The sequence below is a fragment of the Marmota monax genome, unplaced genomic scaffold, assembly GCF_021218885.2.
Source record: "Marmota monax isolate L192 unplaced genomic scaffold, Marmota_monax_Labrador192_F-V1.1 WCK01_AAM20220418_F8-fsc00014, whole genome shotgun sequence".
Taxonomy (NCBI): Eukaryota; Metazoa; Chordata; class Mammalia; order Rodentia; family Sciuridae; genus Marmota; species Marmota monax.
Genome location: NW_026695222.1, coordinates 37829920 through 37890867, shown reverse-complemented (window position 1 = coordinate 37890867; position 60948 = coordinate 37829920). Strand labels below are relative to the sequence as shown.

The 60948-nt window shown below is 56.5% G+C and overlaps 4 protein-coding genes and 1 long non-coding RNA gene across 13 annotated transcripts; 2 read left to right on the top strand and 3 right to left on the bottom strand.

Annotated features, from left to right (window-relative positions):
* The first annotated feature begins 368 nt into the window (after positions 1 to 368).
* Tcfl5 (transcription factor like 5) lies at positions 369 to 18453 on the top strand. 4 transcript variants are annotated; one of them, XM_046433432.1, is made up of 6 exons: positions 369 to 979; positions 1854 to 2037; positions 2295 to 2457; positions 3992 to 4235; positions 6369 to 6510; positions 17690 to 18453. In XM_046433432.1, the coding sequence occupies exons 1-6, from the start codon at positions 369 to 371 to the stop codon at positions 17810 to 17812; spliced, it is 1467 nt and encodes a 488-aa protein (XP_046289388.1). In that variant the 3' UTR covers positions 17813 to 18453. The 4 variants fall into 4 exon arrangements, with proteins under 4 accessions (XP_046289388.1, XP_046289387.1, XP_058431440.1 ...); XM_046433431.1 differs by having other exon boundaries at positions 3989 to 4235; XM_058575457.1 differs by lacking the exon at positions 17690 to 18453 and adding an exon at positions 11437 to 11640 and having other exon boundaries at positions 3989 to 4235.
* On the bottom strand, positions 18204 to 39523 carry Col9a3 (collagen type IX alpha 3 chain). The gene is made up of 32 exons (XM_046433429.1): positions 39415 to 39523; positions 38879 to 38947; positions 38006 to 38041; positions 37386 to 37457; positions 36757 to 36810; positions 35625 to 35660; positions 35367 to 35390; positions 35067 to 35120; positions 34764 to 34817; positions 34393 to 34434; positions 33225 to 33281; positions 32743 to 32796; positions 32020 to 32073; positions 31802 to 31855; positions 31529 to 31582; positions 31037 to 31090; positions 30322 to 30375; positions 29674 to 29727; positions 29522 to 29575; positions 29127 to 29171; positions 28990 to 29043; positions 28839 to 28892; positions 28260 to 28313; positions 28046 to 28117; positions 26839 to 26874; positions 26136 to 26180; positions 24187 to 24219; positions 23849 to 23995; positions 23656 to 23710; positions 23036 to 23218; positions 20553 to 20630; positions 18204 to 19198 (listed from the first exon to the last, which is right to left on the bottom strand). The coding sequence occupies exons 1-32, from the start codon at positions 39478 to 39480 to the stop codon at positions 19008 to 19010; spliced, it is 2043 nt and encodes a 680-aa protein (XP_046289385.1). The 5' UTR covers positions 39481 to 39523; the 3' UTR covers positions 18204 to 19007.
* Positions 39524 to 42158: 2635 nt separating this feature from the next.
* On the bottom strand, positions 42159 to 49070 carry Ogfr (opioid growth factor receptor). Of its 2 annotated transcripts, none has more exons than XM_046433224.2 (7): positions 48902 to 49070; positions 46796 to 46864; positions 46179 to 46257; positions 45354 to 45432; positions 44394 to 44460; positions 43796 to 43944; positions 42159 to 43458 (listed from the first exon to the last, which is right to left on the bottom strand). In XM_046433224.2, exons 1-7 carry the CDS (start codon positions 49043 to 49045, stop codon positions 42483 to 42485), a joined length of 1563 nt encoding a protein of 520 aa, XP_046289180.1. In that variant the 5' UTR covers positions 49046 to 49070; the 3' UTR covers positions 42159 to 42482. The 2 variants fall into 2 exon arrangements, with proteins under 2 accessions (XP_046289180.1, XP_058431412.1); XM_058575429.1 differs by lacking the exon at positions 48902 to 49070 and adding an exon at positions 48336 to 48674.
* An 8-nt stretch (positions 49071 to 49078) lies between these two features.
* LOC124085517 (uncharacterized) lies at positions 49079 to 52231 on the top strand. The gene is made up of 2 exons (XR_006849450.2): positions 49079 to 51452; positions 51826 to 52231. It is a non-coding gene; the product is annotated as an uncharacterized LOC124085517 (long non-coding RNA).
* A 39-nt stretch (positions 52232 to 52270) lies between these two features.
* Mrgbp (MRG domain binding protein) lies at positions 52271 to 57327 on the bottom strand. 5 transcript variants are annotated; one of them, XR_006849449.2, is made up of 7 exons: positions 57121 to 57327; positions 56041 to 56162; positions 55704 to 55844; positions 54078 to 54159; positions 53699 to 53773; positions 53416 to 53603; positions 53140 to 53279 (listed from the first exon to the last, which is right to left on the bottom strand). XR_006849449.2 is itself a non-coding variant. In XM_046433225.2 (6 exons), exons 1-6 carry the CDS (start codon positions 57266 to 57268, stop codon positions 53092 to 53094), a joined length of 756 nt encoding a protein of 251 aa, XP_046289181.1. In that variant the 5' UTR covers positions 57269 to 57323; the 3' UTR covers positions 52271 to 53091. The 5 variants fall into 5 exon arrangements, 4 of the variants coding, with proteins under 4 accessions (XP_046289181.1, XP_046289183.1, XP_046289182.1 ...); XM_046433225.2 differs by lacking the exon at positions 53416 to 53603 and having other exon boundaries at positions 52271 to 53279; positions 57121 to 57323; XM_046433226.2 differs by lacking the exon at positions 53140 to 53279 and having other exon boundaries at positions 53422 to 53614.
* Positions 57328 to 60948: the final 3621 nt, after the last annotated feature.

Here is a 60948-nt window from a genome sequence, read left to right as displayed (position 1 = left end):
CAGCCGGGACTTCGCATGGCTGGGAGTGAGGCTTCGCGGCATCCTTCCGGCGCGGCGGGAGCGGGGGCGTGGCCGAGCGGGGGCGTGGCCGCGTCCCGCGCGCACGCGGCGGCCGTCCCGTCGCGGGGGGCGGTTGGGCCGGGGCGCGGCGGGCGGCGGGTAACGGAGGGGCGTGGCCCTGAGGGGGTGGGGTTACCGTTGCGGGGCGGGGCGGCGCAGGCGCGCTGCGCGGTGCTCAGCGGTTTCCCTCCCCCAACGGCGCGCCCGCGGTGGCCGGCGCGGCGTCCTGCTCGGGCCGCGTCCCCGCCTCGCCGCCCGCGTCGCCGCCCCCGCGCCCGCGCTCCGCCGTTGGGCCGCGCCGCGCCGGCATGTCGGGCCCCGGGCCGCGGGAGCCGCCGCCTGAGGCGGGCGCGGCGGGCGGCGAGGCGGGCCCCGAGGGCGCGGGCGGCGGGGACGCGGCGCTGGGCGAGTCGGGGCTGAGCTTCACGACCACGGACCTGAGCCTGGTGGAGATGACGGAGGTGGAGTACACGCAGCTGCAGCACATCCTCTACTCGCACATGGAGGCGGCCGACGGCGAGCTCGAGGCGCGCCTCGGCTCGGCGCTGCTGGCCGGCCCGGGCGCGGGCGCGGCGGGCGCGCTGGCCCCGGCGCCGCCCTTGTACCCGGTGCTCTGCCCGCCGCTGGCGGCCGACGCGCCCTGCCTGGGCCACGTCGACTTCCAGGAGCTGCGCATGATGCTGCTGGGCGAGGCGGGCGCGGCCGAGAAGACGCCGGGCGGCGCGGACGGGGCGCGGGCGCGGGCCGACGGCGCGGCCAAGGAGGGCGCGGGCGCCGCGGGGCCCGAGGGCGCGCCCGAGGCCCGGGCCAAGCCTGCCGTGCGCGTCCGCCTGGAGGACCGCTTCAACAGCATCCCGGCTGAGCCACCGCCAGCGCCGCGCGGCCCCGAGCCCCCCGAGCCCGGCGTGGCGCTCAACAAGTGCGTGCAGGGCGTCGGGCCGCCTGCGGGGACTGGGTGGAGACGGGGTGGGGGTCCGCCGCTCCGCCTGTGGGGCTGGGTGGAGAGGCGCGGGCGCAGTCCCGCCACCTGCGGGGTGCCGGAAGGGACCCCCAGCTCACCTTCTGTCTGGGTGAAGGAGAGGGCTCAGCCCCCACCACACACGCACCAGGGGTCAGCCTGGCCACACGCAGGGTTTGGGTAGAGGGGAGTGTGTGTCAGCGGGACTACAGTTGGCCCTGGGTGGAGGGGAGAGGGGACCTGGCCCACCACCAAGTCTTGGTGTCCTCGTATAAAAGCCACCATCCTGCTCTGACACTGTCTCGAGCAGGCAGATCCATGTGTGGGGTGACCTGAAAGGCCCTCTCTGTGCAGGCGCTGAAGTCACAGTTCCAGGTGGCACCTGGAAGAGTTGGGACTATGACACAGGTGGCCTTGGGCTTTCTTCCTAGAGAAGCCTTTCTGCCTTCCAGAGAGCTGATCCTGATAGGGCATGTGCAGAGCCATTCAGAGCTTGCAGCTGCAAGACAGAGCCACAGCAGCGTGCCGCCCACTTGGTGACCCACCTTCAGGGGTGGCTGTGGAAAAGAGTGACAGTTCTGTTTTCCTTTGTTCCAAGGCTGTGGTTGGGCCCCTCTAGCCCATCTTTGGCTGACAGATTGATGTGACGGCACAGTCACTCCTTCCAGGAGGAGCTAGCACTGGTTGGTGGTTGTGTGAGGGTGCTGCAGAGCAGGGATCCCGCTCCCAACCAGAGTAAACGTGACTCATTAGTGGGCGAATGGGTGACCTTCATATTTCTGGAGTCTTTCTGCCATTTATTCTCAGGTTTCTGGGCTTTCTTTTGTCTTGGCAGTTTGGTAACTCTTATTCGACATCCATCTGAATTAATGAATGTTCCTCTTCATCAGCAACAAAACAAATGTACAACGTTAGTGAAAAATAAAACCGCTGCAGCAAGTAGTGCTTTGCAGTTCACCTATCCACTGTTCACAAGTGCCTGCTCCACTGGTGGAAATCCCAGCCTTTCACAGACGCAGGTGGGAAGATGACCAGCCCTCTTGTAATAAACAGGCAGATTTAGGTTTCAAGAACTGTTTTGCCTTTCATAGAACTTAATAACTTTTTAAAATGGAGAACGTTTATGTGGTTTGGGGCTGTGTGAAAATCCTCAGTGAAACAGATTCAAGTGGCATGCCCGTGACTTGAGGGTGCTCTGCTGTGTGCGCTTTGCTTGTGCAGTGAAGGGCAGGTTAAGTCCCATGTTCCTAAGACTCCTGTTGTTTCATTTTTTCAGAGTTCTAGCAACTCATGTTCTATATTGGAAGCTGCCAAGCACCAGGACATTGGACTACCCCGAGCATTTTCCTTCTGTTACCAACAGGAGATTGAGTCCACAAAACAGACTTTAGGTAGCAGAAATAAAGCTTTGCCTGAGCAGGTTTGGATTAAAGTGGGAGGTAAGTGATAAAGCAGTAAGCTCTTCCAGCTGTGGGAGGGAGGGAGCTGATTGCATACCCTGGGGACAACCTGTGGGCCCCCCTATCTTCTCACTTTGAATGTTGTTCTGAGTGTCGAACGTTGTGATTGACCTTAGTGTGGAGAACTCTGTTGAGGACTTTAACAGTAAAATGACAGACTTATTCATTATCTTCATTACTGAAAGCATTTTACAGATTATTTTTGTTTCATACACTGTGAGCAGGAGTCTGAAATCTTCTGAAACCTTTGAGGTGTGTAATAGGAGGACACTATAGGTGGGCAGGGACTGGCTAGGAGCCAGAGGCCATAAGGGTCAGAAAGACTCGGAAAGGAGTACATTGCAGAAGGCATAGTTGGTATCCTTAAATGCTCTCAGCTCCTTCCTCTTCGAAGAGAATTATTTCTCATGTGACTCAGGAGGCTAGTACTGCTCTGCTATGTTTTCATGACTAAGCAGGCAGGATGGGGAAGAGTGCTGCTGCTTTCTCCCTGTCCTTTTCCGTGTTAGGACATTGTATGCAACAGCGCATACTGACATTTGTAAGGAGTAAAGATGAACATTGGAATGGTCCTGTGCTGATGGCTAGGTTAAGGAAGGAGTTACCACCAAAGCTTTGGAATATCCCCCTTAAAATGTTCCACCATCAGGAAATTTGTGTGACAGATCCTTCACTTGGCTTTGTGTAGTGTATGGGACTATAGGTCACCACCCCTGCTAAGTGGATTCCTGCTCCTGGTTTGATGGGACCCCGACATCTTTGTGCAGCACATGCCGAAGCATGTAACATGAAGGCTGTGATGCCATTTACTGTGCCTTTTGTGTGAAGAGTCACTGCAGGGTGACGACGTGTTTAATCTTAACCCACCTAACCCACCTTTCTTCTCCTCTGAGTACTGCAGTTAAAATACCAGTTGTCAGAATAATTATATGTAAAGAAAACCTTTTTTGTAGAAAATATTTCTAGCTTTCTTTTCTATTCTGATTTCAGAAAAAGGGAACAGTGTCTTGATTTTGCTATTCATAGATAGCAACACTTGATTAGGGGAATTTTTGCTGGGCTTGGTGGCACATGCATGTCATCCTGTGATTCACGTGATTGATGCAGGAGGATTACAAGTTTGAGGCCAGCCTCAACAACTTAGTGAGACTGTGCCTCAAAATAAAAAGGGCTGGGGATGTGGCTCAGGAATAGTGTGTCCCTGGGTTCAGTGTCCAGTACTGCAAAAAAAGAAAAGGTTTGACAAGGCTGCTTTGGTCATGTTAACACTTGGAGCAGTATTGTATTCCATGGTAGACTCATGCTTCAGTTTTGCATGCAGTGTAGGCTTGGAGCTCAGTGCCAGTGTATGTGGACTCTCTGCTGCCTCAGCTTCTTATGGCTCAGATTGCTGCATATGCAATAGTGTTTATATCTTGGTTTGAAAATGCCAAAAAATATATTCAGCTTAACAGGTACAAGTTAAAAAGAATAAAAAATTAAAATACCACTTTTTCCTTCTTTTGCAAAGAAGAAGCGCTATGTAAACAAGCAATAAATAAGAGGAATCGGAGTAGAATTCGTCAGTTGGACACAAGTGTAGAACGGCGGGCCCTTGGAGAGATTCAGAATGTGGGTGAAGGCTCCACTGCTGCACAGGGTGCCTGGCAGTCCTCGGAGTCCTCGCAGTCTAACGTGGGGGAGCAGGCCCAGAGCGGGCCCCAGGGAGGAAGGTCTCAGCGTCGCGAGAGGCACAACCGGATGGAGCGAGACAGGAGGTATGTGTGCGGTTGGCGGTCAGGTCGACATACACAGTTCTCTAGGACTATCCTGAGGGAGGGCAGGAGCAGGGGTCACATTGATTTTGTTTTGCTCTGATCAGGGTCCCCAGGATCAGCCCAGGTTCAGTGATTCACTGGCATACTCAGGGCTGCGACTCACTCTAAGGAAGGGATTCAGGTACCTGGGAGAAGACTGGGGAGACCAGGTGTGAGCTTCCCAGGTCCCTCCCAGTGCACACTGGGTGCCCGCACTTCCCCAGCGGGTGTGGGCCACACAGTGAGGTTGCCTAGCAGGAGAGGTCATCAGACACAGTGGTTTTGTTGGGGATCCCGCATGCCCTGCCCAGCACATGGAGTCCTCCCAGGGACGCAGGTGCTCAGGGTAAACCATCTCATGAGTAGAGGGTAGGTGCTTCAGGCCACATCTTGTCTGTCCATTAGATCCTGGACACCAGCTGAGGGCCAGCCTCGTCAGCAGGCCCTTCTGAGCAGAGCAGCCAGGCAGGCCCACTCTTGGCACAGTAGGCGGCTTAGTTTTGCATTTTGTTTGGTTCTTTTAAGAATGTTGGGGAAGGAGGAGGTTTAAACTGCTATTTAAATGATCCTACTGAGGGTTTTGTTTGTGTTCTACATAGAATCAAGGTGGTTAATTTTTCTCTGTTATAGGGGGTTTCTTCAGTGTTTCCCTAATCATAATTAATTACTGTGTACCAGTTTTGTTTTAGGATTAGGAAATAAATAACATTGAATGAGACCGATATCAGCCTTAAAGCTGAGGTCCTGAATGTCAGTCTAGGGCAGTTGGTTGTTGCTTTTTTTTTGCAGGAGGCGGGGTGGGGCAGGTGCCAGGGATTGAACTCAGGGGCACTTGATCACTGAGCCACATCCCCAACTCTGTTTTGTATTTTGTAGAGACAGGTTGTCACTGAATTGCTTAGTACCTTGCTTTTGCTGAGGCTGTCTTTGAACTTGCGATCCTCCCCAGCCTCAGCTTCCCAAGCTGCTGGGATTACAGATGTGCACCACGGTGCTGGCTCAATCCATTGCTTCTTGAAGGGATGTGTTGAAGCTGACTTGATCCCTCCCTTGCACATGTGTGCACACACTGAGGGACCTCCCTGAACTTGCTGTGGGTTGTGAAGGGCCTCTGCACTCTGCCTGCCTGGACATTTGTTTAAGAACATTTTTCTAATGCCTGTGACAGTTTGAAAGTGTGAATTTTCACTGCAGCACTTGGAAGTTTACCGACCTGCTACAAGTTCTTTATCTCTTCTCTGGAGTTTCTCACCTATAAAAGGAATGTTATCTACTGCATAGACTTGATTAGAATTAAATGAGCAGATGGCTGAAGAGTTCTTGGCCCTGTGCCTGGAAGACAGGGAGCGGCTGGTGCATGCCTGCTCTTTCCTCTGGTGCAGTTATTAGTACAATTCTAGTGCACAGGTGTTCCAGTGCCTGGTGATTGCCACATTGCTGAGTGCCCAGTGTCACCTCATTTAGGACTTTGCTAGATGTAAGAAATAAAGGTTTAAAACTATATAATAGTAAGACTCAAGCTATGATTTAAATTCTCTCTAAAAAGGGTGAGGTTTCAGGAGACTGACAGCGCAGTCTGATTCATTTGTCAGGGCCCCTCAAGGTGTCTGGCACTCCACGTTCCCATCGTGTCTCTTGGCTCATGGACAGCAGGGTGTAATAGTCCTGACCAGAGGAGTGATCTGCCTGGAGAAAGCACACACAGTTTTGCTTCCAGGGTTAGGAAATTTGATGCCATCCCTGGTCTAGAGACTTGGACCTTAGGAGTTTATCAAACTGCTGCAAGTTCTTTATCTTTTCTCTGGAGTTTCTCGCCTACAAAAGGGATGTTATCTCCTCCAAAGACTTGATCATAATTAAGTGAGCAGAAAACTGTGCCGGGACTGGACTCCGCTAGGGTGTCATGGGTGCAGCAGCCTCTATTCGGGAGTGTGGCGGCACAGTAGTGCAGGCTTCCCAGGGGCTTCCTGGGGCGCAGGGTGCCTCTGCAGCACTCGGAGGCCAGCTCCGGGAGCTCTGGCTCCTTTTAGCAAGATGACGAACTTCCCGTTGCTTGCTGCTTTGCCAGCTGACTCCTCTGGGTTTTGACTGCAGGCGCAGAATCCGCATTTGCTGTGATGAGCTGAATCTTTTAGTTCCGTTCTGCAACGCGGAGACGGATAAGGCAACGACTCTCCAGTGGACCACAGCATTCCTGAAGTACATTCAGGAAAGACATGGGGACTCTCTTAAAAAGGTCAGTGTTTAAGTAGGCCAGGTAGATTTTTAGGATTTTGTAAGTTTACTTATCAGTGTTCCAATTTGTCCTCTTTTTCCAAGGAAAACTCAAACTGCCCTTTGTTTCCTGGAATCTATTGTCACATACCAAGTCCGATATGAACGAAGCTCTGCTCATTAATGATGTAACTTTTCATTTACTAAAGTAATGATCCAGCCTAGATTCATCTGTGGGATGCCGTGCCCGTTGTCCGATAGCAGGGTGAGCACTGCTGCGCACCGTGCATTGCACAGTGGTCTGAGGGGCTCATGGGGCGTGATTTCTGCCCTCAGAAAGCCTGGTGAAGGGGATGGAAGCAGAGTAGCACAGGAGCAGAGCAGAAAGGCAGAAATGGGTGTCCCATAAGTGGCTTGGGCCTCAGTTACTTCCATAGGGCAGAGGGTGACCAGGGGAACCAGGGTTTGCCCTACACTCCTGGCTTCCTGGGGGGCTGCTGGCTGCCTGGGCCCCATCTGTGCAGCTGTAGGCTGTGATGGCTGGTGAGCCTGCTCGGTTCTGCTGGAACTGAATGCCTGGTTGGAGTGAGTTCAGTCAGCCCCTGGGGCTGCAGAGGGAGAAGGGGCACTCAGTAGTTGGTTTGAGCTGTGGGGTGCTAGCCTCGGAATTTTGTTGGTCAGCACCTGGCTCTGTCCTCCCAGGAGTGACCAGGCAGTGCAGTACATAAACCCTCAGCATCCTGATTTTATCTCTCCCAAGCTGTTGGGCAGTTGCTGCTGTTGACCCAGCAGGAGTCTGCTTGGAGGCGGGGCTAAGATGGGTGCGGCAAACCTGGAACCTTCTCAGAAAGGGCTCCCGCCCATGGCCAAGCTGCACTGAGCTGGGCTACCTCTCTGGGCCTCGCAGCAGGGCCTGTTATTTTCCTTTTCCTGGTCTGTGACCACGTGACATTTACACCATGCAAATTAGCTAATTTTGTGAGTCCCTTCCTTTGACAATACATTTAATTGCATTTTAAAGCAATATTATGTCAAATTTATTCTAATTGGATCATTTATGGTAATTGATAATGTAGCTTTTTAACATTATTTGTTAGTGGTAGACTGTGGTTTGTTTCAATAAAATAAAGCTTTAATATTTTTTAAAATGACTTAGTGTTTGCCTCTGTGTACCTATTTGTAGTCACTTATTGATATAATTCAAATACAATGAATATGTTTATAATTTGGGGAATAAAACATTTTTTAACTGTATAATCAAAGACTAGATTGCGAACTTATGGATATTATATTTTGTATAATATGTTTTCTGGATACTTCTGTAGTGGAGTCCTATTGAATGTGTGGGTTGCTTCTGGGTCACATAGAACAGGTGGGAGGCGGTCAGTCTGGGTTGCTGGCCAGCCTAGCTCAGGCACTGGCTCACTTCCACGGTAGCTGCTCCTCTTACCTGCATGCATACTTTTGTTCTTACAGTTGCAGTAACGAGAGTTCTAAGTGGGTTTTCTAAGTTATCTTAGTACACACTTCACTCAACGAGTCTTTCCCACTATAACCAGGTACCTGCTCCAGATTCTGGGGTGCCTTGCATAAAACAGCACCCACCTACTGGCAAGGAGGGGGACTTCAACACCTGCACCTGTGGACAGTGTTGGGTCCTGCCATGGGTGGGAGCCCTGCTGTGGCCCACCCCTACTGTGGGCCAGTGTAATAGCAGAGGGCTTCTTTAGATTGGGTGGTCACCGACGGCATCTGTATGCATGCAGATGCCAAGGAGGAGCGGGAAGCCCTGAGCCAGGGAGCTGTGGATCTCTGGGTCTTTGGGCAGGGTCACACACTGTGGTTAAGAGTGTTGCCTGCAGCCACATTGGGGTCCTGAGCATGTGGCAGGCAGGCCAGGGCCTGGTGGGCCTGGGTATTCTGAGGTCTCAGGAGCCCCTGGAAGGCTTTAGGTCTGGGAGGGACATGACATTTTACAATCATCACTTGGTGCTCCAGAAGGGGTGGGGTGGGGTGGGTGGGAAGGAGCACAGACTGCTAGGAGGCCACCGAGGTGCTCTGGGGAGAGGTGGGCTCAGCCTGGGCTCGTGCTGCCCTGGGAAGCCTGTCAGGAATGCCTGGCCTGGCTTCATCCAGTGGTGGGGGGAGATGGTGTGGGTGGGCTCAGCGTCTGGCCTGGACCTGCTGAGTGTTCAGTGCCTGGAAGGCCCCAGGTAGAGTGTCCAGGAGATGTTGCTAAGTGAGTCTGGGGCACAGATGGGGATTCCCTTTGTGTTAGCTCGATGAGCTCATGTAGCATGACGAATGCCTGTGCGCCCACCTCCTCATCGCAGCCGTTAACACAAACGTATTTACTCCACACACACCATTCAGAGATAATTACAAACATGAACCTTCATCTTGAAATATTTCTACACACAACTCAAAGGTAGCCACCCCCACCCCCATCACCCCCACCACCCCCATCACCCCCATCACCCCCATGACCTGAGCCGTTATTGGCCCACAGAGCTGATGGCAACGCTCATTTGCTTGGATATGCAGTCCCTATTCACATTTTCCCAAAATAGTTTTGTTTTTTGGTACCCGGGATTGAACCCAGTGGTGCTCTGCCACTGAGCAACATCCCCAGCCCTTTTTATTTTGAGACAGGGTCTCACTAAGTTACTGAGGCTGGTGATGAAGTTGTGATCCTCCTTCCTCAGCCTCCCACTGCAGGCTTTGTGCCATTACACCCAGCTCCAAACTATTCTCTTTTTTTGTTGTTCAAAATATTTACTTTTTAGTTTTTAGGTGGACATAATATCTTTATTTTTATGTGGTACTGAGGATTGAACCCAGGTCCTCAGGCATGCTAGGCAAGCACTCTACCACCGAACCACAACCATAGCCCTCCAAACTATTCTTTTTTTTTTTTTTTAATATTTTATTTATTTTTTTATTTCTCGGCGGACACAACATCTTTGTTTGTATGTGGTGCTGAGGATCGAACCCGGGCCGCACGCATGCCAGGCGAGCGCGCGACCGCTTGAGCCACATCCCCAGCCCTCCAAACTATTCTTAAAACCGCCTTTGTAGCTGTGTTTTTCCCCCCCAGTCCAGCATCCAGCCATGGATTATATGTTGCATTTGATTGTGTTTTTCAGTCTGTAAGCTACAGCAGTTCCACTGCACCCACGGTTGTCTATCACGGCATTGAGGTTTTGAAGACATCAGGCCAGTTATCTGTAGTGCCCCACCTTCTGGATTTGTACCACTTATGGTAATCTTTAGTTATGGTGTAATTTCAAATGTACAGGAAAATCCCAAGAACAGTACAAAGAGCCCCACATGTACCTGCCCAGGTCTCCCTGAGCCCCCACTCGCCCTGCGCCCCATGTTCTCTCTCCAGTCTCTGTGGCTTTCTGAATGGTTGGATGGTGAGTCAAGACACCACGCCTCCCACACCCCACACTTCACTGTGTGCCTTTCCAGAAGAGGGGTGTCACCTTATGTAGCCAGAACACTGTGGTCGCAGTCGGAAGGTTTAACACCAGCGAGCATTGGAGCCCTGTTCCACCAGAGTCCTCATGGCTTTTCCCCAGTCAGAGTCCTCGGCTGGTGACAGTGGTGGTGAAAGGCGGTTCTAGATTCCTGGCAGAGGCCATCGCCCCCTCTCCCCTCAGCCCTCTTTCTTCCTGTTTCCACGGCAGCTCTGCTTCCTCTCCACCTCCCTTTGTCACCGAGGCTGCACCTTACCTGCTTTCTCCCTCTGGCCACCTGGGGCTGCCACTTCCCTTCCTCCCACTTCCCCTGTGGATGGCTTCTGCTTCTCCCATTGTCCCCTGTCAGCACTTGCCTGTTTCTTTGCCTTCCTTTGTTGCCACCTCAAAGGTACAGTCTGTACCCTCTTCCTGTCCCCAGACCTACTCCCAGCAGCCTGACGGCTGTTCCCTATGCTGTTCAGCCAGAGATGGGCCCATGGCTGGCCTTACAGACACCCCTTTGCTTTCAGCACCCACTTCTAAGACATTGGTTTAGAAGTAGGTGTTGGCTTCCTCTCTGGGCCTGCCTTCTCTTCTCCCTGACTTCTCATTGATGGGGTGTCCTTGGCTTGCCTGGGGCCCAGGACTAGAGCAGCCAAGGGAGCAGAGAGTCTCCCTTTCAGTGTGCAGCACCCATTGGTCTCTGTGGTCAGTGGGCTGCCTCCCCTACTACATGGCCCATGTCTCCGCAAGCCCAGAGCCCCTGCTGCAGATTCTCCAGTCAGGACCCTGGCCTTCCACTCCCAGGCCACGGGATGAGTTGCTGTCTTGGTGGGCACAGAACAAGGAGACCCTCCTTGCAGAGACCTGTGCCTGGTCCTGCTGAACACCATCTCACCTTGCAGAGCCTCCTGAGGTCTGTGTGCTGCTAACAGTGTCCACCTGACAGCACTGCTTGTCGAGCCCCTGGTCAGCTGAAACTCCTCTCACTTTGCACCCTCCTAGGTGCCATCCTCGTGGACAGACCTTTAATTATGTGAACGATGGAGTATGTGTATCATTTAAGTACATCCTTTATGATCTTGCCCACATAAAGTCCCTTCTGCAAGAGACCCAAACCAGATAAGTAATAGTCAACCAGCGTGTGCCACCCCCAGGTCATGGGGTTGCTGTGAACTACCCCTGTGCTGGATGCCAGGGGAAGGCGGCACCCACACAGCTGCTGCTGCTTTCAAGGAAGTCCAGGGGCCCATCTGGAGCCCATGGAGCAAATCCAGAGCCACAACTCCCCCAAGTGGAGGAGCAGGCCAGCAGCACACATCTGTGCTCAGGAAGGCAGATAGATGAAGTGGCCGACAGCTCTTGCCTCAGCTGATGCTGCTGTCAGGGCCATTCCTGCGGCTGTTGGCTGTGGGCCACACTCAAGTTTAATGATTTGGATACTGCGTGACTTAACTACTGCAAGTTTTGAAATGTCTTTGTAGGAGCAGGGTTGGCACATGCAGCCACATGGAAGCCAGAAGATGGGGTCACACTTGCCTGGCTCTTCTGGGAGCTATCTACTTGAATGCCTATATCATGCGGATTTGAATATGCTCTTTGAACATGCTACAAGGAGAGTCCTCAGCTGCCACACACACACCCCCAGCTTCTGCATGGCAGAATGAATCAAAGCTGTGTTGTGACCCGTTGTAAAAATAAAGCATCTTGGGAAAAGTGCCACTGTGCTCTGCGTCCTCCTGAGTGAGCCTGCTGTGCCTTTGCCTTCCGAGCCCCTCCGTCTGCGCCTGTTCTGCATGCTTGCTGTGGCTAGGCTCTGGGCCTTCCTACATGCAGAGCCAGTTCTGGTCTTGTTCCTTCACTCTATTGACCTTTTGTGTGGCATTAGGAGTGATGTTTTTTCCTGTGATAATTTGCTTTTTATTATTTAAAAGCCTTATGTCTGATTTTCCTTTTTTTTTTTTTTTTTTTTGGTGTCTCAAGTTGAAAGTTTGCTTCATTTGTTTTCAATCTTGCTTTCTAATTAATGCATTTAAAGCAAATTTCTGTTTCAGTGCTCTTTCAAAAATATCCTATAGGTTGGAGTAATTTGTATATAATTATAGATATATAAAATTACTTGAGACTCTACACATACAGTCTCTTGAGTAATTTTTGTTTACCTCTTCAGTGTATGAATTCTCTGGAAGTAGATTTCTAATTTTCCACATATGTGGGATCTTTTTTTTCCTCCCAGGTACCAGGGATTGATCCCAGGGCCTCCTACATGGTAGGGAGACGCTCTCCCACTGAGCTACGTCCCAAGCCTTTTCATTTGAGACAGGGTCTCCCTATGTCACCTGGGCTGGCCTGCAGCTTGGGATTCTCCTGCCTGCTCTTCGTGAGTCGCTGGGAGTGCAGACGTGCCACTGTGCCCAGCTGTTTCTGTCTTACTTGTTTCTCACGTTTATTTCTCATGTTGTGCTCAGTAAAGTGGCTCTGTATAAAAGAGTGATTTTAAAAGTCTGTTGAGACTTCCAGTGCGCCCTCTTAATGTAATCGATTTAAGACAGTCGCATTGATGATTAGACAGTGTGCCTTCTCTCTGTGGAGTTCTACATGTTTATCAGACTGCCCTTCGCATGTTGCCCAGGCTGACCTTGAACTCCTGAGCTCAACCAGTCTTCCTGCCTCAGCCTCCTGAGTAGCTGAGAGTGCAGGGCTGCCACTGTGCCAGCTCAGGCTGACATGAGCGAGAGTCACACCTCTTCTGCCATTCTCTTCTGTCAGACCTGTTTCCAGACCAGTGTGGACATTTCCCCTGATTGGATGTGTCAAAGCCCCTGAGTCCTGGGCATTTGCTGAATGTTTACTCAATGTTATCAGGTACATGCAAGGGCCTGCTGTCCTGCTTCCTCTGAGTGGGTTCTTTGTTCACTTTGAGGTATCCTTCTTTGTTTCTTTTAACCCTTCACCTTTAACTCTGGACACAGATTTCACACTTTTCTTTCTCTTAGTAACTTCCTGGTATATTTTCCAAGATATACTTAGAACTATCTTTTTTTTTTCCCCTCTAAGGAATAGTTTTTATCATCAGAATTATAGTTGCAAATCTAATATGAATGTTTACTTTGGTCAGACATCATCTCAAAATATTTTGATAAATTATATAAATCCTTTAAAACTCAGCTGAATAGATGCTGATTGTGCCAGTAATCCACAGCTTTACAAACTGGAGCATGCTGCTCGTTTTACTCCTTCACACTTGGCTCCGGGCCTGCTGGTCCAGGGGCCTTCCAGAGCCCAGCTGAAGTACAGCATAACCACCCTGCCCACTCCAGGATGCAGGCCTCATCACTGGGAGAAAATGGCTAAGAAAATCTCTCAAAGTGCTTTCTTATGTGAGAAATCAGTATTTCCTTCTTTTTGACTCTCATGTAATTATTTTAAAAGATAAATTCTACCTGGCCAAATATAGACAAACAGTTTATATTTCGCTTTAGATGCAGGCTTACAGAAAATGTGGTTCATTGGAGGCATCCCAATGCCTGGTTTCAAGACACGCTGCAGAGCCACAGTAAGCAAAGCCACATAGTACTGGCATAAAAACAAACTCATGGACCAGTGGAGCATAACAGAACCCAGAAGAGAACCCACCCATGTGCAGCCAGCTGAATCTTAACAGCGCCAAAGTTATGCATTGGAGCAAGGACATCTTCCTCAACAAACAGTGCTGGGGACACTGGCCACCACATGGAGGAGATCAGACTTGGCCCCCATCTCTCATCCTGTACAAAAAGCCACTCAAAATGGATCAAAGACGAAGATTCAAAACTCTGCAATTATTAGAAAACAGGAAATACTTTAAGTCAGCTGCATAGGCAGTGACATTCTGAATAGGACCCCAAAAGTACAGGAAACAAAGCAAAAATTGACACAGATGGGATGACAGCAAACTAAAAAGCTTCTGACAGCCAAGGAAACAGTCAACAGGTAAAGAGGCAGCCTACAGGATGGAATATGTCCAGCTCTTCATCCGACAGGGTTAATAGCAGAATATGCAAGGAACTCAAGAAACTTAACAGAAAGTGATTCAACTGAAAAATGGGCAAATTTCTTCTTTTCAAAAGAAGAAATACAAATGGCCAAGAAATATATGAAAAAATGCTCCATGTCACGAGCTATCAGGGAAATGCAAATCAAAACTGTAATAAGATACTATCCCACCTTAGTTAGAATGGCTATTATTAAAAAATAACAAATACTGTCAAGATGTGCAGAAAAAAGAACTTTTATATGCTGTTGGTGGAAATGTGAATTAGTTACAACCACTATGGATAATAGCATGGAGGTTCCTAAAAAATCTAATAAGCTGGGCATGGTGGCACATGCATGTGATCAGTGAGTTGAGAAGGCTGAGGCAGGGGGGTCCTAAGTTCAAGACCAGCTTCAGCAACTTAATGAGACCACCTCAAAAAAAAAAAAAAAAAAAAAAAGGCTGGGTATGCAATTCAGTGGTAGAATGTCCCTGGATTTAATCCGAAGTCTACAACCCCTCAGAAAACAACTTGAAAATAGATCTACCATGTGATCCCGCTGTCCGACTTCTGGGTATATAGTCAAAAGAAATGAAATTAGCATATCGAGGAGATACCTTCACACCCATGTGTATTGTGGCACTGTTCACCATAGCTGAGTTGGAATCAGCCTGGGTGCCCATCAACATGCATGGATAAAGAGAATGTGGTCTATATACACTGTGAAGTATTATTTAGTCATAAAAAAGAATGAACACCTGTCATTTATAGCAAAATGGATGGAAGTGGAGGTTGTTAAGTAAATACCCAGATTCCGAAAGGCAAGTACTGCGGGTTCTCTATATAGAAACTAAACAATTTTGACCTGAAAGTGGAATTACCAGAGATTGGGAAGTGGGTGGGGGGCAGAGGGAGGCTGGACTTGATCAGTGCACACTGAATGCATGTCCTCAAATATCACACTGAACCCCATTAATATGTACAACTAGTACATGTTCATAAAAATAAACTTTTAGGGCTGGGGATATAGCTCAGTTGGTAGAGTGCTTGCCTCACATGCACAAGCCCTGGTTTCAATCCCCAGCACCACAAAAATTAAAAATAAACTTGTGGTTCATCTTAAATTGCATTGTAAAGCCTCTTGAAGTTTTGGGAGAAAATTAGAGTATTTATATGCAAATATGGCTTCTGAGTGTAGGTGATAGTTGCAAATGACAGATTGCTTTGGTCAAATTCACTTGGAGTATGATTAGGTGGAGTGTTAGAACTACTGCAGATGATCCTGAAGCTAAACTGGTGGCAGTGGGGCACCTATGCTGCTTCTCCTCCTGGCCTTGAGTTAAATATAAACTACTATAATTAAGCAAAAAGAGACACAATTTTAAAAAGGCTTGAGTACACGTTTCTCCATAGATGCTCATGTGGATGCCAGTAATTCTGCTCCATCATTAGACAACTGCACATCAGAATCAAAGAGGAGCTTCATCTGGTTGGCTATTATCAATAAGCAGAAAGTAACAAGTGGCGGCAAAAACATGGAAAAATTGGAACCCTGTGCCTTGTTGGGGGCAATGCAAAACAGTGCAGCCACTGTGGAAAAAGAGTATGGTGGCCTCTCAAAAAGTTGAACAGAATACCATATGCTCCCCAAATTGCCAAGTAGAAACTGGAAAGAATTGGAAATGGAACCCAAACTGACAGCTGTCTGTGAACTTCCACAGTGGACTTCTCCCAGAGGCCTCAAGTGGAGCAGTCTGAGTGCCATCAGCAGGTGATGGTGAATGAAGTGTTCTGTGTACACCCAAGCTTGGCCAGCCATTAGGAGTGAAGTCTGACACCTGCTACAACACAGTGCCCTCTTACCAAAGAGTGCAGCTCTCTGGGGACAGGAGCCATGAAGAGGTGGGAAGTAGACTGTGGGTGCCAGGGGGTGGAGGTTAGTGTTTAATTAGGACAGATTCTGTCTGGAATGATGGAAAAAGCCAGTGGTGATCCCTGCAAAATGAGGTGAATGTTCTTGACGCCACAGAACACTTCACATAGTCACAATGGAAACTCTGTATATTTTACCACAATAAAAAACATGACCATCTTGGGGCTGGGTTGTGGCTCAATGACAGAGCACTTGCCTAGCACGTGCGAGGCCCTGGGTTCGATCCTCAGCACCACATAAAATAAATAAAATAAAGGGATTGTGTCCAACTACAATTAAAAAAAAAAAAAGTCCATTCTAATTGAAGCCAAGTTATACTCTATGTATGTATGATATTTCAAAATACACTCTACTGTCATGTAGATCTAAAAAGAACAAATAAAATCAACCTATACTTGAACAGAGTGCTATGCTTTAAAAAAATAAAATGCAAGTTTCCAAGTATGGGGTTGCAGACATAGCTCAGTTGGTAGAGTGCCTGCCTAGCATTTGCAAGGCCCTGAGTTCAATCCCCAGCACCACCAAAAAAAAAAAAAAAATCCAAATATGGGGGCTGGAATGGTGGCTCAGTGGTGGAGCACTCGCCTAGCAGGCACAAGGCACTGGGTTCGATCCTCAGCACCACATAAATGTAAAGTAAAGATATTGTGTCCACCTAAAAAATAAATAGTAAAAAAAATCCAAATATGCACAAAAATGGAGAGAATAGAATTATAAACTCCCAGTCCCTGGAACTCTGTTCCCAGCATGACTTTGCTCACCCATTCTCCCGTCCTCTCGGTCATTTTAAAGCAGTTCCCAACATTGTCTCACAGACTCTCCAAGAAGCAAAGGGCTGTTTAAAATGTAACCCCCCGTCACAGTCACTGTGGAATACTGCCATTCCTTGACACTGTTTCTGCGCAGGTCCTCCTGTCAGCTCACAGATGTCTTTTCAGCTGGTTTATTTGAATTGGGATCCAAATATTCATTTGCTTGACAGCACTTAAATATATTTTAATCTAAAATAGTTTCCAAGCCCTTTCTCTTTGTCTTGCCATTTACTTATTGAAGAGGTGATAATTTGTCCTGTTCTCTGTAAACTTCTGCACATTCTGTATTTTGCGTGTTCATGGTGGTGACTAACATGCTTTGCTGCCTGTGTTTCTTGTAAACTGTGGCAAGGATGGGCTCGGTGGAGTCCAGGCGGAGGCCTGTGGCACTGTCCCGGGGCTCTGTTTTGTGAGGCTGAGAGTGCCCTTGTGCCCAGGTGGGCCATTAGAATTGGGGCCTTTTGAAGAGTGGAGAGCAGCAGGGTGTCAGGAGCAGGGACCACTGCCGCCCTTGCAGGGAACAGCTCCTCATCATACCTCGTACAGAGCCATCTCAGTGACCACACCTAACACCTGCCTGGCCACGGGACGCTCACCAGTGTGTGGGAGGGCAGGGCCTGCCTTTGTTGAACAGTGTAGATGCCACTGCCCAAACACTTCAAGATGGTTAAAGTAGTACGTTGTACGTTAATGTGACTTTTATCACAATAAAACATTATGGCTGCTTTTACAATTTGGTCAGACAGGTTGAGAATTGATTTCGAAAAGCTAAATGAGAATACACGTACAGGGTGACTACTATTGGGGAAAGTGAACCCCTGTTTCTATCACAGGCACCCCTTAAATGGTGACATCTGAAAGCCATGTATTTTGAAGTAGTTTACATAGCTCCTTTTAGGGACCTTTTGTGCCTTTGAAGATAGCACTGTTCACATCTTAAGAATTCAGTACATTAATGATCACTTCTCGACTTTAGGAATTTGAGAGTGTGTTTTGCGGTAAAACTGGCAGAAGGCTAAAGCTGACCAGACCGGACTCCTTGGTGGCCTGTCCTGCACAGGGCAGTCTGCAGAGCAGCCCTGCGATGGAGATCAAGTGACGGACTGAACAGGGACCCTGGGAGTAAACAGCACCTGTTCCACCACCCTGGAGCTCCACCCTGGTCGCCTGACATGAGAAGGACCTGGCTCAAGTTGATGGGACTCCAGTAGGGACTTTGGGAGCACATTTTGTAAAAGTATTTATCTAGAACAAAATACTTCTCCATTAATGTCCTCTTAGACCTTTTGGGGATGAAGACATCTTGATAATGAGTAAGTCATTTTTCAATTATCTGTCTGATTCCATCATGTTTTTTTAACATGATAACTTGAAAAATTAACATCCTTTCTAACTTCTTTAGTCTTAAAAGGTACATTGCTTTTTACTTATTTTATTTACATTTTAAAAATGCCCCCTTAGCAATTGGAAGAAGGTAAATTGTTCTTAACTACTAGTTTGGAAATTTTATTTCATTTGTTATATCATTCCCCCTTGTAATTATTTCCAGTCTCATGTACTCTGTATTGCAAAATACAGTACTATTTTAAAACTTTTGCCAAAAAATTTCCAGAGACTTTCTTTAAAGCTACTTTTTTTCCATAAAAAATAAAACATTTTCTCGGTAGATTGCTTAAATGCCCACATTTTCATATTGCCAGTCATTACTTTGCTTGTAATAAACTGCATGTTTGGAGCGGAGTTTCCAGTGCGTGGCTTTATTTATTACGACAGGTGATCCGATAGACCTTAGCACAGGCACAGGCACCTTCAATAAATACTGTCAGTTGGAGACGCGAGTTTGTACAAAGAAAGCAGGTAAAGCGGATGGACTTGTGTAGAGGGACACAGTACATGGAATTATCTGGTTTTGTTATACCATAACCTGTCACTGATCTGAAGATTGAATACGTCATTTTATTGGGATCGTGTCGGGGTCTTTACGTGGGTGTGATGTAAACAAGTTGCCGAGTGTCTTCTAGCTTGTGGGTCGTAGGCAGGTCTGTACACAGAACCTCACGTCCCTCCAGGCGTGGGCTTCGTGTCCTCCCAGAGGGCGTGTGTCTGAGGTATGCTGTCGCAGGTGGACGGCCCCTGTAAATACTGCAGAGACAGGCCGTGGCCATGTGCCAGCCTCCGAGGCCTCCTGGCTGACAGGCCAGTGGTGCCCGCTGCTCCTGATAGCCAGGCCGCGACCCTGTCAGAGCCTCTTGCTCAAATTGCCACCGACGCTTCTGGTTTCCTCAAGTTCTCCTTCACGAGCTCCGGGCACCTGACTTTTCTCCGCCCCCTCCCAGCATGGCTCCTTGACAGGCTGAGGTGTCACAGATCCCTGGAGTCCCCTGAGCCCCGACTGCGCCAGGAAGGCCCGGATCACCAGGAAGCCCAGGCTCGCCATGAGCACCATCTCGGCCGTCTTTGCTGATGCCAGGCACACCCTGTGGCCCTGGAGACAAGGAGGCCGGAATTAGAGGCCACAGGGCCTGAGGAGAGGCAGTAGTTCACATTTGCTGGCCACACCAGCCCGCCTTTTTGCACTGGTTATCTCCCAACTGTGCGACATCCCAAGGGGAGGACAGCTGGCCAAGAGGCTGGCAGGGCTGCAGGTGGGTGGGAGGGGCAGGTGTAGGGGAGGTGGGGCACAGTCAGCCAGGTGGCGGAGTCTAGGTGGCCCTGAGGGTGCAGCCCGCTCCAGCGTGAAAGGCTCTGCCAGGTGCATGTGAAGAGTGGATTTGGGGTGAGCGAGCGAGGAAGCGGGTGTGGCAGGGAAGGGGCTGGGGTGGCCTGGGGTGGCCTGGGGGGCAGGGGGTGCCCGACAGCCACCTGCAGGTGCTGTGGTGCTGCTTGCAGGTGCTGTCCACCGGGCCACATGTGTGACACTTAAGGCCACACTGGTGCAGGGACACAGGGTGTGCGAGGAGGAGGGGTGTGGCGGCTGCTCTGCCCCCTGAGGTGTCCAGAAGCCTGGTGTCCAGCTCTAGCGGCCCTGCAGGGCTTGTCATGCCCACACTAGGAGGCTGCGAGGGGCTCAGGACATGGGGGCTGGCTGTGGCTGGGGACAGCAACACTGCCTCCCTCATCAGAGTGTCCACTTTGAACATTAAAATGGACGCATTCAATGTACATGTGGGTCAATTAGGAGAAAATTCTGTTTGACCAAAATAGATACTAAATAGCTTTCGTTAGACAGGATTTAACCAAACCTACTTAGCTGAAACGGATAAGGAAGATGTGATGATTGATTGGACTTCTGCATAGTGAAGTGCTCTTTCCCCCGTACTAGCGACTGAACCCAGGGGCATTTTACCACTGAGCTATATTCCCAGCCCTTTTATTTTCTCACTTTGACCCAGGTTCTTGCTAAGTTGCTGAGGTTGCCCTCAGACTGGCCATCCCCTTCCTCCCTCCCATGTAGGGGGTCACAAGCCCCCAGCTGATGCTAAAGTGGTTATTCAGGGAGTTCCTAATCTTGCCTCTAAGAATGCCTTGCCAAGCCAGGCACAGTGGCCAAGCCTGTGATACCTGTGGCTTGGGAGGCTGAGGCAGGAGGATCTTGAATTCAAAGCCAGCCTCAGCAGCTTAGTTAGGCCCTAAGGCAACTTAGCGAGACCCTGATGAGACTCTGCCTCTAAATAAAATATAAAAAAAGGGCTGGGGATGTGGTTTGGTGGTCAAGCACCCCTAGGTCCAATTCCAGATTAAAGAAAAAAACCCACAACATTTCCTTTTAAGAAAATGAGACATGTTCATAACCCCAGTATTCCCCCATGTAAACCCCATGAATGACAGTGGCCTCCTACCTTGGAGCCCCTGGTCTCCGGCAGGCCCGTCCAGCCCTGCACCTGCTGCACCCTTGTCTCCTCTGTCACCCTGGCTTCCTGCGAGGAGGGAGGACATAGGTGCATGGTTAGAACCGCTGCCACAACCACACAGTGACAGTGCTGGACCCCACCTCATCACAAATAGGGGCCACCTTTTACAAGCTTTTTACTGCAGCAGAGCTCTTCAGGGAAGGGCCGGTGTCCCCACCTAGTCTGCGGGCAGCAGGAGCCTCCTGACCTCTGGCAGCCACTCTGATGGCAGCCTGGTTCTGTTTCAGCAGTTGTGTGTTCGTTTGGCAATCGTGGTTTCTGTATGACCTTTGAACCATAAGTGACCTAAGAGTGATCTAAAATGTCCTTAGTTGCCGTACTCAAGTCTTAGGTGTCTGTGTTGGGTCTGTGTGAGCCACGGAGAGAGAGGGATGTGTTAAAACCTGTCATGACAGAGGTGTGTCAACACTGGTCTTGCGGGATCTGGAGCCGGGATGTTGAGGGCACAGTGACCCCAGGAGTCTGCCCTGCAGACTGAACCTCGGTCAGTGCTGCTGCGCCGTGAGGCAGAGGCTTTCCTGTGTGGGTGTGTCCCTGTGCCGACGGTGTCACCACGGCCTCTGTTCAGCTGTGATCTGTGGATGCATCTCAGTGCTGTAGCTGCTGAAGTGGATGAGAAGCCCAGGCAGGCCGGGCGCCATGGCGCAGCCTGTAATCCCAGCGGCTCGGGAGGCTGAGGCAGGAGTCTCGAGTTCAAAGCCAGCCTCAGCAAAATCGAGGCGCTAAGCAACTCAGGGAGACCCTGTCTCTAAATAAAATATAAAATAGGGCTGGGATGTGGCTCAGTGGTCATGTGCCCCTGAGTTCAATCCCTGGTACCCACCTCCCCCAAAAAAGAGAAGCACAGGCAGGACTGGCAGTCGATCCTGAGCCATCACTGCCATCCGGTGGGGGACGGCTCCGTGGCCCTAGAGTTGCAGACTGGCCTCCCTGGCAGGCAGTGGCTCCAGTGGCCTGGATGCTCCAGGAAGCTGTCTGCCTGCTGTGTCCTGGTGGGGTGCTCCCACCCCGCACCCTGCTTGCTGGGAGGGCAGATGGAGGCACAGCCAAGGCCCAGTCCTGAGTGCATGTTGTGAACTGCACAGTGACCTCCGGACATCCCCAGGTCTGCTCTGCCGATGGAGACAGAGACCCCCAGCGCAAGGTGCAGAAGCACACTCTGCAGGGTTTGCCCTCCTTCAGACAGAAACAGGGCTGACCCGGTCCCAGGGACGTCCTGTGATGCCTGCGTCTCTGCGGTGGCCTTTACTTTAATAACACTGCAAACTGCTTTTCTCAGACTCTGTAAAGGTGATTATGTGGTGTTTGGATTTTATTTTCCCAAAACTCTAGAAGAAATTTAGGTCTCTGCTTGGAGAAAATCTTATCTGGTCTGTTTTTAAAGCGTGCAGTTTCTTGTGTGGCACTAGACAGCACAGAAAGCATGAGAAAGTCATGATCTAAGGTGACCAAGGATAGTGGTCTGGGCCAGCAGCAGCATGTGGACAGGTGAACTGACGTGTTTGCCCTCTGTGTTGAGCTTCCTCAGTCTCTAGGGATCCTAACAAGTGAAATGTCACTGCTGACTGGAGGATCTTCCACTTGCTAAAGCATTTACGATGCATCTCGGACGTGTGGAAGGACCTCAAAAAAAATCTCCCTTTGGAACGTCCTGAGCTGTTTCTGAGAAGCAGAGGCGGCTGGTCAGCTGCTGGAATCTGAGCTTCAGACCCTGACTGGCCACAGGCTAGATGCTTCCCATGAGCATTCTAAAATGGAAAGGGCTGTGCTCTTGGTGCCCAGTTCACCTCAGGGCACCCGGCCCCTACTGGGCCAGGCCTCCACTGCCCACATAGGACCTGTGCCTCCTGCCCAAGTTAGGACTTTGACTCTCATGATTCCTGAAGTGGAAGAGTCCTGAATTTTTATTCTCTCCTTTTGCTACAAGACACCTTCCTGTTGGCAGCCTACCTTAAGTTGTGTGCCTCCAGGTATAGGGGGGGCTGCTGTGCATCCGCTCCTCAAACTGCGGTCCACCCCTCCCCACCAAATGTTGTTCAGATGGTATTTGAGAAAAATATCACAATAAGAAAATGTCCTAGTTCCTGCAGGATTGGTGAGGAATTAACTGTGCTGGGCCCTGAAGGGGTGACGGTCCAGCCTCCAGGAGCCACCCTGGAGGACCCACACCTGCTGGCCAACGGCTGGACCTTCTGTGTTCTCACAGCACTCCTAGATAAGCCCTGCTGCTGGGGGCCTGGACGTGCCCGCCAGGCTCTGGGCTGGGTGAGGGGAGCTCAGCCCAGGCGGGCCTGGCCTGGGCTGCCCTTAGGTCCTCCTGTGCCTCCAGAGGGGACGCCTCAGTGTGGAGGGGCAGCTTTCATACTGTCTGGGTTTCCTTATGCAGCTGGGACAGAGAGTCCACTACTCACCTCTGGGTCCAGGGTCTCCCAGCTCCCCAGTGGGACCACGATATCCAGGGGGTCCTCGAGCACCAGGGTGGCCGATGGAGCCGGGAGGACCTGGGGGCCCTGGGGGGCCGGCTGGACCAGGTCGCCCGATGGAGCCTGGTGCTAAAGGCTTCCTCAGGTGCGCTGCTAACTGTGCGATTTGCTCTTTTGGAAGACAGGGACAAGCATCAACTTCAGAAGGATCAGACACGCTCACGGACAGCATGAGGAAGTTTTTGCATATTGACTAAAAGTGGTTTTAACTGTTTTGGGGGACCTTGAGGGCTACATGGGAGAACCCCCCTTCCTTGGAGTGCCTTCAATTCTAAGAATCAGAGAAGCAAAGAACGGCCACTGGGGAGCACCTAGGGAAGTGTCCCTCCAGGGCACAGAGGTTTGTCCACAGCACGCAGCACTCAGCAGACACCTAGGGCATCTCTGTGTGCCACCAGGCCGAGGCTCCCCTAGTATAGAGGCAGGAGCTCAGGTGTGGACACCAAGGATCCAGAGGTGGGGTGGCAGGGGGTGACTGAGGAGCAGCAGGCTGCATGGACCCAGGCTCTGGGACCCAGGGGCAGGGAAGGGGACAGCAGGGGACATACCGCTTATCATTCCCCCACACAGCTCTCTGATGCGTTGCTCACTGGCTTCTTTCCCCTGAAAGTCACCCCCCAGGTCATCAGCAAGGGGCAGCATGCTGGCAGGCCCAGGACCCCACCTGACGTTTAGCAAACACACCATCTAAACCCACTGCCCACTGCCCGCAGCACCAACCGAGAAGAAAGAGCCACGCACCGGAACTCCAGGCTTCCCGGTGATGCCGGGGACACCCTGCACGCCCTGGAAGCCTAGAGGACCTGGGGGCCCAGGCACGCCCTGGACTCCGCTCGTGCCATTGGGTCCTTGGATGCCTTTGGGGCCCAGCTCCCCTCGATCTCCAGCCTGTAGAGAAGCAGGACAAAGAGGGCTGGACCACACCTGGCCCATGGCCAGGAGCTGCCACCCCAGCGGCTCGGAGCAGGGAGCATTTTCCCATCTCACATCTGGGCAGCACCCTGCGGGGCCAGCAGTGCCGAGGCGGGTGGGCTTGCGGGCTCCCGGGACCTGCCGTGGGAATGCCTGCGGGCACTCACCTCTCCTTTAGGTCCAAGGGGGCCGCTGGGACCCTGCAGAGAGACCATGGTCAGTGAGTGGGAAGTGACTGCCGAGGAACCCGTCTGGCACCTTATTATTATTTTTTAAATATTTATTTTTTAGCTATAAGTGGACACAATACCTTTTTATTTCGTTTTTATGTGGTGCTGAGGATTGAACCCAGTGCCTCACATGTGCCAGGCCAGCGCTCTACCTCTGAGCCCCAGCCCCAGCCCCTGGACATTTAAGAGTCGAGGAAAAAATTAAAAATCATCTACAACCCATCAAAATATTATTGACAGGTTTCTTCCCTTCTAACTTAACTTTTTTTGGCTGGGGATAGAACCCAGGGGAGCTCTGCCATTGAGGTACATCCCTGGACCTTTTTATTTTTCATTTTGAGACAGGGCCTCACTAAGTAGCTGAGGCTGGCCGGGAGCTTGTGGTTGTCCTTCCTCAGCCTCAGACCTGCGGGGATCATGGGGTGGTCACGGGGCCAGCCCCCTTTGATTTTCTGCGTGTGCTTTTGCTATGGCTGAGAGGTCGTTCAGTCTTGACGTTTTTTAGTAGCTGCATCATATTCTTTTGTTGTGGTTGGCATGTGAGTGACCCCCAGAAGCTCACGTGAGAATCAATGCAAGAAGGTTTAGCAGAGGCACTCCTCCGTGGGTTGGGACAGCCTTAACCCAATCAGGGAATTGATCAAATGATGGGATCAATGCGTGGTGGCTGGAGGCGAGGGAGGGTGCGGCTGGAGGAGGGGGCATGGCGGCACGGCTTCGTGTCTGGGAGTGGAACCTCTCTCTCTTCCTGGTCACCATGTGAGCTGCTCCCTCTGCCACTCTGCCACTCTGCCGCTTGATGTTCCGCCTCACCTCCAGCCCCGAGGAACGGAGCCGGCATCATGGACTGAGACCTCGGAAACCGTGAGGCCTCAAGTAAACTCTTCTTCCCTAAATTGTTCTGGTTCAGTTCTGTCAGTCACAGGAGTGAAAAGCTGACTGAAACACTCTGATACCCATTTGCTGTGTTTTCATTATTTTTACTACAGTATCCCAACTGACACTGAGCTGAACATCTCTGTCCTAAAACTCCGGGTCCTTCTCCAGCCGGGACCTACAATGATGGCCCCAGGTCCTAACCAGACAGCAGGAGGACTGGGGCCTGGCCACCCCTCTGTCCACACCCAGAGCTGACTGCCCATAGCCAAAGCCAAAAGGACTGAGGGAGAGGGCCCTCTGCGCTTGCTGATAGAGGGGCAGAGACCCCTGTGGGCTTTCCAGGGGCAGCTCTGTCCCTCTCGGTCATGACCCACCATCCCGTCAGTTTCAGGGTGGCTGGGTGGGGCGATTTCTGGGCTCCTGCTTATCAATACTATTTAAGAATTTGCCAAAATAAATAAAGCACCTCTAACGAGATCGTCTTGGCTAGAGGAGTGAGAGGTCATGCTGGGCTGGCGGTGTTACCCGGGAGCAGGCGGTTTCTGCCCCCAGACATCAGGGCAAGAAAACTCAGCTATAGCTTGAGCCTGGCCACTGGAAAGCCAGCAAGGACATCATAGTCATTCGTCTCGGGTACAGGAAGGAGAGGCAGGAGCCTGAGCTGGCAGGTGAAGGAGCTCACCTTAGGCTCGGCCTGAGTCCTCTCTGGGAAGTGCAGTCTGTACTGGTTAGGCCCCAGCTGTGGTCGATTCCCCCGAGAGGCACGGAGGAGTGACTTGCACAGAGCAGGTCACGGGTGAGACCCATCTCAGTATGCGAGCACCCACACCAGCCAGGCCCCGCCCCTCACTCCAAGGATGGCCAGTGCCCAGGCCTTGGTGCCCAGGGGACACTGCACTTCTCCCCATGCTGCCCAAGACACTGCTGGTTCTTTTGCTAGCATCTGCAGATACTGACTTTGTCCATGGGAGAGCACCCCACCCAAACGGACTAGTTGGTTCACTTACCAGCTCGCCTTTGTCCCCAGGAAGGCCATCGGAACCCGCCATGCCCTGCAATGAGTTCCAGCCTTAGCAGCAGCTCTCCTCGCCTTGCACTGCCAGCTCTCAGACATCAGGTGTCTAACATCATCCCTGAGATGAGGCACCTGTCTGTGAACTGGTTCCACGGCCTCTGAGACCCACGACCTAGCCAGGGACGGAAACTGAAGGCACATGTTTGCCTAACGAGGCTTTCTGTGCCGGGCAGAGCTGTGTGTGGTTTTAGATGGAAAGGCCCCGGCAGCGTCTGGCGTAGGAGGAAGCAGGGTCTGCAGCAGTAGCCACAGCCCCCCCACCCTGAGCTTCTCCAGGAGAAGCAGGCGCCTTTAACGTGCTGCTGGCCGCGGGGCAAGAGCCTAGAGACGCTTTTGCAACACTAGTGTTCTGCACCGGAGGCTTCTGCCACTGCACCCAGGGCTCCACAGCATCTGTCCGGCCAGGGGTCTGTACCAGGAAGGCGGCCTGCTCCACCTGAGGCTGGTATGCAGAGCTGTGGTCACTTGCTAAGCAGGAGTGAAGAAGATGAGGAGGGGAAATGAGACCCAAGGGAGCCGTCCAGAACCCTAAAAGCAGACCCAGAGCCAAACAGCACGGAGCCACTGAAGCCGGAGGACTTTGGGATTGCACTTTGGCAGGACTCAGACCTGACCTGACCCCGGCGCTGGCTCACCTGGTCTCCCTTAGGGCCTGTGGTACCTCCTGGGCCCTGGAGAGAGAAGGCGTGTGTTAGGGGGTCCCAGGAATTCACACAGGGCTCCTCGTGGGGAGGCAGCAACACCGCCCCCTCCCCCCACAGGGCCTGAAGGCCTGTTCCCAGGCCAGCTGCCCCTGTGCACTCAGCTCTGCTCTGGCCTCGGTCCCTTGAGTGCCAGCTTCCCCAGAGCCCCTTGTCCTTTGGTCCTGGTGAAGAGCGGGTCCTTTAAGTTGGTGCTGGTGGTGACCGTGGATTGGGAAGCTGTCACTGCACATGCAGCCCAGGACAGTGTCATCCTGGTGTGTTTGCTGAGGCAAAGATCCTAATTGTCTTCCCATCAGGTTGGAAAATTAGGGACATGTCTGGGAATTGCTAGGATCTCCTCTTAAAAAAAATCCATTTGCAAAGTGTGTGAACCTATGGAGGTGTGAGAGTGGGGGCAGGGGAGCCAGGACCTGCCTCACCCCCTGGGACAGCCCGGCCCTGCAAACCTCTCCAAGGCCCCAGTGTTGTCGGCAGGTCCCCTGACCTCTGCAATGTCCTGTCCAGAGGCTAATAAGGGGCCCCTGTCCTACTGTGTGGGGGAAACAGCTCCCTGCCTCTGAAACCAGGGCCGTGTGCATACTCTAGAAAGGGCTCCGTCTCTGCCCACTGGGACAGCCTAAGGCAGATCCGCTGGACCCCAGGGACCTGGTGGCACAGCCAGACCAACCCAAGCCTCTTCCCTTGGCCTTGGGAACTGAGGCCTTGCCCACCAAAGGGGGGCATGCCTTGCACCCTGAGCCATGGTCCTCCACAAGCTTATATTGTCATCGATTTCAAGACTGGCAGGCAAAGATCTTGGAAATTTCCAGTTGTTGGAACACTGGTGTTCAGACTTACTGTACAGCAGTGTGACTCTTGGCCAAATCCAGCCTCAGCTGGCACCCTCAGGTGGTGCAGGGCATGGGTTCTGGGCCTCCACCTCACACCTTGCCCCAGTTACTGGGTTGTTCCCCCGCCACACCTCCCCCTGGGGCTGGAGGCTCCCTCTCACCCACAAAGAATGTCACCACCCAGGCGAGCAGAGTGGGCTAGCCCACTGGCAGCTGGGGGCACTCTTCTTGCTGCCTGGATCCAACGGGCAGTGGTAATGGCCACTGGGGTACAAGAGCAGGGCTCACCTGCCAGGATAGCCACTTACCCGGTCACCCACATCGCCTCGGAGACCCTGGGGACCTGGAAGGCCGGGGTCTCCCATGCTGCCCTTCCGGCCCTGTGGACAAAGTTCCAGCCCGTGGGTGCCCATGAGAACTTGGCCAGGATCCCTCTCCTGCCCAGCCCACCAGAGGGCACTGCCCTGGCCTGGGTGTGTTGGCCACTGCACCAGGCCAAACTCCCACTCCAACACTACCCACCTGGAAGCCTCGCACACCAGGGGCTCCCGGAGGGCCTTGTGGGCCAAGAGCCCCCTGAAAGACAGAGTGTGAGCAGATGCCTCGAGGCCCAGAAGTCCCGGAGGGGACCCCGGAGCCTCTGCGGCCTGGGGAGCCCAGTTCTGCCTCCCCATGCAGCTAGGTCAACATGGGGCTAGTCCCAAGTCATCTGAGGCCACGCTGCTGGGGACAAAAGCAGGGCACCTCCTGGCAGGGGACAAGTGAGGGGTCTCGGAGCTCAGGTACACTCTTAGGCCCTATTTGTCAAGGCAGACGCTTGTCAGTCACAAAAGGCCGCTGCTGGCCGGCAATCCCTGTGGAGGCTCGAGGCTTAGGCACCTCCATTGTACTTGCTGGGTTCTAAGTTGTGCATTGGCACAGAGACCCGAGGACAGGGCAGCCCAGGCAAGCACCCCCGCCCCCGTGGGTGAGGGACCAGGAGTTAGGGTCTCTATCTCTAACATCTCCAGCTTTTGTGAGGCTGGCCCATCAGTACCCCCATAGTGCCACCCTGTCCTGCTCAGAAGCCAGCGCCCACTCCTCCGGGCTGTGCCCACTCACCGCTGAGCCCCTGTGACCAGCCTCACCACGCTCCCCAGGCACGCCAACATCTCCCTGACCAGAGAGAAAAGGGTATAAGGGCGGGTCCCAAACACACGTCAGGGAGGGCCAGGGTTCCGTGCCCACGAGTGGGGAGGACCTGGGTACTCACAGGGACTCCTGGCTCTCCGGAGGGGCCAGCCTCACCCAGTTCCCCAGCTCTACCCTGGAGAATGGAGGGGAGCCTAAGGCCTCAGCCTCCCAGGACAGGACCCTGCCTGCCCCTCACCAGAAGGAAGCTGCACATACCGGTTCTCCCTTCTCGCCCTTGGCGCCTGCTCGTCCAGGGAGGCCCTGCAGGAGAGAGCTCCCAGTTAAGGCTGCCGAGTCCTCCCGCACTCAGGCAGGGGCCAGGCCACCTCTGGCCCTGCGGACCCAAGGGTGGGCCCTGAGCTTCCCTTGCCTCTGGTGTAGTGTCCCTGCAAGAGCCCAGGCAAGGCCCACAGACGCCCTGCAGTACCCAGGGATGGGCAGAGGTACACTGCATGTCCCCATGCACATGAGGACACAGGCCTGGACACCACAGGCCCCTGTCCACAGGTCCCACTGGGCACCAGGGCTAAGCCAGACCCCAGAGGGTACAGTTCCCAGGGATACCCACAGGAGCCAGCCCTGCAGACCCCGCCCCCCGCACAGGCACTCACCGGCAGCCCGTTGGGACCCTTCTCTCCTGGGGCTCCGCTGCGACCAGCCTCCCCCTGCCAGGACAGCAGTTGGGATGGGAGGGAGACAGACGCTGAGGCCTCAGGAGGCCGGCTCTCCCCAGTCACCCTCTCCCAGCCTGCCAAGCACCCACCTTCTCGCCGTCGAGTCCTGGCACCCCGTCCCGGCCATCCTTGCCTGGCATGCCCTGGGGACAGGGGACAGCGTCAGGCCTCCCCTTCCTCCACAGCCCTGTTCCCCTCAGGGCAGCCTCTTCTGCCCCCTGCAGTGGGGTCTGTCCCTGGAGCACCTGGGAGGTGCTGTGCTCTAAGGACGGGGAAGGGCACGTGACAACCTGTGCCACCCTCACAGACCAGCCCAGGGAGAAATGCAGGCTGGCGTCACTGGCCAGGCAGCGTGCCCAGGACGCTCGGGCACCCCAGTCCCACCGGCACCCTTCCTGCTCATGAGCTCTGCAAGCAGACGGGCCCTGCCTGGTCCCTGGGCTCTGCAGGGCTGCGGTGGCAGAGGATCTCAGGCGGGGGCAGGAGGGAAACGCAGGGCCGCTGGCCGTCCAGCTTTACTTTGTCGAGAAGGTAACAGCCAAGGGTTAGACCACGCATGGGCCCTTCTGGGAGGGACCCCTGTCTGACCGTGGTCAGAGGCCTGCTGGGTGTGCACGGCCAGCGTCATGAAAGAATCCAAAGGCGAGGAGAGCCCAGCTGGGAGCACAGCCGCGCGGGCCTCCTGCCGGCTCCAGGGCCTCCTGCCTGAGCACGCTGCGGCAGGCACGGGGACTCACCGGCTCGCCAGCTGGCCCCGCCATTCCAGGGATCCCTCTGGGACCGGGTCTGCCCTGAAGGACACAGAGGGATGGAAGAGCAGCAGTTGGCACCTGGGGAGTCTCCAGCCATGGCCCTCCAGGCACGAGGCACATGCTCTGGGTGGGGGCAGCCACCCAAGGACCGGAGTGTGGAGAAGACTCTGGGTGGTGCCATGGACGCTGCAGCACCCCAGGACTCCCAGCCCCTCGGCTTCGCAGGCACGTGTGGAAGTCACCGCAGGCAGGCACGTCGGGCACGGCCGTCCCTTTGGCTCACTTCAGGAGATGCCCGCCTGGCTCAGGACTCGCACACCTAGACCGAGAGCGGCTTTCTCCCTTGTTCCCACTATTCGGCTGAGAACCTGGGCCCTGGGGACTGTGCTCTGTCCGGGGCCCTGCACCATGTCCCCCTTGTGTGCCCCTCCCTGCAGCAGCAGCTGCCTCCTGGGGTGGGCCAAGGGCTTCAGTGCAGGCTTGGGAGGGGCTAAGGGGCAGGGGAGGGCTGCGGTCCTTCCAGGGCCAAGCCCCAATGTGTCCAGCAGCTTGTCCCCACCCATTCCCAGGTGACAGCCTGGAATGGGGAGGTCCCCGAGACCCCATTCAGGTCCCTCCACATGTACCCCCACCCCTGACACCAGCTAAGACTAGATAAGATTCGTCCACAAAAGACTAGAGAATCAAAGTCTGTACTTACAAGGTCACCTTTGGGGCCACGGAAACCTTCTGGGCCCCTCTCGCCTCTGTCACCCTGAAAATGACAAATGTCACAGAGAAGGCAGGAGAGCCAGACTGACATGTGACCTGATGGGAGCCCTCCAGGTGTGGCCAGAGATGGCCAGACAGATGCTACTGAGGGTCATGGGGGGTCAGAGGGAGGACCCACTTCACCTCCAGGAAGACTGAGGGGGCAGATCTCCTACAGAGGGTGGACCCTCCCATAACAAGTTCCTCAGGTGTCCCCAGCTGCAGTAGGGCTCCCAGGTAGGCCACAGGAACCCTGCACCATCCCCCCAGTACTGTGGCCACCCCCCAGGTGTGCTACAAGCCCACCAAGACGTGCCCCTGGGACAGCAAGCCTGGGGCTCAGCCAGCCACAGCAGGGGAGGTCTCCGAGGGGGCAGCAGCAGGAGGAGAGGCCAGAGGGCCTGGGCCTACATGGGGCCCTCCACTCCAGACGCACACGTACCACTTTCCCAGGTGCTCCCGGAACCCCAGGGGGGCCTCGGAACCCAATGGGACCCTGCAAAGGAGAGCGGGCATTGGGATTCTTTTGTAGGGATAGGGACTCAGAGGGGGGCCACAGGCAGCCAGTCAGGCTCATGGGAAGAGCCCAGTGCCAGCGGCTGAGCACCTCCAACCCTGAGCCACACGAAGGTGGGGGCAGGACAAGCCCAGGCCCCACAGCCACCTGGGCCAGCCGTGGCTGGCCATGGCACCGCACAAGCCCAGCAGAACTTACCCGGTCCCCAGGGGGCCCAAGTGGCCCTGGAAGTCCTGGCAATCCTCGGGGACCCTGTTGGGAGAGAGCTGGAGCTGCACACCTGGAAGGCACCGGGCCACCGCGGGCCGGGCTCTGGGGGAGCTCGGTGCGCACAGTGGAACCAGCCCCTGTCCTGCGCTGACTGTCCCCAAGTCTGAGGGCGGCTGTCTGTGGGGCTCCCGTTCTACTGGTCTCACCTGCAGCCCCACGGTGCCTGGGACGCCAGCAGGACCAGGGGGGCCAGGGTCACCCTGCAATGGAGAAAGTGGTGGTCAGGGGTTCATCCTGGCTCTTCTAGCACCTTCCGCTGCCCTCCAGGGCCCACCAGAGCCAGGCAGTAAGGGGCACTGCTCCCACGTCACATCTGAGCCAGAGAGGCTGAGTGAGGGTCACTTACCCACGGCTCCAGAGAGGTCATGTGTCACCTGGGCTTTGCCCCTCCCCGGGCTGGGGCTGGGGTCTCTTGTGGCACAGTCCCCTGGCCCTTCCAGACAACCCCTCCTGGCTAAGTAGGTGTGGCCCCTACCGTCATGCACCAGTCCTCATCTGGTCATTCCTGCCACACTAAAGGGTGTCCTCGACCTCGCTCCCAGCCGGAGGTGAGGAGGGGCGAATGCCCTCTGTCAGCAGGGGCAAGAACTGCTGAGGCCTCTTCAGGCCATGTGGGGCCAAGGCACTCGGGTACCCCTCCCAACCCCAGGGGAGCTTTCACATGAAGTCAGGCTGGTGGGGGTCTGTCCAGGGACCCTGCTCCAATCACCAGTTCTGACCAGCTAGACCTGTCTAGGGGACAGACACAGCAGGTGTCAACTTGGGGGGAGCCCGTGAGGCTGTGCCACCCTCCCCTGGTGAGTCCAGGCCCACCCCCAGCCCAGGCCAGGCCCTCCAGGGTCAGTGCCCGGGCACAGTCAGCATGGTACCTTCTCACCATCCTTGCCGACTTCTCCCTGCTCCCCTTTGTAGCCCGTGGGCCCCTGAAAGCAAACATAGAAATCATAGTCCCCAGACCCTTGGGCACCCTCCTCAAGCAGCACTGAACTGAGGCCTATACAGCCAGTCAGCCCAGGATCTAGCCACAGTAACACCACAGCATTCAGGACCAAAGACCCAGGCCCAGGTAGGGGAAACAGGCCTGGGAGGCACTGTGACCTACCAGGGGACCCTGGGCCAGCCCTGTTGCCCTCTCTGGGCTTCCTCTGATCGCCACAGTCCAGGCCCAGCCCAGCCACACCAGGTTTCAGCATGTTACTGGGGTGGAGAGGGTGGGATAGGGGTTCCAACACCACTTTCCCCCAGTGATGCCCTGGACCCCCATATCCCTGAGATCCCCCCGCCACGAGGAGATGCCTCTTGACAGTGGGGAGGTGAGCTCAGCCCAAGTCCCCCTGCAGCCACCACTCACCTTGAACCCTGGCATTCCTGGGGGACCTGGGGGACCCGGTGGGCAGATGGCCGGGCACTGTTGGAAGACAGAAGAGTCAGACCCCAGTCCAACAGGGCAGGGTCCCCAAGAGAAGTCAGCATCCTGAGGGGCCACGTGGAAGGCCACGTGGAAGGCCACGCCATGGGGGGACCGCGGATGAGCCCAGACGAGGCGCCACTCAGGGCCGGCCTGGGGCTGTGGCGAGGGGCTGCGGCAAGGCCAGCCGTGGCTGGGGGCTTCCCTCCCAGACGTCCACCTTCTGAGCAGGTGCTGGGTTTCCAAGCAGCCAATCACAGGGGGACTGCTGGCTCCACCAGAGACCTCATCCTCTGACCAGGCGCTTGGTGGCTTTTAGGAAAGATGCTACCGTGAGCCCAAGCAACAGGTATGACGCTCTGGCTTGAAGGCACCCTGAGCCGGAGGCAGGGGACCCTGGGAGGATATGTAGATTTCTAGATCATTCCACACTGCACTGGGCAGGCTGGGCAGAGAGGCAGAGCTAGTCCTGTCAACTGCCCACTGTGGCCCGTCCTTGCGTCCAGCATTCTTGTGGGGAAGAACCCTAAGCCCTCCCTTCCAGGACATGACCTGGTCAAGCACTCCGCCCACAGGCAGAGGGACAGCTGCAAACAGCCCTCAGCGTTAGCCAAAGGCATTATCACTTTCTCTCCATGGAAACGGGTGCTTGTACTGCGCACAGCTCACAGACAGAGAAGCAGACCCTGTGCCCCAGGCTCAGGACAGGGCTCAAAGACCAAGGTAAAAGTCCGTGACGAGGGACACACTGCCTGCCGTGCCCAGGGCAGAGCGGCTGGTGCAGGACTGAGTTCTCATCTGACGTGACTGTAGTGATTTGAGCTCTGCATCACCCCACAAGGCTAGTGGCTTTGTGAGGAACAAAGTAGGTCCAGATGGTGGCAGGGCAGGGTGGGGAGGGTAAGGGTGGGCCCCAGGTTACTCCTGACCTGCCCGCACTGAGCACCCGTCAGCAGGAGCTCCCTCGGGCCCTGCCGTCCTGCCATGCAGAGCGGGGCCTTTCCCAGAGGCAGTGCTGTGTTGGGGGTCCCCAAGATGGCGATCGGGGCCAGATGCTTCCCGCTAAAGCAAGCACCCCCTGCCCCCTTCACAAATGGCCACAAGTGCCCACCTGCAGATCTGTAGCACCTTCGGGGAGGACCCCAGGGTGTCCCTGAAACACAGAAGGGGGCAGCTGAGTCCACCTGCCCTCCCACCCACTTTCACCATGACTTCCCCCACCCATGAGGCTGGGGACCCCTCATCCCATCTCCCAAGTGACAGTGCTATCTGGACCATCCTCAGTGCATGTGACAATGATAGAAACCACCTGTCCTGGGGCAGGGAGGCCTCAGATTCTGGCCTGGACCTTGCCCCAGCTTGTTTCTGGGGAGTGGCCAGCATCTCCAGTGTCATGTGGTCTGGGTGAGGGTCCAATCCAGCACTTGTATGCTTCTAGGGAAGTCCATGCCTGGGACTTCAGGGCCCCTACCCAGTACTTACGGGAGGTCCAGGAGGTCCTGGGGGGCCAGGCAGGCCTGGAAGTCCAGAGGGTCCCTGGGGAGTGATCATGACTCAAACAGGGCCAGCCCCACCTGAGTGAGGGGACCAGCTTTGCCCAAGGACAAGGACACCCCCAGCTCCCTCCTCTCCCTGGACAACACCTGCGCTGGCTCAGCCTGTGTGGTGTCCTGATATCTGGGATGTCCCCTTGCCTGGGCTCTGTCAATGACCACAAGGAATGGGGAAGAGGGACAGGGAGCCCTGCAGTTGAGTTTGGACTTATGGGCAGGGGGAGCCACTCACCGGGGGACCACGGAGGCCGATGCCACCTGGGAGGCCGCTCACTCCCGCCTCTCCCTGGGGAGTAAAGAAGTGAGAGGGAGGGAGCCTGCACCCAAGGAGCCACACGGGTCCTGGGGAGGGACCCCCCCAGGCCAGTGTGCTCTTTCTGAAGGGACAAGGGCTCTGGGTATGGGTCATATCCTGAGAAGTTCCACCCCTGCAGCGGTTTGGGACACCCCAGCCCAAGTGGGCTCTGGGTATGGGGACAGCCCTGGGAGCTCAGCGGCCTGGGCGAAGGCCATGAGGGTGTGCAGTACTCACGGGGGGTCCAGGGAGGCCTTTGCCCTGCAAAGCCAAGCACGGGGTCAGAGCTCAGGGTGGGCTCGCCCTGCCACCCCAAGGCAACAGAAGGCACCTCAGGGCATTGGTGGCTGGCCCAGGAGACCCCCACAAAGGGCACAGCCTAGGTCGGACCCCAGGACCCCACTCCAGGGCCCAGCCTCTAGGGGAGACCACAAGGGGCAGCTTGATAGGTCTGGACACTCTGGCTCAAACCCCCACGGAGAGGACAGTACTCACCCCCAGCCCGGGTGGCCCCGGAGGTCCTAGACTTCCCTGAGGAGGAAAATGGGTATCGGTGGGCCTGTCCCCCCGCCGCCCCAAAGTCTGATCCAACTCCTCCAAGGAGGAGGAACAGGGACAGAAGTCCCTTTCACGGAAGACCAAAAAGGAAAAGGGGCTCTGCTGCCCCAGCAGCCTGGGTGGGATCCTCTGCTTGCTGTCCTGGTGGCCAGGACAACACTCTTCCTGCAAAGGCTGCTGGGGGCTCAGCCACCACGGCAGTGCAAGGCCAGGGCTGGCACCAGCCAGGCGGAGGCGCCCCGAGCCCCTCCCTCCAGGAGGCACCCCCAACACCAGCCCCAAGAGGCCATAAGTGCTGCAGCTGGTCAGCCTGCGGCCTCCTGCTGCCGCATCCCCTGCCTTTGCAATGACAGGTCTGCAGGCCCCGGGAAGGCACAAGCCCGCGCCTGAATGGGAGCCAGAGCTTCCCTGAGAGCCTGGGACCAGCCCATCCCAGGTGGGCATCAGTGGCCTCCCTGGCCATCAGCTGCTTCCTCTCTGAAGCCTTTAGCTCAGATGCTGCACACAGAGTTCCTGAGGGCAGGCTGTCAGGACAGGCGTGTCCCTATCCAGCTTTCCTCTTCTTGGCGATGCTCTGCGCCTAGGGCCAGGAGCGCCTGCTGGCCGCCAGTCACCTCTCATGAGGGAGGAGAGAGCTGGTAGGACTGTTTTACTCTCAGAAGCCACAGGAGGGGAAATCAGCTAAAGAAAGTACCAGGTGAATTCAAATGATGGTCATGACAGTCCGATGTGGGACACAGAAGGCTGGCCACAGTGCCAGTGCAGCCAGGACTCTGAGGATGGGGTACCTGGTGCTGGTCGCCACCCCCCAACCACACCAGCTCTCCACAGTCTGAACCCCAGGACAACTCTGACCAGACGTGGGTGTGGGACAGGGAGGCAGCCACAGTGGCTGGCCACCTGGCACCCTCTGCCTGCCTGCTCCTCTATGGGGACAGGGGCCCAGCCAATACAGTCATGGTCACCACTCTTAGAACTTCCAGCCCCTTGGCCTTGTGGGCATAGGAAACTCCACCTGGCAACCACCTGGCCAAGGGACATAGCCACTGGACGTGGGGCAGGAACTTACCCGTTCTCCAGGGGCACCTTTGGGTCCAGGGGGTCCATCCCGCCCAGTCAGACCCTTGGGAGGGAATCAGAATAGGGGATCAAGAGACCATATGGGAAGCACTTGTCCCCCACCCCCAAAACAAAAATGGACACAGATCTTTTCTTCACTGAAACGAGCCCAGAGGTGACAACCCTTGGTCTGGCTCTGCCGTCTGTGGACCTAGCTCCCCCAGAGCTGGGAGGTGGGGGAGTAAGTGGGAGCCAGCTGCAGGCCCTGTGGGGACCAGCTGCTCAGAGAGCAGTTTACTTCTCAGACTCTGGCCTGCTGAACCTGGAGCCCAGCCTCCAGTCCACCTCAACCTCCAGGGCCAGGCTGGGCTAGGAGGGCCCCCGGCCAGCACGGGCAGAGGAGCTTGACAATGGGCACTTGTTCCTGCATCAGCCAGAGCTGGCAGGACCTCCAGCTCTGCTGTGGGCTGGCTCTGTCCCCCACCAGGCCTGGCAGGGTCTGGGCCGGGGCCAGGGACCCCTGTGGGGACTTCTGGAGACTTCTGTCAGGACTGGGTTTCCAGCCTGAGCAGGCCCAGCGGGAGAACACCAATTAGAAGGTGACCCTTAGTCTGTGAGGAGCCGGGGCTGTACACTCACGTCCACACCAGGCAGTCCCGGCAGACCTGCCTCTCCTGGCTTCCCTGGCTTCCCTGGGGTCCCTTTTGGTCCCTGAGCAAGAGGAAAGGGCAGACTTGTGAGGGAGGGTCCAGCCTCAAACGTTGGTCTTCAACAAGGAAGAAATGCCGGGTACCACCTAGGCATCCAAGAACGCTGGCCCCAGGAAGACTACCCTCCCCGTCTTTCAGTCCCATCAGTAGTAATTTACCTGGTAGATTCAGGTTCCCCACCCCAGGCCAGCAGCCCGTGTGGGATTGCCAGTGTTTCCAGTGCCCTCAGTCCTTACAGCTGGACGAGTTGAGGGGCCTGGGGCAGCTCCAGGCTGGGGAGACCATCAGAGCTGTATTTGTCCCCCTTGCCTGGCCTGCCTGGGCACTGGCCCAAAGAAAGCTTCCAGCCAGACCCTGCCTCCAGAGACATCGGATCCCACACATTCTCCTCCCACCCTCTTCCTGGCTCCAACCCCCACTCCAGCCCTCTGAGGCCTCTGCTAGGCCCAGCATGGTGGGACATGGCGTCAATGACCTTCTGTTCTCTGTGTCTATCCCTCCTCGCCAGATGGAAAGAGGCTGCCCCTCTCTCCAGCTAAGGACACTCACCGGGGGCCCAGGCAGACCTGGAGGACCAGCTTCTCCCTGCAGAGGGAGAGAGGCCAGGGTTTAAGTGTGAGCCCAGGACCCAGGTGCCCAACCCCAGTAAGAGGGGTACTGGGAGGCCAAGGCCCTGGGCCACCTAGGATGTAGTCCAACATGACCCCAGAACAGCTGCCCTGTGGTGGGGGAAGGGAGGCTTATGGCCATCAAGGCAAAGCTTGCTGGAGACTTGCAGGGAGGCTGAGGAGGGGTTGTGGGGGACTGTCCATGTGGCTCTCCATGGCCCTCCCAAAACCCTGACAGGGAACAACAGGTGAGGACAGGCCCTATAGGGATCCCTGCCCTTCCTGGAGGTGGCTGGCTGGACAGGGGAGGTCTTTATCCCGGACCATCCCAGCCGCCAGGAGCTGCCCCAGTAGGAGCTGTGCCTCCCCAAATCACTGGGCTCACACAGGCCCAGGATACCACAGAGGATGCCATCTCTGGGGCTAAATGTGTCCCCGAGCCCCTCCAAGACTGGCTCCAGCCCCCAGCATCCCCCAACAAGACCCACAACCCCCATCCACCCAGAAGGACAAGCCCCACACCAGCACAGAGCCCCAGGGCCCATATCCCACAGAAGCACAGCCCCTCAGGAGACCCAGAAACACACCTCAGTGTCCACATTTCTGGCCCCAGGACCACCATGCTACCCCACCTCAGGTTCTGCCCGGAGCAGGAACAAGGAGTGTCTTTGTCCCTTCAGTCCAACACGGGCACTGGCTCATCACCCTGTATGACCCCAGCTCTGAAGGTGGGACTTGTTTTGCCTCCATCAGGAAGGCTAGGACCAGAGCTAGAATGCAGGGAACCCCCAGCCCAGCCCACCCCCCAACTCACATCGATGCCATCCTTGCCCGGCTTTCCAGGTGGCCCTTGGGGGCCAGGAGGGCCTCGAGGTCCTGCTTTCTGAAATGTAGAAAAGTCATTAGGGAGGTATCCCTACCCCACCGCAGTCCCACAAGTCAGCCCTCCAGTCTGCTCAGGGTACAGGGTCCCTTCTTCCCCTCCAAGCAGCTCTGGGGTCTGAACTAGAGCCCACCACCCTGCGGAGCCTGGCGCCAGCGGGCAGTTTAACCACTGCATCTCTCTGGCTAGGAGTGGTCAGGAACAAAGGCGACATTGTGCTTCCAGCCCCGTGGCAGTGCCGGCAGCAGCCGGGCCAGGCCCGCGAGGGCTCATCCGCCAGGGCTCGTCCCCGACGCGTCTCGGCGTCGGTGGGGCTCAGCGGGACTCCGCGCGGCCGCGGCGAGGTGGCCGGTCCGGGGTGGCGCGGCGGGGGTCGTCCCGGGTCGCGCGCCTGGACCTCCAGCCTTAGTCCCAAACCCTCGACGGCCCTTGAGCGGGTCGAGCCGGGGCGGCCGCGGGCCGCTCACCTGCGCCGCGGCGGCCGCCAGGAGCTGCCCCAGCAGGAGCAGGGTCAGGGCGGGCGCTCGGGCCATGGCTGGCTCGCACTCTGAGCGGCTCGGCGGCGGCGGCGCAGGGCCTGGGGCGGAGGGCGGTGCGCGGCCGGCCGCCCCGCCCCGCGCACAAGCCCCCATTCAGCCGGCCCACCTGGGCGGGCGGGGCGCCGGGCGCGGGCTGGGCCAGCCTCCGGCATTTTCTGGCCGGCCCGGAGTTAAAATTATCCCGGGCTGGCGCCGGGCACACACACACCTTTCAGCCGACAAGAAAGGCTCCTTTCTCCGCGGTCGAGTTGGAGGGGCCTTTTAGGAGGGGGGCCAGCAGGCTGCCCCAGCCCAGGAGACCTCCGTGGGTGAATCCCCTCCAACCCGGGACAGCGCAGGGCTGCCTGCAAGCACGTCACACACTGAAACCTGGACTGTCCCAAGGGTTCTGTCCTCGTGGGTCACCATTAACACCCTGCCTCTTCAAGAGAGAGCAAAACGGTCCCCCTAGAAGAGAGGGGGAAGCAGCTCCTTATCCTGGCCTGAGGGAATTTGTCACCAACAGGACCCTAAGACTGCTGCACTTACCCTACCCTGATACTGCAGCAGGGTGAGCGCTGGCCTGGGACGGGCCTCCAAGCTACCCTAGGCACATCTCAATGTTCAGGTTCCCCATGGGGCCGGAACCCATGCAGGATTGCCGCCCACCGGGATCCTCCGGCTTCTGGGAGTGCTGCCCCCTACAGGGTGTGTTGGAGCTCCACTGCAGTGGGGCACCTGGGCACCTGGGGGTGTCATTCTGGTTCACTGAACCCTGAGCTTCAGGGAAAGTGTCCCAAAACAGGTGAATAGGGCTTTGGCTCTGCCCAGCTTAGGTGCCGGGGAGGCTGGACTCTGGCTGGTGGGTGTGAGGCCAGCCCCCTGCTCTCAGCTGGCCTGGCCCCCTTGCAGGGAGTGCAGTGGCTGGAGGTGGAACCCAGGCCATCACCATTCACAGCCGAGGCCCTGCACCATGGAGCCACTTCCCCAGCCCATTCACAACTGTTGAGAGGATGGGAATCAAGTAGGGGTGAAAAGGGGAGTTTAGACAAAACAGCTCAGTGAGGAGTCGGCACCCCTCGGCCCAGGTGAGGTGGCAGGAGAGTCTCACCACCACCAAAACCCACAGCTGTCTGCCCAGGAGCCCTCCAGTGGGAGGGCTGGGGCACATTAGGAGGCGAGGGGGAGGGGAAGCTCAAAAGGGCCTGCCCTCCAGCAGAGTCCAGGACATCCTAGGGCACATCTTCAGAGACAGTCTCGTGGAAAGGGGAGGGAGCTGCAGATAGCAGGGGTTGGGAGTAGAGGCCTGGGGTAGCCCCACTCCAATCTCTGCATCTAGGAGCAAGAGGGTTCCTCCCCGGTTCAACTTGGAACGAGGGGGCATGGCAGCCCCTTCCTCGGGCTCTCCCTCCCCATCCCAGGCTCCTACCTGGCCCCCCAGTCCAGCTCTGCCCCTTACCCCAGTTCCTAGCATGTAGCTAGACTCAGGAAGCACAGTTAGCCTTCACCTTGGGTGGAGAAATGACAGCCTAGTGTCCTTCCCCAAGCCCCTCCACTCAGGCACCCTCACAAACCCACCCCAACAATGCACAGACCTTTAGGGCCAGGCCAGCTGAGGGCAGGGGGCTGGCCTCACACCCACCAGCCAGAGTCCAGCCTCCCCAGCACCCAAGCTGAGCAGAGCCAAAGCCCTATTCACCTATTTTGGGACACTTTCTCTGAAGCTCAGGGTTCAGTGAGCCAGAATGACCATCCCCAGGTGCCCAGTGCTGGACACAGCCCTCTCCTCAGTGTTGTTCCAATGGGGCCTCTTATCACAACAGGCGCTGTAATTTCCCAATTGACTGGGGCCCCAACGGGCTGGACCGAGGTCCCCGAGCTCTGGAGATCAGAGGGGGCCTGTTGAAGACACTGATGCCCCACCTCTACACCAGAGCCTGATTTCCCCTCCAGGTGGAAACCCCACTACTGAGCTAATGAGTGGGGGCAGCACCAGGGTCCCACAGCATCCAGTGGAAGAGGTGAGTCAGATGCAGAAGGCCTCTGCCCAGAATTAGCCATGGCCCTTCCACCCTTCTCTGGCCCAAAGGCAAGCCTGCGGCCGAGAGCCACTTGGGGAACCCTTTTCTCAGAGGCCCCACAAAAGCTCCTCACCAGCTAATTTAGGTGTCCTGGGCTCCTGGCTCAGGACAAAGCCAAGCTGTGGCCAAGGGCTGCCAAGGGAGGCTCATGGGCTCCACCAGGTAGGGTGCAGCCAAGGGAGTCCTAGGAAGGCAGAGGGAGGTGTGGAGGGGCAGGGCTGGGCAGGGGCACTGTTGGACTGGGGCCTGAGGCATCAGTGCACCCCAACCAGGCAGAAGTAAGAACTGCTCTAGACCTGTAGCACCCCAACTGCTGTCCCCCCACCCAAGGGGCTATGCGCAAGTCCTAGACTGACTACTGGAAGGTGACCCAAGGCAGCTGAGGGGCCAGAGGTCTAGTGCCAGGGCTGGAGAGGCTGCTTGCTCGGACAGGATCAGGGGACTGTGCTTCCAGGAGAGCTGTGCCATGCTGCCTGGTGGGCACTTGCCTGGGCAAAGTGAGATGGCACCAGGCCAGGCCACTCTGCAGCTGGGAGTAGAAGAACCTGGAGAGGACCCTCAGGAAACCAGTCACAGGCCACCAAAGAGGACTGCTGCCCACACCACGAAGACTCAAAGTCAGAGGAGTTTATTCAGAAAAGGCCTTGCTTGGCACCACACTGAGAAAAGGACCCTCCGGGACCCTGGAGGGTTTATTTACAAACACGGGGGCTCAGAGGAAGAGCAGGGAGAACGCAGTGAGGTAAGGAGAGTTCTGAAGGCTCGGGCCTTCCCTGAGGGCGGGGCCTCGGTCCATCCAGTGGCCACTGCAGTGACCACCAGGGAGAGGCCAGCACTGCTGGGCACTGAGAAGAGCCAGCAACAGGGCTCCTGGGACCCAGACTCCCCCTGCAGCAGGGCCGGGCAGGGCCAAGATGCCCGCAGGCTCCCCGATCCTTAAGGCTTTCCGTTTCCAGGTTTGGCAGAAGGTCCGGTCCCAGCTGCCTCCCCCGTCCCATCCCCAGGGGTCCCTGTGGTGGCAGGCCCTGGGCCCCCTGGCGGGCTCCCGCCGGCACTCTGCTCGGGCCCCACCTGGCTTTCTGGTTCTTCCTCCACCTCGCCTCCACCCTTTTGGGCCCTGAAGCACTGGGATGGGGTGGGGGCAGGCATCTGGGTGCTGCTGCTGACCACTGCTTCGTCCCCAGCGCCCTCCTCCACCTTCCTCCGCTTCCTCACCTCATCGGCCACCCTGGCCCCTGGAGGCTGGGGGCAGGGCTGCTCCGTCTCCCCCAGGTCCTGGCTGCCCTGGCTGAGGGCACACCCCTCCAGGTTCTGAGCTATTTTCTCCACCTCGGAGGGGCCTGGGGGGCCTGGCTCCCCTGGGGCCTGCTCCTTCCGGTTTGCCTCCAACTTCCTCTTCTTGCTCTCTTTGGGACTTGGGGGCTCAGCCTCATTCCCTTGGCCCCCCTCCAGGGTTTCTGTGTCCTGGTGCTTCACACTCAGTGGCTGGGGAGCCTCAGCTGACACCCTGTCCCCACCAGGGTCCCTCTCCTGCCCACAGGTCTGATCCTGGGTGCCAGCCTCCTGGAGGGAGTCCCCTGGGCCCTCGTCCCCCTCTGCCTGCCTGGGGGCTACCAGTGGCTGGAGTGTGGCACGGGGCCTAAACCGCAGCAGCTTGTCACGTGGCCCCCAGACGAACTTGCAGCGAGGCTGGAAGTGCTCCCAGGCAAAGTGCACGAGCTCCCGGCGCTGGCGCCGGCAGCGCACAGCAAACAGGAAGTAGTCCAGGGCGCTCTGGCGCACGCCGGGCAGCTCGCAGCGCACCAGCGTCTCCTCCAGGAAGAAGCGTGCCAGCGGGGCCTGGTAGTGCTCCAGGCCCAGCTCGCCCAGAGACTTGAGGATGCGCGTGATGCGCAGGTTGTTGTGGCTGCGCCTGTGAGAGGGGAGGGGTGAGCGAGCTCAGCTAGCGCCTCCGGGAGGACTCACACCCATGGGGAGCGTCCACTGAGGGCAGTAACTCCATCAGTGGACTCACGTGGGGAGGTGCTGGCTGGAGGAGGGCAGAGGGGCCAACACCCCCAGCAAGGGGGATGGTGCCACCTACAGATTGTCCCTGACCCGCTTCCCCACGGGGCTGACACCTCCCAGGCAAAGGAAGCCCTTCCTTTACGTCCTCACCACCTGACCGGGTGGGCATCATGCCTCCCCGCAGGCCCCTCACACCTGCCTGAAACCCAGTGTCCTGCACCTGAGGCTCGCCCGCTCCTCACCAGTTCAGGTTCTGGAAGCGACTGTGGTAGTTCTGTGCTCGGCACACAACACCCGTGTCCCGGTCTTTGAGCTGGATCCCGTAGAAGCCCAGCATGAGCTCATAGGCCCGGACAAGCCGCTCCCTGACCTCCTTGGAGCTTTTGAATGCCTGGAAAACACCCCCAAGGGAGCTCAGGAGGCCGTTCCTGGGCCTCTGTTGGGCTGTGTGGGACGGCCGTGGACGCCAGGCGGGCAGACGCCTCCTGGGTCATGACTCAGCCTTTTAAGGCAGAATGACAGCAGGCACATTAACGCAGCTCCTCCCTGTACAGAACCAGATTCCCAGAGCCGGGGGAAGGCTGCCTCCTCTCCGATCCTGCCCTGGCATCAAGGTGCTCCTCCTGCTCAGGCCCTTCCCCCAACTCCCTAGCAGGCAGCGGACGGCCTGAGAGTCAGATTTCTAGATGCTGCAGGAGCCCATGCAGGAAGATGACCATTCTGGAAGGCAGAGTGTGGGACGCAGGTTCTCTGGGCCTCTGCATCTCCCAGCAGCCCTCCAGGTGGCATTCAGCACCTGGTATCAGATGTGACCTCTCTAGCAGGGGCACAGGAGCTCACCTGGACCTCCTTGAGTGTGAGGGGCTTGGCGTGCCAGTTCACTCCCGGTTCCCTCAGAGGAAACAGCCTGCGAAGACAGGGAGGGCGCAGGCCCTTTAATGACCAGGGCCAGACTTCCAAGGCCTCAGGCTCAAGCTTGCTGGGTGGCCTGGGGCAGTCTATTACCCTCTCTGGGCTTGCTGCTTAACTCTAGGAGGGTGGTGGCCTCCTGCAGTTCACAAAGCAAAGGGTCAAGGGTAGAAAAGGAGGGTTTAGCACAGGTGAGTGTGACTAGCCAGAGCCCAGCATGCATGCCTGGTGACCTGTGGGCAATCCATGGAAGGCTGCCTTGTCCCCCTGCTCAGGCTGGGGCCAGGGCTCTCCTTCCTGCTTGCTCATCCTCCTTTGCTTCCCTTCACTGATGCCAGGAGCTCATCCCCATGATGCACCTCACGCAGGAGACCCCCTGGAGCTGCCCAGAAGGCTGACCTCAAGCAGAGGCACACTGCTCTTCAGGGCAGTCATGGCCTCCAAGAGCACCACACATTTCTGCCCAAGCCTGACCTAGAGCCTCACCATGGCCTGAGTCAGGCACAGCCCAGCCCCACCTGCCCCTGGGGGCTCAGGCCTGGTGCCAAGGCTGCAGCCCCTGGCAGGTGGGCAGGCAGGCCATTTCCCACCCCACGCCCCAGCTTGTGTGTATCCCCTCCTGTCTCCTGGGGCCACTGTGTTCCCAACCACAGAGGTGCTGAGACCTAAAGAGCCAACAGACCGTGGGACAGGCTGGAGTCTCCCCTCTGTGGCACTGGCCCCTGCAGTATCTGCTGATGCCCACCCAAGCGTGCGCAAGCACCATCCTGCGGTGTGGATGTGGGCTTCTGGGAAGGACACTACTAAGTGCACATGAGAAGGCAGCAAGTGGCCCAGGGCCCAGGCTCCCCTCCCCGTCCGCCCTCCTGCTGCTCCTCCCTACCGGCTCACCACTGGATGTAGGAGTGATTGTCCTCGAGGAGATCATAGTTGTCCCTCCAATTCTGAAGAATGTCTTCAATGAAACATCCTGGGAACCCCATGGGGCCAAGTCAGCAGTGGGGACAAAACCCCTGACAGGGCTCAGGGACAGAGTGCTGCCAATTCAGGCCCCCAACTCTTTAAGACCATCAACGGCTTTGGGCTCAAGGTACTCAGCCGCTCTGCAGTGTGGAAGCCAGACCCTCAGTGTGACTGAGGACAAACTCAGTGGAGGCCTGGGAGGCCCCTCTGGGGAACCTGTGGTCCAGACTCAGACCCATTTCTGCCAAAGGGGTGCCTCACTCAAAGCCTGGCCTGTGAGCCCTGGTACTCACTCTGTCCTCAAACAAGACCCCAGCAGAACCCAACCCCGGGGCACAGTCCAGAGCAGGTGGGCCCATGTCTGTGAGGCCAGACAGTAAACACCCCAGGCTGGGGGGCCACATGGTCTCCACCTAAGCAGGCTGTTTCCTGCTCCAGAGAGAAAGCAGCTGCATAAATGAATGGGCACAGGTAGGTTCCAATAAGACTCGATGACAAAGAAACTTAAATTTCAACTCAATTGTACATCACAAATTATTATCCTACTTTTTATGACACCACATAGAACAGTAAGACCATCGGCTCATTAGTTCACCTGTTGCCTTGAGCAGCTGCAGCAAAGACCATGTGGTGGGGAAGCCTCCAATGTTCCTCTGGGACCCTTTACACAGCCCCCCAACCTGGACCCCTCTGGCTGCCTCCAGGGGGCTCTGTGGAGCTCTCTGAAAGCAGGGCAGCTGAGGGGGTGTGTACCGTTTGGCAGGAAGCGGATCTCATTTTTGTAGAAACTCAGGTTGGGCATGTCACCGTTGCAGTCTCGTTCCACCAAATCCTGAAGGGCAGAGAGAGGGCATGGCTGGGGCCTCATCAAAAATACACTGCCTCTGAGGGCCCTCAGTCCAGTGCATATGCAAACCTCCAGGCCTCCGGAGGCTGCCGTGAGGCCCTGAGCCCAGTTGGGGCTCCTCTGCAGGTGAGGAGAGGCTTGGAGGACAGGGCCTCCTCACCTCCCACTCATGTGGGCAGGAACTGAGGACAATGCTCCTACCCCCACCCCCAGGATGGCTTCTAACACCCTCCCCAGGAGCCCCCCACCAGACCACACACTTGCATTAGGAGGCCAGAACTGCTACCCAACTCTACAGCTGGGGTGCTGAGGCTCAGAGCGGGGGAAGCATGTTCCCCTCACACCACGATTAGAACTCACACCTGGTCTGTGCTCTGGACAATGAGGGGCACACCCAGAATCCAGGCCCAGGTTTCGAGCAAGACAGGGGACATTCTGTCTGACAGGTGCTAATGGGTTGTGTGTCTCCAGATGGGCCAGTGCACGGGTGCTACAGGGAACACAGGGTGCTGTGGGTACCTACCGGGTAGTGGTGCCGGTACCTGCGCATGTCCTGCATGGCTCTCCAGTTGCGGGACCCTGTTATCCTGGACTGGGAAGAGATGGCATGGGATGAGCCTCCCCTAGGAGAAGCCCCAGGGAGCCCCTACTCTGGCAAGGCCATGTGGTCTGGGCCAGCTCTGGTGAGGTGCTTGAAGGGGAGTGGTCACTTGTCACAGTTCTTCCCTCCAATCCCTAACCCTGGATTTCCGAGGGTTCCCAGTGGGTAGATGTGGACCCAGTGAAGTACCCGTCCCTGAAGAGTCAGACAGCTGGAGCTGAGGCCTGCTCCTATTCCTGCTCCCCCTGGGAGACTCTGGGCTTCCACCTCAGGGACGTGTATACTCCCATGGGGTGTGGCCACGATGCCTTCCTGTCCCCAAGCCGCAGCTCCAACTCTTCCCCCCAGGTTTACTGGCTATCCTCACTCTTGCCTCAACCCACCATGTCCCCAGATCCCACTGTACTTCCCCTTACATTGTGCTTTAAGTTGACATCAGGCTGTGTCCCCAGTGGCAGCCATCTTGCCACCTACAGCCCCAGGAGGGGACTCAGGCCTCTGACCACATGTGAGAAATAAGCAACAAAGGCCTGTCCCCACTAACCCCACTCCTCCTTGGTCAAAGACCATAGAGAGGACAAGCCCTGTGCCTCCTGTCAGAGGCTGCTTTCAGCAAGATGTGGCCCCCTCAGCCTCACGCTCTGCACCACTTTTTCTCCATGTCACACACCCAGGGGTCCAGGACAGATGGGAGGCAACTGGTCACAAGGATGCTGGGAAACAGCCTTCACCCCACTGTGTTATGAGGTGGGAGCAGAGGGTGGGCTGTGCCCAGCTGGGCAGGATGAGGGGTGGTGCAACCCACAAGGCGCAGGTTGTCCTGACCTGGGAAACAACTGGCTCAAGGGATGGGGAAGCACTGAGAGGCGCAGGAGGCCAGGTTCCCAAATATCATCTCAGAGCTCATCACCCCCTGCCCCAACTTGATAGGACTCCAGCCAAGGTAGGGCTTTGCAGCTGCTAATTTCAAACCAGGGCCAGCTGGTAGGGTTCTCTTGCCAGGGAAGGGCCAGCAGACAGAAACAGAAACTCTGAGGAGTTGGCTGCCCCGGTGCTTTCCCACTTCCTGCTGGTCAACAGTATGCACACAGCTCAGAGCAGGGCCAGCCTAGTCAGGGTTGAGGAGGCTCTGCAGGGGAAGGAAGGAAATGGTCCAGGCAGGAGGCAAAAGGGAAAAGATGGGAGATCATGGGCACCCCACAGGGCCAAGGTGCCGGAGCGCTGCTCAGGATGGCGGCCTGAGCCTCGCGGACACTCATGTCATCTCACGTCAGAGCCGGCCGGTTGGCACACTGCCCTGTGACCCTGACCCCACCTCCTGCAGCACTTAGGCCCTGTGCAGGTGTGCTGAAGGCCAGAGGGCGCGGAAGGCTTCCAGGTAGGCCTGGGAGCCCTCCAGGTTCCGGGGCCACTGTCCCTGACCACTCCAGGGCACTGAGATAAACTGGAAACCAGGGCTCACTGCCACGGGGAGAATCTGAAGCCCATTTTCTGGGCCCTCCACATCTGGAACCACAGCTGGAACGACGACGAGGCTCTGTACAGAACGGATAACCGCTGGCAACAAAAGTAGCCCCGGAGTCACAAGCACGGTGGCAACAAAAGTAACCAGTGGCTGACAGCCGCCTGGCCGCGGCGGGTCCGCGGTGCCCCAGCTCAGCGCAGGACGAGCCGGGACGCTGCGCCCGCGGGGCCGACGGCGGGGCGGCTGGGAGCCCACCGCCCGGGCCAGAGGCCGGCGAGGCCGCGGGGCCAGAGGCGGGCCGTCAGGATCAGCCGCGGCCATCGGACGGGGCTGGCCTGCGCCCGAGGCGCCCCGAGGCACCCACCCACGCCGCCCCAGGCCGCTGCTCTGACGTCACCCACGCACGGCCCCCGCTCGCGGCCGCGGCTCTGACATCACCACGCACCGCTCTGACGCCACCCACGCACCGGCCGACTCCGGGGGCGGCCCCGGCGGGGCGGCGGGGCCTGGGGTCCCCGGCTGCGGCGCGGCGGAGCGCGGCCCGGCCTCCCCGCCTCCCGCACCTGGAGCGCGCCGGCCCGCGGCCCCTCCGCGTCCTCGTCCTCGTCCCCCGCGTCCGCCTCGCCCGCCTCGCCCGCCTGGCCGTCCTCGCCGCCCTCCGCGTCCTCGTCCTCCTCCCAGGTGGAGTCGCAGTCCGGGTCGTCCATACTGGGGCCGCGGGACCCGCTCGCGGCGGAAGCGAAAGTGAAAGCGGAGGAAGCGCGGGGGCGGGGCGGGGGCGGCCGCAGGCCCCGCCCGTGAGGCCCCGCCCGCGCCGCGCGCCGCGGAGCGTCCCTGCGGGGACAGCGACCCCCCGAGGATGCTGCCGTTCCGGGAGCCCCTGCCCCCGGGTGTCCCCACGGAGGACGCCTGCCTCCGCGGAGGAAGAAGCCACCCGTGGAGATGTCCCCCAGACGATTGTACCCAGAGGATGCCCTTCGAGCAGCCACCATTTATTCCATCATGTCCACCCTGAAGGATGACCCTACGGAGATGTCCCCCAGAAGGACAGCGCCCACCCCCAGAAGAGGCTTCAGGATGACCCCCTTTAGGTCTCACCTCCCTAGGGGACGCCTGACCCCAGAGAATCCCTCTCCTGAGACTATCCCTTCTCCCCAGAGAAGTTCCTCCAGAGGCTGTCCTCTGAAGGATGCCCTCTGGTCGGTGCTCCGTGCCTCGCCACCGGGTCTGGAGTCCCTGTGATCCTGCTAGCTGTGGTCAGGCGAGGGGTGGGGGGCGCTGGGCTCCGGAGGCTGCTGACCGGTGCCTGCGCCCTCCACTGGCAGCACAGGACAGCCTAGTAATCTTCAAAGTCCTCACTCTGTCTGCAGGTGATGCCTCAGGGAATGCCACATGATATTGGGAGTGACATCCCAACGCTGCTGCCACCGGGTCAGTTGTGGGAAGTCACAGGTGCCACACTTAGGTGGAGGGACCACACAGTCTTGAAAGCCAGGAGACAGAGGTTACTGGGGTCAGCCTAAGGATGGTGCAACATAGGCTGACCCGAATAAAATGCCTCCTTAGGAATCTCTGGGGGACTGATGGTGGCTGGAGGTAGGTGTGCCTTTACACATTGGCAGTCCCAACTGCTGGGACTGGGGCCAGCTGACAGGATTTTGGTGCCTGTGGGGGACAGGTGAGAGTGAGGAAGTGAATGCAGTCTTCCCATCTCAGTCATGAGCACTCTTATTAAGGACCTCTGGTGCTGGCCCCTAGTCCCTGCTGACTTTTATTAACCTGGGGACAATCTCTCCTGGCTGAGCATGTGTCCATGTGACATACTTCCTAGGAAGACAGTACTGAACCCCGAAGCTACAGAGCTCTGGATATTTCTGCAGATTGTCTCACCGTGCAGCCAGTGCAAGGTTACTGTGAATGTGTGAGCAAGCAGCCCAGGGCTTCTGGTGGGGCAGACCCACTGCAGACTGGGAACATGGTCCTGTTTGTTATGTGATGTACAGCTGGGTTCTGGTTATAACTCCAGGGTAGGCAGGGCGGTCTTTGGTGGGGCACTAATGGTTGCTGGGACAGCTTTCAGGGTTTGATCTGGGACACCTGGATGAGCAGGCTGCCCTTTTAGTACTTCAGAGAGCAGAAAAACAGGCATGCCAAGCCAAGGGACAGTGTCTACCGCTGCCTGCTGCCAGAGTAAGAACCTGGCTACAGAGCCAGAAAGAGTTGTTTTTAAGATATTGTGCAACTTCTCTTTTGCACACACAGCCACCATGAGTTGTCCTTTGGTTTTGTGTAGTTTGTGCAGAGCTCATCTTTAGAGAGCCATGAGATGGCATTGTGTCTTCCCTGAGCATCTTCTGCAGTCAGCTGTCACCCAGTGGGGCTCAGTTTTCCAGACAGCTTTGCTGCCCTTGATGGGAGCTGAGCAGTGGCACATCTTGCCTTGTCATGCTGGAGAGGACATCTTTGCAAGTAGTGTTGCTTATGGCTCAGCCTTGCCGGAGTTTGAGGAACAGTGGAACTGTGGCTTCCCTGTTGTCCCTGGACCAGTCTGGAAGAGGTGAGACCACGCCCAGCTGAGCAGCCCTTACTGACTCCCTGCACACTGATGACACCTGAGGGAACATCTGTCCGCTGCAGGAAAGGTGCCTGGAGGTCAGGCGTGCTTGGCACACAGTGTGTCTGCTGAGGTGTCCATCTTAGCATGGACAGGCTTTGCAAACGAGTGGATCACAGTGCAGGACTTTGTGCTGTGAATTCCACCTGGTCATTCTTACATGCAGCAGGAGCTCCGGTGAGCTGTAAGGGCTGAAGAACCAGGTAGGGCCACTGGGGCTGTGGGGTGACGCCTGCTCCTGAGGGGCAGCACAAGGCGGAGGCTGACCTGTTGACCAGGCTCTCCAGTGCATGCTGAAATCCTGAAGACGCAGCTTTAGGTGGGGCTTCTGACAGTGGTCCTTGCTGGAGAGGAGCCTCCTTCCTGGTCATCCCTCAGGGTGACTGTCTGCTTCCCTTTCCCATGCTAGTTCTGGACTCAAAAGAGCCAGGATCCAGCAGCAGGACCAGCACAAATGGGCACTGAGTGAAGGTTGACCTGGAAGGAGAGAGCACATGGAGGTGGGTGGGCACTTGGGTGAACAGAGACCTTACTCTTCCCTCTGTGGGGTTTGCGGGGGGGGGGGGTGCTCCTGAGGCTGGCCCCCAACTGTCTGCAGTGCTGACCTCTGTCTTGACACTGCACAGGCCAAGGTCTTGAGTGTCAGGGTGAGCAAGGAGTCTACTGTGCTGGGACCTCATCTCAAATGGGGCAAAACTCCGTCCTTGGCTCCCATCCATGGGGCAGGATAGTATGGACAAGGGCATAGACCAGCCCAGGCTCTGCAGCTGGTCTAACCTGGGCATGTGGAAGGGAAGGCTGTGAGACCAGCTCGTTTGTCCCCACAAGATTTCCTTTCTGTGCAAGGAAACTGGATCCAGTCATATTTTACAGGTACCCTACTGCCCCACCCAGAAGTGACTGGGTTTGGTGTGATCAACTGGGACCCCATGCCGCGCCTCTTGTCACCCAGGACACTGCAGCTGGCTCAGCTTTACATTGGTATTGAGATGCTGAGGTGCATGTGTGTGTAGGCTGGTCTCCTACCACTCCTCCTCATGCCCAATGGCTGGACTGTGCTTTGTGAAGAACACTCATTCAGCAGTCTAAGGTCACAGGCCAGAGAGCAGTTTGGCAGGTGCCAGAGCTGTATGTCTCTCTGGATGTGACACATGTTCAACAAAGTAATCTCTCTGGATGGTTACTGTTTGTACATTGTATCAAGTGATGTTAACAAGTTGTTTAAGTGTGCTCTTCAGTTAGAAATCTTGGAAAAATAAAACTTCCTATTGCAGAAAAAGCTGACCCCTTTTGGTTATTGAAACCACACAACTCCAGGTTATTTTTTGTGCTTTAATGTTCTGTAGTCCAATGAAAGCATACTTCAACCAATACTGAGGCCACTGCCTCACCAGCCCAAAGGTTGCGTCTTCCCCTCAACTTCCTCATTTGGTCTTTTTGCAAGTTACTAGAATTACAAAAATAACCACTATAAATTCTCTGTATCTGGAATATAAAAACTGAGCAAAAAGTATCTCAGTAGTTATTACCTAAAAACAAAACATCTCAGAAAAAATACAACACAGGTTTAACTTCTGCAGTATTCTTTCTCATATAAAATGCTAGTAAAATAGGCTTCTTAAAAATTAAATAGTGAAATACCAACCAAATTATATACATCGTTACAGTACAAGTGAATGAGAAAAACATCCAGTTCTTAGTCTCCCAGGTAGGGAGTGGGGCACGTGGTGACCTGGGCCACATGCTCCTGATGCCTCCATGGGACAGCAGGGAGGTTTAGAAGGACAAGCAAATGCAGAGCGAGTCCCCAGGGAAGGCTAGCACTATGGTCTTTCTGAGGACGGAGTGGGGGCTGTTTTATTGCTTGCTGATTCGCAGCCTTCTCCTGGCCCCTGCCCTTGCTCTCCTCCCTGCGACCTGGCAAGGGAGGAGCTGAGCCCAGAGAAGACAGACGTGGACTTGGCGGCTCAACGTCCAAGAGGGTTGGTCCTGGTCTTTTGGGTCCCCCAGGGACCCTGACGATCTGACAACATGGCGGGAGCCTAGACAGCTTCCTGTAGATGGCCATGTTTGCCCAGGGACCTGAGGGCAGGCGGTAGGGCTTGCAGCTTGGACGACTCTGCTGCCAGGCTGTGGTGTCTATGTTCGGCGCCGCTTGGCAGCGCTGGGGCTGGAGGGGTTACTGTTAGCGGTCAGGACTTTGTCAGTGACCCGGCTGCGCTTCCGCTTGTCCGCCCCGTCTTTACACCCCAAGTCTGAGGAGCTCTTCTCTTTGTCTTTGCTGGATTTTTCTGTTGACTTCCCCAAGCTCCCTGAAGATGAAAAAACTGAGAAACAAAATCATTTGGCTGAAGACAGAATACCCAGAACCTCATTTCATCGTCTTCTCAGTTAGGAAAATCAGAATCTACACACAGGACCCCTGACCCCAGCAGGCTTCCCCCTGGGTGGGGAGCCCCTTACGCGAGGCCTGAAGAGGGGCCTCCCGACAGAGAGCCTCGGGCGTCCCACGCTAGGCTTCCAGGCTCCGCCACGACGTCAGGAGAGGAGCAGCTGAGCCCGTGGCTCCTGCACTTTGCTTTGCTGCGGGGACGCTGTCAGGACTCCTCCTGCACTGAGATGACCCTCCGTCCTGCAGACTCTACGGCCACCTGACCGCGCCCTGCGTGAGGGAGGCCTTTCGGGGAGGGCGACGGGGTGCTGTGCTCCAGCGGGTGCAGGGCAGGGTGGGGGGTTCCACACTTACCGTCGTCGGCCCCACTGTGGGGGTCCACGTCCTCCTTCATCTCCTCCTTCATCTCCTCTTCAATGACCACTTTTCCTGTGGAGGAGACAGCTGACCTTCACTGGAAACCCACGGTGGCGGCCAGCGCTGGGGACGGGTGGGCCAGGACTGCCCCGACTCTGGCTGCCCACACAGGCGGCAGCATCCGTCACACGGATGCCCTTGAACACCCACCCTCGCCCTGCCCCCCAGGCCCCCAGGCCCCCAGACCACCCCCATGCAGTGGAGGCAGAATTCCCCCCCCCCTCCCCGGAAGGCCCCTGACCTTCACGGTAACCGCCCACCCCTGGCCCAGGTCCCACCTTTTCTACTCCCAGATCAGACCTCTGTGGAGCCTCACCTTCTCGGACTTCTTGAATGATCTCTTCTGGAAGGACAAAGTTCCTCTCTGGATTCGGGAATGGAAGAATCTCCGACTCATGCTGACAGCAAATACGGCATTTTGTATTTAAAAAAAAGAAAAAACAAACAGAAAAACAGGTGTAATGTTTGCAGGTCGTAAAGACATACATAAGCTGCTCGGGGGCAACAGCAAGTGCCTCTAACTACTGGGCCGAATGGACAGACCTTCCTTCCACCTGCACAGCCTACCAAAATCTAGGCTTGGCAGACAGAAGAGGGAGGGACAGGAGGGCACAGACACCACAGGCAGCCATGGGAAGGCAGAAGGGGGTCCATACCACTGGAGGGCCCCAAGGGAAGAGCAGTCCTGCCCAGACACACTGGGCAGCTTACCCCTGTGTGACTGCCCCACGGTGTACCAAGGCAGTTGACAGTCCCTGCCCACATGGTGCCAGTAGGAAGGCCATGTGCAAAGAAGCCCAGAGAGTAAGGCAAGTGAGGAAAGGTCCTCAAGCAGACTGGGCTTCCACCTGTCCTGCATGTCCCACATACCAGAGGGGACAGGGACCTGAGAATACAAGACAATGGAACCAAGGGAAGGTTGAGTTGGCAGGAAGGTCCCTGGATGGGAGGGGATTAGGAGAGGGGCTTCCACTGGCAGCCCAGGTGCTGCGTGAAGTCAGGTGGTCGGTCTAAGTTTATGCATCAACGTGTGGTGTGCCAGATAAGGGGACAGATCCGTATTTTACAGTCCTTCCTGTCCTTAGAGGCCACTGTAGAAGACACGGGGCAGCTGTCCTGGGGGTAAATGGAAGTTCCCTGAGGACCTGGAAGGCCACTGTGCCTCCCAAGCAAGCACCTGTGCCAATCTCAGCCCAGAGCTTTGTCTTCCCTAGATGGGCATGATGCTGAACTCATCTCTGCACCTGGGCAGGAAACATCTGGGGAGCAGGTGCTCCAAGAAACCCCACAACTGGGATCCTAGGGAGTCCCGATAGAGCGGGTGGTGACCAGGGACGCACACCTGACTTGACATGCTCGTTGTGCAGGCAGGAGTGAGGCTGCTGCAGGGAGGACCTCACTGACGGCTGCATCTGGGCTACAGGTGCTGGTCACTACAGGTGCTGCTGCAAACTGCCTACCAGGCTCAGAATGCCTTCAGTGTGAGATGCCACTGGCAGCCACCACCCAGGTTTTCAGGGCATCCCTACTGGCTCCCTACAGCTACAGAAAGTGGGGCACTTGGGACTCACCCAAGGTCAACAGGCAGCATTCTCTGCTTTAACAGTGTGTACCCCAGTCTTGCAAGGACCAGCAGGGCTGAGTCCAGCCCGGAGGCTCAGATCTCCTTCTACCAGCACTGCTCTCCTGGCCCCCTGACCTCAACGCACCTCACACTCCAAGCATACTCACCTTTGAGTTCCTGATCCCACCCACTCCTGCTGCCGCAGGGCTCTGACAGCTGCCTTTCCTCTGCCAAGAACACCCACCTGTCTACTGGCCACCCTGGTTATTCAACAAACCCACCTGCCTGTCAGACACTGCCAGCTCTGGGCTCCATAAGGATGGGGCTCTCTGTGCCACCATGTTCACCTTATGTGACTCAGATAAGTTCACCTCCTACCTTAAGCACTTTTGGGACTCCCAGAGACTGACAACAGCAAGGGGCCCATGCCTTGGCACCCTGTGGGGAAAGCCCCTGCTTCTCAGGTCCCCAGTTAGTCCCTGGAAACTTGCGCTGACTGCCCAATCTCAAGTAAATTCCCTGAAAAAGTAACCAATTGCCACGATTAGACTGTGCTTCTCATGAGCCTCATCTGTGGGACCACCTCTGCTGCTCTGCTCAGCAGACACTAGGAGGTCAGCAATAGGCACTCCCCAACCCACTGGGCCTGGCCTCCAGGGAACACAGTGTGGGCTTCTTGTCTCCCCACCCCATGAGGGAGAGGGGTCCAGCTCACCAGTGCCTGCATGTCGTACATGGTACTCAGATGGTCCCAGATGACCTTGGATGGGACTTGCCGCCCAATATTCTGGCTGAACTTGTCCCGGATACAGATCATGTGGAAGTGTCGGTTTACCCCTGCGGGAGAAGAAGCAGGACAGTAGATAAAGGGGAAGGGGAGAAAGTGCTGTCCTGGAGAATGAAAGGGCAATGGGGGCTGGAGCCGGGAGGGTGGCAGTGGGGAGGGTAGTGAGTGGTAGGAAGGGTCAGGGGTGAGTGAAGGTGATGTAGGAGGGGCAGCAGTGCCCAAGGGGAAGGGCAGGGGTGTTGCAGGGGTAGGGGTGTGGCAGGGAAAGGGATATTAAGGGGGGGGAATTGTGGGCACAGGGGTTTGACAGAGGTGAGAGGTGTCCCTGGCAGCCAGAGTGTGTGTATGAGCCAGAATGTGCCAGGAGTGGTGGTGGAGGGGTGGTCTGAGAACAGCCCAATATCTGGGGCAGGGAGAACGTGTGTGGTGTCCCTGCAAGAAGTCCTTGGGAATAGGGGTGACCAGGGGCTGGGTGCCAGGGACAAGACTATCTTGGTGTAGTAGCGTCCAGTAGCGTCCCCAGAGAAGCAGAATCCAGGGTAGGGGTGTCTCCGGAGCACAGGGGCAAGGGTGTCCCAAGGGCAGCGGGATCTGAGGACAGAAGTGTCTCTGGGCCAGCAGGATCCAGGGGCAGGGGAGGGTCCAGGGGTAAGGGTGTCCCGGGGCAGCGGGGTCCAGGGGCAGGGGGTGTCCCGGGACAGCGGGGTCTAGGGCAAGGATGTCCCTCGGGCGGGGGATCTAAGGGCAGGGGTGTCTCTGGAGCGGCGGGATCCAGGGGCAGGGGTGCCCTGGGCGGCGGGTTCAGGGGCAGGGGTGTCCCGGGACAGATGTGTCCAGGGACAGGGGTGTCCCGGGCGGCGAGTTCATGTCCAGGGGCAGGACAGTCCCAGGGGCAGCGGGGTCCAGGGGCAGCGGGGTCCAGGTCAGGGCGTCCCGGGCAGCGGTCCGGCGCGCGGTCGCAGGCCCCGCCCCGCCCCGCCCCCACGCGGGTCCGCGCCCGGCGCTCACCGACGGGCTTGTGGCCCAGCATGGCGTGGAAGAGGCACACCTCCACTTCGGGGCTCCACACCACCGTCTCCTCGGCCGGGCTGGTGGCCGCCTCCCCGGGGCCCTTGTCGCCCGGGGCGCCCCCGCCGCCCACCTCGGCTTCCCCCATGGCCGCCGGGAGCGACCAGCGCCCGGAGCGAGCAGGCGCGGCCACGGGCTCCGCGCAGGCGCACTCGAAGGCGGGCGGGTACGCGCCAGGCGGGCGCGCGCGCCGTGTCGGCGCAGGCGCAAAGAAGTCCTGGCTTCCGGCGCATGCCCGCGGCGCCCCCTGGCGGCCGACTCTTCCCGCCGCACTCTGCTTGGCTCTGCGGGTTGCAGGGGGCTGGTGCAGGGCACTTAAAAAACGTTATTTTAAAAAGCGCGATGAGATAAAGAACACGGCATCAAACTAGAAAAATGAAAGAAAACTTGTGTGTCAAAGAACACTACCAAAAAAACGAAAAGATGACCCACGGGGTGGGAGAAAATATTTGCAAATCGTATATCTGATAAGGAACTTGTATCCATAATGCATAACTCTTACAATTAATATGAACACAACAATTAATCCGACTAAAATAGTCAATATACTTGACTGGACATTTCTCCAAAGAAGACATATAGATGGACAACGAGCACATGAAAAGATGGTTGGCGCCACTGGTTATTAGGGAAATGCAGATCAAAACTACATACTTGGGCATTTACAAACACACATCGATGAATGTACAATTATAATGCACCAGTAAAAAAGTGACATGCCCTTTCACATCCTCCTGGGTGACTAGAATAAGAAAGCCTGATGAGATCAGCGCTGGGGAGGATGTGGAGAAATCGAGGACCTGCAGGCAGAGACGGTGAGACTGAATCACAGGGCAGCTGTCTTTGAAAAAAGGCAATTCTTTAAGGGACTGAACGTTGTCACCATAAGATCCAGCAGCTCACCGTTGGTCCCTACCAGAGGTAAATGAAGACATGCATCTACACAAAGGCTGCCACAGGAATGTTCCAGAGCTACCCATAATGGCAGGAAGACAGAAGCAATCTAACCTCTGATGATGCCTGATGAATGGATCAAGGTGGTAAACCCATACCGTGGAGTCGTAGTAAGGAGTGGAGCATTGACACACTATAACACGGGTGAGTCTTGAATGCACTGTGCTGAGTCAAAGAATCCAGACACAACTGGTGTGGTGGCATAGGCCTCAGCAACTCAGCCAGGCCCTAAGCAACTTAGTGAGACTCTGTCTCAAAATAAAGGGGGTGGGGGCTGGGGTCGTGGTTCAGTGGTTAAGTGCCCCTGAGTTCAATCCTGGTTAAAAAAAAAAAAAAATCCAGACACACAAACACAGGGCACTCGGGGGAGGTGAACATGGGCAGTGATTGCTCGTGGATATTGGGTTTCTTTTTCTTTCAAATATTTTTTTTTAGTTGTAGTTGGACACAATACCTTTATTTTATGTATTTATTTTATGTGGTGCTGAGGATGGAACCCAGAGTCTCACACATGCTAGGCGAGTGCTCTGCCGCTGAGCCCCAGCCCTGTGTTGGGTTTCTTTTTAAAGGGTGAAAATGCTGTCAAATTAGGTTGTGTCCAGGGCTGCACAGCCTGAGTGAAACCCACCTTAAATGTACACCTTAAATGGTGAACTGCAGGGCATGCAAATTAAACCTCAATAAAGCTGCTAACACAGGCGACAATTCCTGCGGGAGTGGGGTTCTGATTGGCTGTGACTGTGGGCTGGACCAGGGGGAAGGCCCTCCTGGGCTCTGCCGGCCTTTACTGCCTACCTACACCCCTACACCCCTACACCCCTACACCCCTACACCCACAGTTGGGGTCCTTGGGGGATGGAGCAGAGGTCAACTCCAGCCCTAGTCTGGAGTTTCTTAGGTGTCCAATTGCAGGCCTGGGCCATTGGCCAGGCGCGGCGGGGCCTGGGTGGAGTTGGGGTGCAATCTGGGTGGGGCTGAAGCTAGCCAGGGTCTGAGTCCCGGTGGCGCTGAGATTGGGTGGAGCTTGGGCGGGGCGTACGTACGAGGGCTGCTCCCGGCCGAGTGACCTCCATAGTCCTTGGCGGGCACTAAGGCTCTGCCTGCCCTGCCACCTTCCGGCCAGCGTGAGCTCTGCCCCCCTGCTTTTCCAGGCCATGTCTGTCAAGGTCCTGTGGGGGACACCCCACTGGCCAAGTCTCCTGGAGGGTGTAGACTTTGGGGTCAGGCTTTTGGGTTCCTTTCTTGGCTCTGCTGTCTCCCAGCTGTGTGACCAGGGTAAGCCTCTGAGCCTCTACAGGACTCAGTGTCCTCCTCTGTGCAGTGAAGTCCACAGCGGTCCAGTGCTGGGGGCGAGGCTGTACTGATGAAGTTGTTCACTTGCCCTGGGCCTGGGCTGTGGTAGTCTTGGGTCTGGTCTCCTTGCAGCCAGGTTTGACCAACTTCAGTGAATGCTCTCCTTGAGTCCAGTGGCTCAGAGCTGGTCAACTGTCTGGGGCCTGGGCCTCAGTTTCCCACCTGTGAAGGGGGGTACTGGTGAGGTTGATCCTCACAATCTTTGGCAGAGATGTGGTCCAGTGAGGCTTTGTGAGTGACAGTGTCCTGTGGAGTGGCAGTGTGACTGGGCATTCTACCCCTGGCAGGGCCTGTGCTGGCCTCTGCCTGGTGGGCATGTGGGACTTGTCTCAGCTGGGGGCTGCAAGGTGGGGTGAAGCACAGCCCACAACCACTCTGGGTCCGGAGGTTGCAGCCCTTCCCATTATCACCTCTTTGCTGTTCCCTGGGCACCTGGGGCCCCTCCTCTGACCAGGTTAGGCTCTGTGTGCACCTGGAATCTTACGACAGGCGAGACTCTCCTTCAATCTGGAGAGCTCCCTTTGATGCCCCCTTCTCCACCACCCTGCCTGGCAGTCCCTGGGGCTGGGCAGGGCCTCTCCAGGCTCTCTGTACCTGCTGTGTGAATGTCGCACTGACCCGCAAGCCCCACACTGTCCACTTGAGACAGGTCCTGGAAGGTGTCTGGCAGCCAGGCTTGATACAGTCAGGGGAGTTGGACAGTCTGGGCAAGGGGAAATGTCCTTCTCAGCTTCTTTACTTGAAGCCACACCAGGTACATGTCGAACATACTGCACGCCCGTCTCAGGAAGGGGCAGAGCACTGTGGTCAGCTGCTTGGACTCTGCCCACTGCTCTGAGTTGACTGACCTCCTGTTTTCACACATATGTGAGCACAGCTGGGGCCAGATGCATGCAGAATCGAGAACTCTTGAGTCCAAGGGGAGGCTGTGCCTGTGGGCATCCCAGGTCCACAGTGGCTGCTGTCGGGCAGACTCTGGAACAGCACCTGCCTGATTGTGTCTGTGACTCCGCATCCCGGGAGCCTCTGTTTCCAGGGCTCTTGGGGGACCCTGCAAGGGATGGGGGTGATGGGCAAGGGCTTTCTCCAATTAAAAAAAATGTTAAGCTGGGCGCAGTGACACATGTCTGTGATCCCAGCGGCTTGGGAGGCTGAGGCAGGAGGATCACGAGTTCAAAGCCAGCCTCAGCAACAGCGAGGAGCTAAGCAACTCAGTGAGACTCTGTCTCTAAATGAAATATAAAATAGGGCTGGGGGATGTGGCTCAGTGGTGGAGTGCCCCTGAGTTCAATCCCCAGTACCATGTCCTCGTAACTGGGGTGCCACGATCTTAGGGCCTCATGCCATGGCCCCGTGGGGAGCAGAAGTGCCATGCACACAGCAAAGCCTGGTGGCTGCAGCCTGTGTGTAACACGCGGGAACATCAGGTGGGTCTGTCGCGTGGGACACCAGGGGAGGCCT

Coding starts and splice junctions, on each gene's coding strand:
- Ogfr (XM_058575429.1), bottom strand. CDS start 48,659: ATGGCCGCGGCTGATCCTGACGGCCCGCCTCTGGCCCCGCGGCCTCGC. Junction 46,865..48,335: donor TTCAGATTCTCCCCGTGGCA/GTGAGCCCTGGT, acceptor ATCTCTTCCCAG/TCCAGGATAACAGGGTCCCG. Junction 44,461..45,353: donor AATCACTCCTACATCCAGTG/GTGAGCCGGTAG, acceptor CTGTCTTCGCAG/GCTGTTTCCTCTGAGGGAAC.
- Col9a3 (XM_046433429.1), bottom strand. CDS start 39,480: ATGGCCCGAGCGCCCGCCCTGACCCTGCTCCTGCTGGGGCAGCTCCTG. Junction 29,576..29,673: donor CAGGACTCGACGGCGAGAAG/GTGGGTGCTTGG, acceptor CTGTCCTGGCAG/GGGGAGGCTGGTCGCAGCGG. Junction 26,875..28,045: donor GAGGCGATGTGGGTGACCGG/GTAAGTGGCTAT, acceptor TTCTCTCTCCAG/GGCCCAGGAGGTACCACAGG.
- Tcfl5 (XM_058575457.1), top strand. CDS start 369: ATGTCGGGCCCCGGGCCGCGGGAGCCGCCGCCTGAGGCGGGCGCGGCG. Junction 980..1,853: donor CCCGGCGTGGCGCTCAACAA/GTGCGTGCAGGG, acceptor TTGTCTTGGCAG/TTTGGTAACTCTTATTCGAC. Junction 6,511..11,436: donor ATGGGGACTCTCTTAAAAAG/GTCAGTGTTTAA, acceptor ATGTCTTTGTAG/GAGCAGGGTTGGCACATGCA.
- Mrgbp (XM_046433225.2), bottom strand. CDS start 57,268: ATGGGGGAAGCCGAGGTGGGCGGCGGGGGCGCCCCGGGCGACAAGGGC. Junction 55,845..56,040: donor TGTACGACATGCAGGCACTG/GTGAGCTGGACC, acceptor TTACTTTTTCAG/GGAATTTACTTGAGATTGGG. Junction 53,280..53,698: donor CCACAGTGGGGCCGACGACG/GTAAGTGTGGAA, acceptor TTTGTTTCTCAG/TTTTTTCATCTTCAGGGAGC.